Raw genomic sequence first — 61,121 nt, forward strand, 5'->3', positions numbered from 1 at the left:
TTTGAATCACTTATAGACTTTCTCATGCTCTTCATCCATCCAAGTTCACATTGCTATGAGGTAAGATGTGACAAATGCTTCAGCATTATTGTTCGTTAAGTCTGTATTTAGTAAGTTGGGCATAACTGCAACAACTTATAACATTGAAATCTTAAAACCAGCATGAAAATATTTTAAAGCTTCAACCAAGGTGGGTGATTTCTCTGTCCACCAAAACTTCCTTATGGTGTAAGAACAGTCAGGATTACGAACATGAGCTTTTTATTTTTATGTTTACAAATAAGACGTTTCTTCCTTGGTGCTCAAAATCTTTAACCCTCTACACTTTATTCCTCTTGCCATTGTACAAAGCTATCTCCATTACTTAACTTAGCAGAAACAGAGAGGCTTTGTGACACAGGGATGTTTTTCAGGCAGGGTAGGAAAATTTACAGGCAAAGTACTGCTCTGTTGGGTTGAAAGAGAAAGCTATTTTACTCTGTTGCTGTATCACATGGTGGAGGAGGAAGAGCCACGCATTTAAAGGGGTACTAAAGCCTTTCTTGTTACCCTCACTAAGTAAATCCATGCTGCTAGCTTCTACTGTCAAGATGGATTACCTTGCTTTAGTGTACTTATTTAAGTATTGACCCAAAGGTCAATTAAAAGCAGTGGGTTCTCCATGTAGCCTTCAAGAGAAAGAAAACTTACTAAAAAAAAAATCTAAAATTTCTTAAAATTAATAAACCCTTTGAGAATTATCTCTTCTTTCCATACAAACCTGGGCAAATATTACAAAATGTGTTTTGTGAATTTTCAGTCAAAATCTTAACTGGATGCTTAATGCAAAAGCAATCAAGATAGTTCTCTGCCTTGTTCGACCCAACATATGGACAAAATTTCCTATAAAGCAAGACCTTGTTAGCCCTTTCTCTATAATCATCTAGGAGCTCCAAAAATTTAATTACACACACATGCACACCCCTGCCCCTAGTTGCAATGGTTTTCCTTATGATCTGAGAGTTAGGATATATGGCTGTGCATCTGGAAACTTTTTCTACTTATCTCCAAGATCTTAGTACAAATGATACTAACAGGCGACCAACCAAGGAAATTATGATGCTTGGACTGCGCCTTTGAAAAGGATGTTTTGAGTGATGCATGGTTATAATTTTATGGATTGCATTCAGATGTCAGAACTGGCAGTTGCTTCCCCAAACAGCAGGTGTTCAAGCTGACAGACAAGATGGTAATAATAACCAACAGAAAATTTTATGAGGAATTCTATATAGCACAATATCTATGTTTGACTACATGCAGAGTCATTAGGCAGTGAAAGTTTCATTAAATTCGCAGACTGATAATAACAGAGACTGAATTCTGTCACTGAATTTGGGGAAAGACAGTAAGCAATGTGTATGAATGCTCCTTTATTCCTTATTAAAATGACAAAGACTTTCCCAGTGCAGTCTCCATATATTTACCCCTGAGCTCTTCCATGTAAGCACCCTTGTAAACACCCCTGAGACAATTATCTGTCCTGGCTCCTGGGAGTGTCTTGCTGCAAACTAAAGTGAAGAAAAAGATAGAAATAATATATGAATTTTTTCCTTGAAAAGTTCTGAGGCATAGACATGGGTACTGGAGGCAAATTTACAATTTGATGTATTTATGTATTTTTAACCAGAGTAATGCTACATCAAGGTGTTCAAAACCTTTTGTATTACAGCTTACATAGAAATGTCACGGGATAGTTTAGAAAGAATCAACACAGTATTTCAATACAAACTTGTATTGAACAACCACAAAAGAAGTATAGGAAAAAAAAAAGTCTCTTTTTAGGATGTCTCTGTTTTCAGACTGTAGAAAAGATACAGGACTTGTTCTAAACTGCTGGATGATTCTTCTGACAGACCTGTGCTCCTATTCTGACACGTACATATTCATTTAAAATATACATTGTTGAAATTTCTTCCAGGGCAATATTAAGCTAAAAAGGTGGGTGATCCAAAGAAAATGTGCTTGCTGTCCAAAATGCCTGTTGTTCCCTCACTTCAAATATTGACATTTGTCTGGGTGCTTCTCGTTGTTTAGGTTGTCCACAGACCAATTTAACTGATGCCAACTTGCCAAGAAATAGGACTTGTCTCAGTAGGAAATTTCATAATGATTACCACTCTTTAGTGCACTTTCTGTCTCATTTCATTTTTTTATTGTAATCAATCAATGTAACTTACAAATTGATGAAGCTTGCTACCTGAATGTCACCATGCCACGCTGTTCTGCCTTCACAGTAATGTTTTTAAACTACTTTTTCTAGCTTTGTTTTCACTTAATGTTTAGGTGTGTGTTACTAGGTCTGTTCACTGTTTCAAGGGGCAGCTTAATGACACAGGAGAATAGAGATAGCACGGGAAAAATCTGGTTTGATTCCAGAAAAAGGAGTTCACAGTGAAGGAGATCAAACACTGGAACAAGATGCCCAAAGAAATATTAAAATCTTCATCCTTGGAAATATTCTAGATTTGGCTGGATGTGATCCTGAGCAACCTTCTCTGACTTCAAAGACGGATCTGCTTTAGCAGGGACTTGGACTAGATGACCTCCAGAGGTTCCTTCCAACCTAAATCATTCTCAGATTCTGAGAATATTCTGCTCTTTTGTCAATAGTTTGTGAAGCAAGTGCTAGCATACAAAGGCTTATAAAATCTGATTTTTTTAAGGACAGCAATAAAATTATAATACTAAAATTTTCTCTCTGAATATTGCTTACAGTGACACAAAATATTTCACCAAGTTACCATAGACTGAATTCACCGTCATTTGTACCAGGAAGGTCATTACTGTCTCTCCATGGCTAATGGGCCTAATTCCTTTTTCTTTTTGATGAAAGTAAAGCATCGGCCTCCATCTTCCACCAATTTTGCTGGCACTTTGCCAATTGAATTATCATAGATGAACGTCCTAATGAATGGTTCATTTCACCTCCAAGCAGTGGAAGAATCTTCCCTATTGCATGCTGATAGTGCTTTTCCTTGTCTCATTTTAAATATCCTAAATGACAGGGATTCCACTACTGCTTTTGCTGATCTAATTATTAAATACCAGAGACAGCTCAATCTCATGAAATTTTCCCTAATCCCAACCTAAGTGTCTCCTCTTATCTTTTCCTCTTAATAATTCTATCTCACATGTTATCTTAATATACCCGTCTCCCTCTTTGTGTTTAAATATTTCTCATTCATTTAGCAGCTTATATGTTATCACCTTCATTTTCCTCTGGGTATTGCTCTTCCCAGCCGTTTTTTGCTTCTCTGAAGCCTTGCCGTCTTTTTGATCACTGGGCATGTGGAACTAAGCAGCGCCTTCAAAGCCCATGTGTACTGGAGCCAAGAAGAATTTAGGTTATTTTTCCCTTGCTCTGTGATGAGGTACTTTTGCAAAAACAGGACAGAAGTGCATTTAACTTTCCTTTCCTGAATTTATATTACAGTGCAGCTGTAGAAATTTATCATTCATTGTCCCCATCAGGGCTCCTTCAACATTGCTTCTTCCCCATGGAATAGTCCCGCTCTGTAGGTGTGCTCTAGGATGTCAGAGATGATCCTTTAAGACAGGTTGTGAAAATTACTGGGTTCATATTTCTCATTGGAAAAACAGAAACAGAGGATAAATGTAGTGAAATGCTCTATATGCACCGAAACCAGCCAAGACATGGGATCTGGCTCCAGTATAGCCTTCCTTTCAACATGTTTAAAATATTAATAGACGCTACCTACATGCCATGCAACTCTATGAAAGCACAGACTACACAGAAATTTTCATACAGCTCTTAACTCATATCATGTGTTATAAAAAGGTCATCTGATGGACATGGGACCAAATGAGAAATGCTTCAAGCATGTGAAGCAAACAAGCGGAGAAAGAGAGAAGAGAAGCAACTCAGTGCGGGAAGGGGGAGGAGGGAGCAGGCCAAGGAAATGGTAATTCCCTAATGTAAATACCCTATACGGCTCTCCCACTCAAAGTTCACATGATAAACTAACAGCTATCCAAATTCTTATTCCCTTTCCTCCTGCCAGCTTCCACTCCATCTGACTCCAGCCCTGAGGAGGCCTGCTGAGTGCGTCTCCGTGTGTGTGCACAAAAGGACCACTCGTACCTGTTTGTCTTTTGGGTATGTTCTTCATTCAACGCTACCAGCAATATGTTTCTGTTTAGCTAGAAAAAGAACATGTTCTATTTCACATTGAACCTCCCTTGAGGGAAAAGCAAACAAATGTGTTTAAATTGCAAGAAGAAAAAGTTCACCGATTCAAAATAGTCTGATGGATCTCTAAACTCAAAACAGAAGCATGGGAGGTTTGCCCACCGGTACGAAGATGTGAGTCTGAATCACCAGAGAGGGAGGCCAGCATGCCAGCAAAGCTCCCTCTTCACTATGTCAAGAAAAATCAGGGGCCCTGTGTTAACTGACAATTCATCAGTCTCTGACAGTAATCGATCCACAGGCAAAAGCGCTGTGCATCTACATTTCTGCGTCGGCTGTGGTAAGGCATGCAAGCAGTCTTGCAAACAGATAAATATTCATCCCACTCCCCAGGGGATGTTACCACACAAAGTCTGCCCTGAGAGACACAGACACTGAACTCAGTGTCTATCATTTAGAGATCTGTCTATATCTGTTCCTGTTTATCATAAAACTTGACTGTAGAATCTATTAGATAAAACAGCCTTTATTAAGGCTCTAAATAATAGCTGTGCTGCAGTAATAAGCCAGTCACGTCTGTCAAAAGCTTGGGAAAAGCTGTACTCAGTTCAAAACAGTACTTTTATTTCCAACTTTTTAACAGAGACCAGCTTCTAAATATGATATCTTTTTGCTAGTGTTTCTGGAAGTCAACCTTTCTGACTGTTTTTCTTTGGCATCTACTATTCCGGCAAAGAATGATCTTAATAATTTTATACAGAGTTGGTTACTTTTTCATCTCACAGTTATTAGAAAAGCAATGCTTATGAATTGGTCAGTGTTTCCAATATATTCCTGTTTGCATCTCTAAAGTTAAAGCAATAATGATTTTTATTTTTTGCATTTGGGCACATCTTAGGGACAACACAAATTTTCACTTTAGCCTGCCTGTGGGCTCTGTCCCGCTGTGTGTTTTCCAGCAAGATTTGCACTGGCTTCTCTGCTTGTCCTTTGTGCTGGGTGATAGCAAAATGGCTTCCTCTCAGTGGGCAAAAGGGTTATGACCTTTTTGCTCTGTCCGGCATCTGCTGCCAATTAAAAGCCCTTGAAATTGAGGGACAGATTTAATAGAAATGTACCAGAGCTCTAAACCAAGCTTCTGGACTCTGTAACAGAAAGTATACTAAGCAAGGCTTTTTAGAAAAACTGCTGATGCTGCATCTCTCAGTTTGGGAGGAGGGGAGGGCACCATTAGATACTCTAAATGAACCTGGTTTTCAGGAGATACAGATTCTGAAAAGGGTCCCCTTTAAAATTATATCAAATTAGGAAATTCCCTTCAAACGTTTCTTTTTGAACAGCCATTACTTTTCTGTCTCTCTTTTGTCTGTACCTGATCAATATTACCAGCCTGTTCTAACAAGCCTTTTCTCAGCTGTGTCATTTCCACACATAATATCAAAACATCAAGTGAAAAGATGCCTCATCCTTTACATCTAATATCCCTATGATGCAGGATTAGGCATCCTAGTTATTGTCATGGATATGAACGGCTATATATTTTATTTGTGAAACTATAATCTGAAAATACTAATTAGATTTTATTAAGGAGCTATTTTTATTTCCTTCAGAAAATTTTCGGCAAAAAGATAATTATCTGGAGATAAAAATCTCATTAAAGCAGGATTTTCCCATAGGATGTATGCTCCATTTTATTTTTTAATAATCTTTGTCCTTTTGCCAAAGGAAGGTGAAATACCTGCAGTTCATTGTCAGGGAGCAACAAGGATCGGCTGCTCCCTAAGGGTTGGGATGCTGGGAGTAGGGGGGGCTCCTCAGGCATTGGTCCATCCCACCACCCCTAGCCAGGGAGCAGGCCAGGCTGGGGGGCAACTGAGGGTAGCCCCAGCCCTGGGCATCGGGCAGCTCTGTGGTGATATGGCAGGTCCAAGGCCAAGCTAGAAATGTAAGCCAGTGAGTCAGGGTCAGGATCGGGTCTGGGGAGGGTAATCAGGGCCAGACACACACAGCCCAGTGGTCACCAGACACATCCATCCCGATGGGCAGGCACGAGGTCAGTCTATGGGTCTGGATCAGTGGGGTCTATGGGCTGGCACAGGCTGTCGCACCAGGGGCCATAGCTCAGGCTGGGGCCAAGCAGAGCCTCAGCTTGGAGCAGCTCCCACAGGAAGGGGAGTCAACCCTGGTTGAGTCCTCCTCGTGGTCACCAAAGGAAGGGGCCAGCCCTCAGCTGCACTACCTCTAAGTCAGCCCTGGACCCTGGCGGCCAAACCTACAGGACAAAGGATGCTGTCACGGTGCTTACATTCACTTTTTATAAATATTTGAAAATAGTAGTTTTAGAAGCCACAAAGATGTCTGTTTCTGGTGGAGACTGTTTATTACTATTATTCATAGAAGATCTAAGGCTGGCTAACTACCTTGATGTTTTTTTCAAGGGGTGACAAAATTAAAAAAAAAGACTTCCAATTGTCTACATTGTTTCTCTGTGTGTACCAAGAGGCATAATGTGCAGGGACTGTGCTGTCCTAAGGATAGCTAATACTGCATATTCCATAGCTCTTTTCAAAGAAAAGGTATCTGAGGGGTCAGAGGGAGAGGATGAGATGGGCTGAGTGATGCAGTGAGATTGTTCAAAACTGACCATAAGGAAGATACTAAGATCCTACTTTACTGCAGTTTAACGACCTCAGCATAACTCATTGGCTGCAGCAGGCCCTTTCCCTCTCTCAGTCTCTGCACTGAATTCCCAATTAGAGCTTTTCTTGGATAAAACCAGTAAAATAAGTATTAGGATCTTCGATTTCCTACCATCTTTTGTAAGGGACAGAAACTGACATTCAGTTGGGCTCTTTGGAGCTGAGAAGCCCCACCTCGTTTGTCATAATTTCTTTAGTGCAACAGAAAGAATCAATCCATATAACCACGAAACAGGAATTTCACACACAGATACTGAACTTGAAAGGATATTGATCATTTCTGACGTTAGCAGCTCAGTGCTTGTTGCAGCATCTGGCTGTTTGCTGCATCGAACACCTACCATTACAATTGCCTCAAATACTTAAACAGAGATCAGACCCTAAAGTAAAACAGAAACCCAACTGTGCTGCCCCAGTCAGCCTCTGTTCCGTCCTTAGAAATAAGCTGGTTCGTTCCTTCTCAAATTATGTTTTCTCACTTCTCCTTGTTGAAAATTTTTCCGTTGTGAACTCAAACAATTAGTTTAAAATTGTCTCTTCTGCCCAGCAATGACCGGTTATGTAGAGTCTGGCTGTAGCGTGGGAAGAAAGATCACTCTTCCTGGAACAGCAAATGTAATTTTCTTTTCTCACCCAATCGCATATACTTTTTAGCAAATGGGGGGCTGTGGGGTGGAGAGAATAGAAAGAAAACTATTTATTCAGGCTTTTGCATTGTGTTATCAATATAGCAGAGGCCCTGGAAAGCTTAACTCCTGAGAGGTTTGCCAAAAGTATCCTTAAAAAAAACAGTGGAAGAACTAATTATGTTGTATCCTTCTGGAAATTAAGAGGCTCTGTGTTGCAGTAATGTGGCACCCCTATAGACTTGGAGATAATATTATTTATAGTAATAAAATTTAGTTCTTATTTGGCATTTTTTCTGACTTGGTGTTTAAGTGTTTCACAAAGCAAGTCTCTCATTTTATCTCCATTTTGCAGATGGAATAAGTGAGATACCGGCCGTAAACTGCCTGCAAAGGATTACCCCAAACACTAGCAGAAGAGCCAGGATCAGAATTTGGGACTTGTGGGCGATACCCTTTGCACTGAGCAGAAAGCCACGCTGCCCCTGCAAGGGCACTGACACCACCATGTGAGAGCACCAAATGACGGGGTGGTTTCTTTGGGGTGGATTTTGGAGAAGCGCTCTGCTCTCCCTTCAGTCAGCCACAGTTTTACTATGGGGGTGAGAGGGAGCTGAGTTTTAGATCACAAGTTTTTTTAAGAAACCCCTATCTTTAATACATCTTATGCGTAGCAGCACCTATTATTAGGGTACCTATTTGCCTTATTCAGCATGAGTGAGTCCCACATGATTACATCTCTGCAACCGAAAGCTCCTTCTAAACTCTGCTTTGGGATGAAGTAGCTGCTCTGCAGGCTGTTAGAGTCTCCTCCACACTTAGAGATAATACACCAAACCTATTACACAAGCAACTTATGGCTTGCTTACAGAGCCATAATTTTCTCGTGTAAATAATCAGTCAAGATTTGGTTTGTACAGTTGTCCTGCTTCCAAAAGGGCAGATGGCTAGCTTCAGAGTGCCTTGGAGTTTTCTCCTGGCTGCAAAGTAGCCTGAATCTTCACTAATATGGGAAGCCCAGAGCCCCAGTGGAGTATCAATTAGCAGGTTTCAAAATGCTAGAGAGAGGAAGACCTTTGAAGCTCTTCAATATCTTATTTCCTACTGACAATGTTCAATACATCACTTCTTCTCTGCCAAAAAGAAGTCCCCACTGCATCCTTTAAAACTAGGGATAACAAAAGCATTCAATGCAAAATAATTGCTACTAATAAGAAACGGCCTCCCTTTTATTCACTGTTATTTGAACAGCTGCAGCCTTCTTTTCAGTCTTGAAGAAGGTAATTTTAAAATTACCTCTATCCTGACGTTTTGCATTTTGGGATTAATATATATGGAAAGATGAATGGCTGTATCAGATTGAACTGAGTTGAGTTGAACTCTAGCAAGTCCAGGATCCTGCAACCAAAAAGTGACTAACACCACATACCTAGAGAAGACCATCAGAAAGGGGCAACTTCACACTAATTGTCAGCATAGTCATGTTTTCTAGCAATCTGCAATTCAGAAACTATCTGAAGCAGAGATGATACTGTGTTTAAGTTCTCTCAGGAAAAAGGGAGCATCAGTTGAGGCGACATCGGGCCTAGCTCTAGTGCATTCACATGACTATTATGTTCTCTTTTTAGATGCCATATTGCTTTCTTCTTAATTCACATATTTTTTTCTGCAGTTCCCATAACTTTGTGAATTATTTTTCAAAAAGCCCATTCTTGCTACTTGGCCACAGGAGAGAATTTTTATTACAGCATGAAGAATTTTTCTGATCTGATGTCACCTAACCCAGAAGTATTTTCCCTTTTGCTACATGTCTACCTACTAGCCCTGTTTTCAAAAGATGCCAAAGTCAGATTCTGTATGTTCCATGTTTAAATCATTATCAAACATCTCTTGAAAAGGACAAATCCTAATGTGAAACAAACATGTTCCTTTATTTTAAGTTCTTATCAGTATGTTCAGGTTTTTTTCAGGACACTTGAATGTTTTGCCAATTACGTACTATAATCTGGAATACTACAGGAGCTCCTCTGTTTTTTCCTTCATAAAAAAGCCTGAAATTGCTTCTCCAAATTGCTGAACAACTAATCCACTAAAATTGGGACAGTATGTTGAAATTAATGATGTGCTATATAATTCACTTCCTGACTTACCTGACCAAAACCAGAGTCTAATGGTAGCGTGTGCCCTATCTAAACAGTCTCATTAGACTAGTGGCATTCCTTGGAGGAAAATCTCCATTCAGCTTACATCTGCAGTACAAGCTCAATGTTAAGAAGGATGTGGAACTATATTTACAATATAGAAGTTACAATTCTGATTTCCAGTAAGTTAATTTATCATGATTTGGGGTAATAAATTGTGCTCATACACCATTATGGTGAAGTTTTCAGTTACATGCTCCAACAGGCTAGTATATCAGCATGCATCGTTATTTATATAGTACCAACAACTAAAATTCCACTAATGCTAAAGTGAACAACATCTGTAGGTCTTGAATGATGAAGGTTTAAAGCAGACAAACATGTAACAAGACACTGGACCAAAGACTTGGCATCAGGAATACGCGGGGAGTTACTCTAGAACATGAACAAAGAGAGAATAGCTTTGAAGAAGTAGATTTTCAAGGTCATGAAAGCGTGTATTTTGCAAAGCCTCAGAAAGCAATTATTGCTGGGAATTATACAAGAGATTTGGATTGCTTTAAGAGACCTTGTGTGGCAGCTTACCTAAACGAGAAAATGTTGTTTTCATTAATGCTAAAGAAACACAGTCTATTCTATTGTATATACAGAAAGGCTTCATCCCATTTGTGCTATCGCTGTCCTAAGTTAACTGGGGTCACCAAGGGACTAAGGCATACAGTGAGTTGGTTCTGCCTAATTCAGTGGCAACCTCACTGTTCCCCTGCCGCTAGAGACCTTGTCTCAGGCTTCAGTCCGTGTGTAAAATGCACGTATATCTTTCTTAGCATTTTGTTACATGAAAATCTCCCCTATGTCCACTCAGTGAAGGTCATTTACAGTGCAATATGAGTTCTCACATATTTATTTGTTGCACCTCCTGAGACACGTGGCACAGGAGGTGAGAAGTGAAAATGCCTGTGTTAATATGGCTTAGCACCTCAAGACAGCTATGGGAGCTGAAACATGGTATTAATAAGAGGCTTTGTTTTTCTGCCTTACGGTGCTCTGTACTACCATGCTTAGCAGCACAGTGAAACTAAATATAGTGGGACCACCATGTACAGACATAACAGATCTCATGCTGCTGGTATGAGACTGAGACACTTGTCCCTGTTCCCCACTCACCAGCCTCAGCTTCTGCAGCTCCATCCTTTGCCCCACAGCATGTCTCCTGGCCTGGGCTGCACATGGGATGCTGCGCTCTGAACCCAGAGAGAAATGCTGAGGTGCTGAGCTGTGCATCCCAGCCAGGCCCCTTGCCTCATCTTCCCTAAGCCCCGCTCCTATTACGTGGCTCACACACGCAGTGGCACTGCAGCATATGGGCATGTGGCTCTGGCATATAGAGTAACTTGAGAGCAACAGTGAGAGGCTGAGGCAAGGCCCACTCTAGTCCCTTCATTTTCACAGTGACTTCACATTTCTCCACTTTTCCTCTTGGATTCGCCACCATCTAAAGAAAGAAGAGTAAAGGCCCTTCCCAGGACAGTCAGGGTCTTCTCTAAGGTTCATTCATTTTTCTACTTTAGAGGATGTTATTTTCCCTGCCACAGCGATCTTCTCAGGTTGCCTGGCCATTGGACTCCATATGAAGGACTTAGAGACTTCCTGCTGCTATAGCTCAGGAAGACTAATGCCCTCCTGACAACTGAAAACATTAAAAACACAAATACAATTTTTCTTTCAGTCCTCATTTTGGTGCTTTGATTTCAAAAATATTATTTTCATAGCTGCCTTTTTAATATTACTCGTTACCTTCCTGGCTGCTTTGTGCATTGTTTTCCTTTTCACTTAAGATGCATTGCTAACACTGGGAGAAGTTGTGTGGCCAACGGTTTGAGAACAAGGCCAGATGGCAGGAGTTCCCACATACAACATCCAGTTTGCCACTGATATTATGTGTGGCCTTGGGCAAATTGTCTAGTAGCACTGCATATCAGGTCCCCTATGCATTTGTAAAAGGAGTAGAAATGACAAGATCTACCCTATGGTAATATTCTGACTGTGTCTCAAAGATTGCACTGAGCGTACAGTGCCCAGTGCTTTGCAGGAGCTGAGTGCTTTTGACAGTGGCAATAATAGAAAGTGGGACCCTGACCTCCCACAACATCACTGCCTTGCTGGGGTAGTTGTGTTTGCACGCTCCAGCAGACGCATCCGCCTCTGTGTTGTCGGTGGATTTAATCTGAAAATGTAGCGTGGAAATGAAGGTGTAAGAAGAAAGTGGAGAAAGTAGGGAGCAAGGAGAATGCTGGCCCACTTCTCACCAGCATCATTCTCCCTAGAGGAAATCAAAGAAACATGAGTTTTGCAGACACTAGCCTATTAGTTTAAATGCCTTCTGTGGTAAGCTTGATTACAGCTGTTGTTGGATACCTGTGCTTAGGCTTCACATAATTTTTTCCAGTGGAATAGTTCTGTAAGCATAAAATTAGAAATGTTTGTTATTTTTCTTGGAAGATTTTTTTCATAATACAACTAAAAAGTTTTCTAACTGCAACATAACCAGAAGCCAGATTGCTCTATACAGTCCTGCTGAATTTTTTTTGCTGAAGTTGCCTTCTCTGTGAAGAGTATGGTGGGGAGCTGGTCAGCGTTTGGCAAATTCTGCCAAGCAAATGTCTTCTGCTTGAACACAGGTTTTTAACCTGAAGCACAGTGTTTTCCATTGTGTATTATCCCAAAGCTCAAGTGACTCACAGAAATGAGCAGGTCATTTTACACATAGAGAACTAGCATGCAAAGGTTATTGAGTGAGACCCTTTCTTTTTTATCTTCAATTTAAAAAGTGTATTCTTCCTTTTGGTTGTAAATTGTTGCACAGTGCTCAGATCTGTATAGCTGCTAACTAAAAGTCACTGACTAAATTTAAGTTCCTCAGCACAAGGTTGGCTCAAGGATTAGGTTAACAGCTGAATTATTTTCCAAAAGAACCAGTCAGCCATTCCCCAGAAGCATATATTGCAGTCCATGAAGGTTTGTTAAAACATGTAGCCTGTTTAAAGTGGTAACCTGCTGTTACTACTTCAAACTAAAGAAGAAGGTATGAATATCTACAGGTTAATTTTTTTTTTTTTAAGGAGAGTTTCCTTCAAACATGATTATCAGAAAAATAGTTTAAGGAAACATTTTCTGTCGTTACATGTTATTCATGCAAAGCAATGTGTTATGATTGGTTTTATTTGACATTGATCAGAAGGATGAGCCAGGGAGCCAGAGAATTCTCTGTGATAGCTTTGCTATGGGCTGTTTGCTCAGGTGTAGGAAAGGCAGTGGTGATAGATCAAAACCACAATTCCCTAACTGCTTTAGAAAGAATCAAAAAACAGTAGTTACATCAGGCATTATTCTCCTGTAGAAGCACCTGTATTTAAAATCCATTCTGTGTGTTATCCCTGTGGTGAAGCGGGGAGAATTATTATTGGCAACATTTTCAAACCTTAGATGCCTAGATTTAAGCATCTAAATATGTGGCTTGATTTTAGAAGTACTGAACACACACACACATGCACACAGACATACACACACATTTTATTGAAGTCAGCTGGAGAAGCTAGGTCATAAACATTTTTGAAAATCAGGCCACTTATTTAACTGTCTAAATATGGATTTATGAGCCTGACTTCAGACACACCCAAGTCTAGTTGTAGGCTCTCACAGACACGAGTATATTGTCCCAGCACTGTGTGTCCTACACGCTTCAGACTGACTAATTTTCAAGTTCCATTCCAGAGCCGCATTTCTTAAAGTTAGGCTGGATAAAAAGAAAGTTGTTTGGGAGAATTATTTCCATAAATTAAGACCAACAATTATTATTATTTTAATTCTAGGAGGGAAAGAATATTATCCTGCCTCTACAGTAACTAGAACTTAAATACTGTAGCCCTACGGTTAGGTTGTGAGAATTAGAAAATCAGACTAATTTATTTCCCAGTTTTCTCTTTTGCTTATTTTGAACATTACAGTGCTTACTGAAATCAGTGGGACAGCTTGTGATTATTGCTTATAAAGAGCAAGGGGATCCCCAGGTAGCCCTTGCTGTGCCACTGCATCATTGTAATTACACACTGCTTTCTACTCCAGCCTTGGGACAAAAATGGGACCTTACCCCAGGGGCATTAAAATTGAGCACTAAAACCCATTTTACTAAAATTTTCCTGTGAAAGCTGATGTTGATGAGGTGCAATTCTGTTGATTAACACCCGAGCAGGTGTTTGTCTACAGTGCAAGTTCATGCAAACCTTGGGAGGGCAGAGTTTTCACAGTGTCACAGAGGTTTGCTTTCAGACCTTCTTTTGTGTCATAAAATTTGTGCCAAGAAAATGTAGAAAACTATTTCAATTGCTGCACATCTCTCATACAGTTCAAGTATATTCAATTGTCCTGGTTTGAGGTAGAACAGAACCAACTTTCTGCTCAGTAATTTTACTTTTTAGCTAAGCCTCTTATAACTCTCTGAAATTAACAGTATATTGTGCAGAAAACTGTTCGTTCTCAGAGTGATAAGACCAATGTGTATAGTTGATGCCAAGGAATGGTACGCAGAGAGGCTCTTGCTTATACTTATTGCTATAACCACCAAGGTCAGCTAACTTCATTATTTGCCCCACTGGAAGGTCAGAAATGGAAAAGCGTAGAGGGGTCCCACCTGCAGGGAGGAGCAGACAGGACAGGTGACCCAAAACTGACCAACAGGGTGTTCTATCCCATCTGCCCTATGCTCAGTATAAAAGCTGAGGGATCGAAGGGTCAGCGCTTTCTTCAGTGGCCGACATCCAAGGAGGACTCTGTCTGTTCATCTGCCTTTGATCCCAATCTGTGTGTTCCTGACTCCAGCTCTGGAATCCAGTTCCCACCCGTTGCTGAGTCCAGTCTGGGGTTTACCCAGTGCCTGCTGGTGACGTCATCCTGGGAGCTTGATATGGTTCTGTACATATTGTATCTATTTCATTATTTCCTTTTTATTTTATTATTAATATTTCATTAGTTTAGTTCCTTCTAAACGCATAATTCTCTTTATCCCTCCTCCTCCTCTCCTTGGAGCGACAGGTCAGGGAGAGGATCTGTCGTCCGTGATTGGCTGATTCGGCCTAAACCACGACATCAATGAACTGTTTGTATCCCAGCTGACAGCAAAAAATTGACAGAATTGACCTGAAAGAGAATTCTTGGAGTCCTGGTTTGGTTTGGGTTTTTTGTTTTTTTTTTTTTTAGCTTCGAGGCTTTTTCCTTCATCTAGCATGACCCAGCTGCTAGTTCTGTCCACCAAGCATCGGTGTGAAGCATTTCCTTTACTGACAACTCGACTTTGTCTCCCAAACCTGCCTAGTGCAGAACAAATGCAATTTCTTCTTCTCCTTCAGTGGAAGGATCTGTATGTTCTCAAAAGCTAGGATAGTTCATAGTCGAAGGTGGTCCAGAAAACATACATGCACAAACAGATTTGTCTGGTTTGATTTAGCAAGATATTTTATTGTTTAGTTTACTCTCTCTTGCACTTTAACTTCTTGTAATAGAGTATCACCAGCAAGGCTGGAGTAAAACAAAACAACTCAATGGGAGGTAAGAGCACTCAACCATGTAAAGCCTAACATTATTTTGATTCCTAACATTATCTCTTAGAAAGCAATTTCTAAAACAATTGCCTCTGAGCTGGAAAAGGCATAAAGACTATTTTAATCAAATCTGATAGCAAGGTCAATGGAAAGATACAAAGTCATCCTGGACAAGCATAGCTACCTCTTTTCTCCTTTCACATTGCAAAGGTTAGAAATGAACCTTTATAGATTACAAATCTGTTAGTTGGGATGGTATTAGATTTGTCCTAGTTAATGCAACAGAATCATGCACTTTACATTTCACTGAACAAAGCGCAAATTCAGCTGTCATGACTAATTCAGCTGAAGTTTGTTTGTTCTCTCATTTTTTTTTTCTCTCTCCCCTTACCACAGAGAAGCTGTTCGATGCAGAGGGCACTGCAGGGCTGAAGCCAGCTGGACTAGAACTTTTGATCAGATCTGAAATGGTTCTTCCACCCCTCAAGCAACTTTGTTTCCTCTGACTTTTCAGCACATAATTTATAAAGCATGGTCTAAAATTACCTGAGTGCTGAAAAAATAAAAGCTAGAATGCAAACCAAAGAAAGATTTCCAATGTTTTTCCACAAAGAAAAACATATAAGTGAATGTCAACTGTGTTTCATGGGCAAGCTCATCAAAATGTCCTAATTTGCTTTATAAAAGAGTTCAGGTATCGTCAGTTCTATTTTTGTTTCTAAAAATTCCCAGAAACATTTAATATAGAACTTCCATTGACATTCATTTTGCTCCACTGCAGGATGGGTTTCCCTGTGACTATTTCTAGTGTCTAGTTATATCTTTCTCATCCTCTTCTGCAGTACCTCGCTTCCTAGATGCTCCTTACCAACTCCATAAGCAATGAGTGACAGACTAGGTGGAGACAGATTAGTAGCCGCTCTAGTCTCAGAAAAGAAATAGCAGGAAAAACTAAATTTAGCTCTGAGAATAATAGAAATAGACAAATAAGAGAGAAACGATTCCAAGTGAAGAGTGAAATGTGCATGCCAAGACCACAAAGAAAAACTGGAAAATTGTTTTCTCCAGACACATAGTAACAAAAGCCTCAGTCAACAGCAGTGGGAGATTCCCAGTTCGCTTAAACAGTGACAGTGTCAGGGCCCAATTTTCTGGACAAAATATGACAAGAATGTAAAAAGTTGCTTTTCACAAGTAGATTAATTGTTCCTCTCTTACAGATCTTAATAGTATTGAAAACAAAGGGTGAGAGAGCACGCTCTAATATAGAATTAAGGGACTAGGGCAGAGACAGGTACAAAATTTTTGTCTGGCTGGCTAATAGTGACTTTTTTCTTCTAGATGTACACATGCCCTATCTTTTAGCCTCCTACCATGATTCAGTTCCCTCTTTTTTGCCTGCATCAGTTCACTTTCCATTCAGTGTCATCACCCTGCTACTTCCTTACAGTTGTCCTGTCTTGTCCACAAGAATATTGAGATATTAATTATACCATCTGCTTAGCTCCTTGCTTAGAAAGCCAGAGGTCTTCAAGAAAGTAAGATGGCTTGTACAGGGAGTATACTCCACAGTGAAGAGGTGAAGGGGAAGAAGTAAACTTGACAGAGTGATACTGATGGCACTCTGCAAAGAGTACAGGAAACCAAGGGTGATTCAATCAGACAGAAGCCTGGGTATGTGCAGAGTATGAAATTCTAATTACTTTGATTTTTTTCACTCATGCAAACAATTAACATATCGGTGTAAGGTTACCTCTGTACTTTCCATCACATAAACAGGCTGTCTCACAGTCTGGGAATGATCTGGGAATCATCTGAAAAGTAGATCATTTGAAATAATTGTGCCAACCCTGGACAGTGAAGCAATAAGAAAATTTATATTTGTGAGGAAGGAAGGGTTTTGAGCTAGTCACGCTATAAAAAGATACTAAACAATGACCAAAAAATGCATAAAAAATGGAGATTGTGTCAGAAGATGAGATGTAACAAAGGCCATTTGAGGTGAGAAACAAATCAACATGTTTCTAAGATCTGGAAGGGTACAATGAGCAAAGTATGTTGCTGTCTTAACGGCAACAGGATTTTCAGTCCCTGCCTACCTTCACCAATAAGAATCCCACTAAAATGAAAGAAAATTTCGCATCAGATAATTTTGGCATCAGGACAGAAGTTATTCAGTCATAAGGACCTGTGGTTCACGTGCAGTACAAAGCCATTTATGACATCATCAGGAAAGGGATTTTGTTGTGGTGGTTTTCTTACTGATTGCTCTCAAAAAAAATTTACAAAATTGAGTGTAACTTTTATTTGGAAAGTAACACATAGAGGCACACATTCACACTGTGTGAAGAGGTCTTGGACTGATGCGGTGTAACTCAGGATTTGGGGGGCAAGGTTGGTTACATGTTTCCATGTTCGCTACTAGGAGAAGTAGAATTGGTAATAGGTGCCCCACTTATGGGCACACTAGGTTTGGTACAAACACAGGGCAAAAAAACCATTCCTTCTCCAAAAAACATTAAAGCTTTGATTTTTGTCCAGTTATAATATAGAGGTTTTTTGAACATATTTGAACAAGGTAAAGCCTGTTTCTCACAGACTTAGCAGCTTGAGTGTTCTAAAGGGGCCTTGGACAGAGTGTTAATGTAAATTTACCCTACTTCACTCCCCTCTTATACAGTAATGTGGTAGAAAGATGTGTCTCACCATCATTAAAAACTAGGAACATAAACCTATTTGCCTGCCCATGTATACAGAACAATATGCTCTGATTTCTCTCCTCATGTAATCTCCCCTGAATCCCCAGCAGCACGCTTCAGCATTGTCATTTTTTTCTTCATTATTTTCTAACAAATACAGTTACTAAAATCTGGTCTTCAGCAGTATAATATTGATTTGAATCCTGAATGCAAATATGGGTGAATTGAAATAATTTTTCTCATACATGTGAAGAAAATTAGAAATCTTTAAACTATATATAACAATAGACAAATAAACCTGTATTGTTTTACTGAACTACCTGATGTAGATCATGCTAAAACTTCTGGATTCATTCTCATATGAATTTCGTTTTCCAAAGAACAGCTATTTACCTGAACTGCTCTTATTCAGAGGCTTTAACTCATACAGTGCTTGGTCCTTTTCAGAAATCATTAAGAAGCATATGAATATGAAATTTCCTTAGTTTCCATACTAGTAGCAACCGAAAATCTCACAAATTGCAAAGGGCACCACCTTCTCTCTGTGTTTAACAAATTCAGAGAGGGGCTGCCACTGTTCCCATATTTTTTTCAGCATCTCTGGGCTGATGTCATCATGTGAGATAGTAGCAAGGAAAGGATTTTCTGTATCCCATGATGCAGTCTAGCACGGTAGGGTTGAGGTGAGATGTATTTAGGTCCCTTTTAACACTGGAGCTTCATCTGCCCTTGGGAATAATTTTGTAAAGGGATTTGCTTGGTTTGTTTCCATGAAATGGAGTGCTTCAAGGATCAAATTGTTTTGGGGGGAACAGTGATACCAATCTTCAGCATAGACATTGCAGCAAGTCAAATGCGTGGCAAAGGGAAGTTGTGCACACCAGCTGAAAATACGTCCATCTTGTCAGATGAAAAGAGGACTCATTCCTTCCGTGCATGCTTTACCAGTAGAGGAATAGTTGATATTGTTGATGCTATGTGAAAACGTGAAGTTATTACCTGTAAAATGTCAAAGTTAATATCTGCTTGAGAGGCCACCAGAAAATCCATATGCTTCAGTCTCAGGCTGCATGTAAGTTTGTTGCCAAATTTATAAAACACACTGATGATGGTGTTTTGTCAGCTGTGAATCCTGGATTATATCCTGGCCCCACTAAAGTTGTAATTTGGGAGTTTTGGTCATTTACTAAAAGACTGAGCTGTGGCACCAGCAAATCACGACTTGCATGGGGTTTTGAGGTAGTACAAAAGTAGTGGTCACAACAGAAATACAGTTCTGTCCCACTCCTGATCCTTATTCAGTGCCTCCTACAGTGCAACCTTATATGATCCCTACTTGTACATCTTCCTGCACGTCCTCTTGCGGGAATTTTTGTGCTCTGAGGGTGTCAGGCAAAGGGCTCTGAAACCTATTCTCCTTTCACTTAGCATTGTTCTAGAAGAGCATAACTATGTAAACATGAACAGAATTTGTCCTTATTTACAGCTGATCAGGCCTAGTAGATAAACTACACTCGAGTTGCACTGCACTCCGGTAAAAGCCAGTGGAGTTGCATCAGTGTAGCTGAGAAATTAACGTTCATTTATCATTCCAGCACGGGCTGTCTCCAGTCATTGTTTTCATCTGCTGCTGCCTCTGAGCCACCAGCTCTTTCTGCCTGAGAATGTTTGAAGCCTTTGTTTTCCTCACCATCTAAACTGTATCCAATGGGCAACATATTTTCCCTCAGATATTTAATATTGATTAGGTAACTGAATTTAAATTTTAGAACTATGGAAGTTTGGAAACATCTGCAGACATTGAATAAAGTCTGTTTTCTCCTCCACAGTCTGCGAACAGCTGGAATCCTCAGCCTGAAAAGCCTTCTTTGTTTCCCGGGTTTCCATTACACATTCTTGTACCACACATGCAAGCTATCCAGGCCTGTGAAGGAGGGACAATTCTTATTTTTGTGAAAGATGTTTGCCATTTTCCATTCTGTGCTCTTCAGACCTCTCCTTGTCCAATAAATGTTAAGTTGTTAGGAACATTCCTATTTTTCCCGCTGCAGCTATATTTTTAGTACAGATACTGGGCCAAAGTTTGGTTTTGCACCAAATTTAATCCTGTCACACACAATTAACTTCAGCAGGGTTTCTCTAGATTTGTATTGAGGCATGACACAAACTTACTTGTTGTTTATCTCTCCCACGGAATCTGTAGAACAAATAGGGCATGTAGTAACCACGGTACCTGCTAATAATTTTATCAGTAGCATTGGTGAAGAGCTGTATGTTCCCTTTATTCGGTCATATGTGCAAAAATAAAGTAGGTTAGGTGAAGATTTATAGACCTTACTCTGCAATTGAGCATAATTCTTGTCTTGATATGCAAGTTCACCGATGTTCCTCTAATTTTCTACGATTAGGCCTGTCAAAAACTGGTCTTTAATAGCATGCTGGGCATGTTGTTAGTGTATGAAATTCTTCTGTAATTAAAATGTTACACAGATAACATTTGCTTTTGAGAATTCATCAGTAGTCTGTAGTAGACCCCAAATCCTTGGAATAATAGCAGTGTGTGGTCAATGTCTGTCTTATTTTGTCCAAGGTAACTGAATTCTTTTCAACATGTAGTACTTGGTTAAGGAATCATTGAGTATAGATAGCAATGTCTATGAAACTGAGCGATCCACACTTCCTATAGTTATATGACAATATTTTCAAACCTGGTAATAAAATCAAAAGATTGAGTTTCAATATGTAGATATACTTTGTCCTTGCAATTCTACACTCATGGAAAAAGAAAGGGACTGTAGAAGGTTGTTTAATCTACTCTTTCTACTCTTTTGCATGGGCAGGATGAACTAGACTCTGGTGTACTCCACTCCACTCCACTATTCTATTCTATTCTATTCTATTCTATTCTATTCTATTCTATTCTATTCTATTCTATTCTATTCTATTCTATTCTTTTAGCTGTTCCTGACACAAAAAAATCCAGCTTGATACTAAAAATGTTCCATGAAAACTCTGTTGCTTTCCCATGCTCTGTGTTCCAGGATGAAATAAGTTGAAGCTTTGGAAAATTTTCCTGCATCTTCTCTGAATCTCCATCTTTTTTCCTGCCATAGTGCACTATGGAGAACAGTATATACATCTCATCTTTGCAGAACTTCTCGGTTTTTGGAAACTGTGCCTTCCAAACATTTTTGAATAGACAAGACAAAAAGATTTTGATAATCAAGGCATTTTGATAAAAATGCAGAGCAACCTGGATTCAAAGAATTGCCTTTTGGTGACTGTGTCCTATGATACTTGAAAAAACCTGGAACAAACATAAGCAGAGCATTTACCTGTGCCATCTGTTAGCTTTCTGCTAAGGAGGAGGTTTTTTTTAAGGATAGACAAATCAGGATCATGTGGACAGCAATGTGCAAAACTGGTATTGAAAACTGCCTTAAAAATATGCATCTGATTAACAGAGAAGGAGATCAAAAGTAGTCCTACAATTAGGGATATTGATTATCTAAGGTATGTCAATTTTTTGGAATGACACTACCACAAGGAAAATTAGCATAGCACACACTAATGGCCAAACTACTTAAAAGACAAGTTTTCTAGATCTTAAATCTATTTCCACTGAGGGCCCAGGTTAATGACAAGATCCTGAGGTTTTTTATCAGTGTAGAACTAATTTTTGCAGAAACACATTTCCACTAAACTCTTGCCTTTCAATCTGTGTACACAATCCCTTAATGGAATTGATTGCTTATAGAATAAGTTCAAGCACAGATTTTAAAAGCAATGCTGCTTCTTTAAGTGGATATGTCTTATTAACATCACATTTGTCCTGCCCTTTCAGAAGTATGAGATACCTTACTTCAAAGTGACCTTTTCAAAGACTGCTGTGTTAGCTATATGGATCAATTTAATTTCCTAAAACTTCCTCCTCTTATTTCTGGGTATTCTGTCCCCTCTACCTCTTTACCTTGAAAGTATTTTTCTTGGTCATAAACAGAAATGTGACATCTCTGTAATTTATTTTATTCCAGTCAAGGCAAGAAGAGCACAGGAGCTCAAATTATAACTCTGAATAATACTAGTTATAAAAGAATGCCAAAGCTTCTTGGCGACCACATTTGTGAGCCAGAGCCAGAGAACCAGAAACTAATGTCTAGTAAGAGATGTCAGATTCAATTCTTGCTGCCAATGTCTGGCGAGAAAAATCTGCTCAGTAGATGGTTTACCTCATATGACCCAGTTGGCACTCAGAGCAAGGATGCCTAATCGTAAGAAAGATAGTGCAGGTAAATTATAAGGAAAGCATGTAGTACTTCCCATACATCCCGTTTCTTGCATACTATTGTTCTTTGGATTTTAACACTTGGCATTTATCCATAACAGTACTATCAGGGGCTTATAGGAACCTCAGTCTGCTTAAAATAGCGAAATATTTGGGATTTGACTCATTGCTGGCAGTGGATGCTAGCCCAGTGGATTCAAGAGAGCTTCTGCTCTTCTTCACTGACACTGTATCTCTCTGGCTTTTTTTTTTTCACAAGGGAGTGAAACTGTAAAGTCCCCGTATTTCTATGAAAAGAGTAAACTTTCCTTCCCTTTGGCTTCTGCACTTCCAAATGAGACACGTTTTTCCTGCTTTGCTATCTCCTGAAAGTGATTTAAATTTCACAGATTCTTGAGGGGAGTTCTTTGTGTCTCCTCAAAGCCGCAGGTACCTGGGCAAGAAAGTGTTTAATTTGCTGCTCTGGTTGAGCATGTATGTGTAACAATATTCCTCTGAGGGAAAAAGGCCAAGGAAGGATCCTAGCCCACCTTTTGTAAATACAAACAAGGCTGATCATTCTGGTGATAGCCAGCCAATGCACAAGTGACACTGTTGCATTTTAATGGATGTCTGCAAAGATGATGCACTCTGCCTGGTAATTGTGCCCTCTCCTTGCAGAGGTGATGTGGAATATTGCCACACAAGGACCAAAGAGTGGGACCTGCCTGGGGCTGGCTGCTTCTGGTCATGGCAAAAGTCAAGAGAATAGGGAGCTGGAATACAGTTTCCTGCTCTGCCACTGTTGCCATAGAAAAGGGTTGGACAGAGATGGCAGTTTAGACATGCATAAGCCTCAAAGCACAGCATAAGCTGCAAGTGCGTGTCTTTCATTGACCAACATGGGCACACCAAGCAGTAGGTCCATGCCTGCTTTGTTACCTCCCAACACTTCACTGACCTAGGCAACTGCCTATGTGGCCTGTACCACAGCCAGCTCTGAAGATGAGCAATCAAAGGCATATATTGAATTGTACAGTGTTATTTTAAAGGTCAGAAGACATGATGCTGTCTCCAAATACATGCTCCGTCTCCAAATACGTGAAGCAGAGATAGCCACATTTCAGCTCTTGTCCCAGAAAGTTGGGAGATTGTGTGCTAGATTTTGGTGGCCTATTGGAGCTATTATTGCTCAGCCAAGAAGCAGCCTTGAGTAAATCCTCACCTGTACTGATTGTGACGGAATGGCATGAGAGCGAAAATGGCCAGCAAGTTTATCTGATTAGTGGCTAATTGGCAGTAACAGGAGCTCATATCCCAGAACTGTGACACCAGCACCAAAGTGACATCTCTGAGAGCCTGCCTTAGATGGCCTGATAAATTAGAGATGGTATTTTACAGATGTCATTTCTCTCAGACTATATAGAAGCTATTTGCTGCACCATAAGCTCAGTGTGCTCAAACTGACACAGCTTGGCCAACACACACTCTGAAAAAAAGTCTGAAAACAAACTAAATCCCATCTTCACTACTTACTCCTGAATGGATCTCCATCAGGCACTCCATAAGCTTGACAGCTTGATCCTAGTGAGGCCAATCAGGTGCAGCTGTCTATTTTTAAAAAGCAGATACCAGCACATCTGTCTTGCCCTACTTGACAAAAGAAGGAAAATAAAGTGCGTGAAAAATTCCTGGACCCGTGGTAAAGGAACAAGACAAGCAGGTCGAAATTTATGCCTACTTACCATAGAAAGCCCAAATAATGTGAATACCACCTGAATTTCTTGAATAGCATTTCATTAACATTCCAAGACACATCTACAAAGCCAAGAGACCACAGCAAAGCAAGAAGAGCATGCCCAAAGTGAAGCAGAATTCAAGTTTGATCAGTTAACATTGACTGGCAAAATGTTAATCAAGGCCAAGTTGCTCAGTGCTTGCATTGGTCAGCAGGGTACCATTCAGGAGATCATTTCTCTATGATGCCCAAAATGTGTTCTGCTTTGGTATCAGCAGCTTCTGTGGTCATCAGGGAGGCCAGTCCACATTAGGGCTGCCCAGCACGTTTAGTCCAGCTGGCTGGAGATGTGCCATTTAAAAAAAAATAAAAATGTTTCCAGTGCTGCTCGCGGTGCTCACGCCTGACGAGATTTCTGACTGACTATGCAACTCCCAGATAGCTAAGACACAATTTTCAGTTTATAAAATCTGATGAATAAGCTGTCCCCTGGGGTTTGTCAGGGCTTACTAACTGCCTGAGGTCTGCTGTAACTTTCTCCACTTGGCCTAAACTCTCTGATATGGGATGCCTGAAAGTTACACAACTAAAAGCCATCTTTAACCACTCAAAACAGCAGACTTGCTTTAGAGACTCTGAAAGCTACAATTCCAGCAAGAGCATATGGGAACAGTTGCCATGAAAATCAGGCCATTGTCGTAATTGAGTGCTTTAGGCGCACAAGTCTGGAAAAAAAAGGCCAATAAACTGAACGGTGTTATTGGTGAATGACCCACCAGTGTCACTCAGTCGAAAGCTTGGAGATAGCCGTTTGGATTTCATTCATTACGATTTGCATGCAACTATTTTCCCCATCTGCTGTTAAGGAACATTATGGAACAACAGTGAGAACATTTTTTTTATTTAGTTTGGGTTCTGGGCTTTGAGTGCATTTTTTATGAAGCATGTGTTTGGCTAATAGTTGCAATTTCATCTCAGCGGCCTCTTTGATAACATGCATTTTTGAAACAGATGCTTGTGCTGATAGAGTGACATATTCCAGGGTTAAGTGGGCCCTCCAAGATGTAGCTCTGACTGCCTGCTGCTGGGGTCACTAAAGTATTTCAGTGGTTTTATTTTAGCTCCCTGAATGACACCCCTTCTGATGGCTTTAGCCTTCGGCCACATTTTTTTGCTTTCTAAGAGACTTTTTCTGACTTTACCATGCATGCAGAGGACAGTGTTCTAACAATGCAGTCCTGACTAGTTTTCTTTTTTTCAGAGGCATTATAATTAACCATATCCATGGGTTACATGTTGGTCTGCCTGACAAAAACCAATACACACACAAATTGTTAGTCAAATTTTTACAAGCCAGAGTGATGTCCTAGATTGCAGCCATCTCTCATGAAGAGATACACAGGTCTCCATTCAGCACTTAAGAAAGCTTGCAAGAGAAGAACAGTCCAGCTGCCTACTCAAAGTCTCCAGGGACTGCTGTTCAACTCCCAGTTTATCAAGGCCATATTCTGATGTTTCTTGCTTTGTCATTTGATCTCTCAGTGCTTCAGATCCCTCTTTGTATAATGAGAATGCTACAGCCTCCCTCATCTTACAGTCTGGTATTTTAAGGCATAACTTTTCAAAGACTCAGAGGCACTCTAATAATATGGTAGGAAGTACCATAATTTTACTCCTGTCTACAAACTGGTCTGTCTATGCTTATGTATCTCCTACTTTTAAGCAAACTTGCGCCTAAGGAGTCAAAAGTGTTATTCAGAATCAGCAGTTGTCTCTCTTCAAGGCTTCAGGGAAACCTCACTAATTGCCCTCCAGGTATTCGTCTATTCCTCTTCACCTTTCAGGTTGTGTTGTATGAGAATAAGAGGTCCCAGAACAACAGGCCTGAGGTCCTTGTCATTGTCCCTTTTGTCATAGTGTACAAGTACTTCGTAGTCCTTAGGATAGCTACCATTACTTCACTGCTGTAAAGTAGGTAACAGCTAGTACCCCTTGCACAGGTAACGCTCCCTACCTCTTATGAGGTGCTATTTGGCAGTAGCTCTAGAGGAACACTAAAAACCGTTTTCCCTGTTTTTCAAAAGAAACAAAAGAGTACAGATCAAGTGCAAAATGCCCCTTTTTAGCTCTGAAGTGAGAATAGAGTTCAGGTGCCAAATCCAGGTGTGGAATCTGACTTCGTTAAGCACTCACATCCTCTAGCTTTGCCAAGAAGGGGTCTCCCAAGTGCTAAACCTGTGTTTCTGCATGTGCTTAGGACAGCTTCTGATTTGGCAAGGCTCATTCACCCCTAGGTCTGCTATTCAAGAGCTTAATCTGATGTCTCTGCTGATTCCTATCCGTTCCTTCTGCTGCGATCTAATTCAGGTATCATTTATAAACTGGTTTTGGTAGGATTTATGTATGGCAGGTCAAGCCAATTTGTAGTGTTAATAATGCTACTGTAGGAGCATTCACAGATCTCCAGGGTTTACTCCTGAGCAGTTCATCTAATTTGCCTGAAATTCTTGAAAAAACACTTATTTTTTGTACTTAGAGTTGTTGTTCACACATCATTTTGGCTAAAGCAAAACATCTGGATGTCCTGAAGATGTTTCCAATATCTTCTCATCAGACAGGCATTACTTCCTGTAGGGCAAAAATACTACTGATTAATTTGTCCTTATGAAAGGCAACAAGTGTTTACTGGGAACCAGAAGCCACCTCATTTGCACCAGAGAAGACACAGGTAGAATACATTTGGAAGAGAATGAGCATACAGTTGTAGAAATGGCAGGGTTTGAGATCTAGGAGGCACGGGGCTTTGCATCAGTGCTTCAGGAGATGGAAATGAAGGGTCAGAAAAGAAGTGGAGGTGTTATATTCCAGTTCCCTGTAAGAAGGAATAAATAAATAATAACTGATATTCAGGTTACCCTATATTTGTTAAGTATGACAATCAATAAACTACGGCTATAGATTAAAGACTCTGGCAGTTTGAAATTCACTCCATTTATTTGAAGAACGAGTGGAAAATATTCTTAGTCCCAGCACCTGCTGTTGAATTCCCCTGCTTTTCTGTGGTTTTACTATTACATTTTCCAATTTTAAAAGAAGTGAAGCAGACTAGACACAGGTATTGTCAAATGCCCAAGGTAAATAAAGCGGAAAAATATTGAGAAAATTATATGTAATTTTCTGTGATAGCAAAGGGAATATTAAGTGAACAATATTAAATTAAGAAATGATTCTGACAAGAAAGGTAAAAAGTTGAACAGCGTCCTTTTAAAACAAATGTCCAAAATGTCCACTGAATCCTAACGGGTGGAATCTTTCTGTGTTCCTTCAACACAGAATATGGAATATGAATCAATCTTAATTTATGCAGTAGATTAATTACCCATTTTTAATGTGAATCAGATTTCTCAGGTTCTGTACTTACAAAAATCACCTTTATTGGCCTCATATGAGAGCTTGGAGCCAAGACCACCCAGTGACATGGCTTTACTTTGAAGGATGGAGGAAACTGTGTAGTCTTAAATTCTCATGCAAATGCTGATTCTCAAATTCCTAACTTACAGAATAGGAAGATGGAAACTAATAGCACATTACAACAAAAACACCCTCTGCACCTAGAAGAGAAAAAGTCACTTGTGAGGTTCCCTTCTGGGTTTCCCTATGCTTCTCTGGGATGTACCCAAAAGGAAAAAAAAAGACCACTTATCTTAAAGGCAATTATCACACATCCACTACTTCCAGCCCAGGGCATTATGTAGGTGCTTGAGAAGCTGAATCATTGAATCCATTCTGCTGTTCTGGAAGGCAAAGACCTAAAATGGGAAAGACGGCCAGTACCATGTTAAACTACTTAAGAGGTCAAACAAAATCTGGCTGCAGCCAGCAGTGTTTGGATTTTTCCTTTGGCTCGGAGAGCAAGCTGTAAATCATCCAGAAAATGTGTACTCTACAAGGGGTCAGAGGAAAAAACATCTGCCCATACTGGGCAGCCACTTCAGTTCCCTCTTGTTGCCAAGTTCCTAAAAAATGCCCAGAAGCACCTAGTCTGATGTACCAGGTCTCCTGCTTCTTCCTGGGCTTGTGGGTTCATTTCCACCCCAGACCCTTGTGCATTAAATGTGACGTGGAATATGCAGAAAGAAGGGGAAGTGCACTCATGCAGCATTTGCTTGTCTTTCTCCTGACAAGGCTGCACCTCATGTTAAATTTTTAATCCCGGCTTGAAGGGGATTGTGGAAACCTTGAGAGGGAGGGCGAGCTCCTCACTCCTTTGCAGGTTTGCGTCCAGGACACAGGCTTAAAAATCAAGTATGTCCCAGCCTTACCCTGATGACAATTTGTCTACTTACAAGAAAGGAGATAAGATTCTCGGTTCAGTGGAGAGCATAAAAACAGCCCACTTCCACTGCATTCAATCTCAGCAGAAAAGCCAGCAAAGCAGGAGGTGGGGAAACCTCCCTGGAGAGCATGGCAACATAGGAAAAGTGCATGGCATAGGGAGGGGTGGTTGCACTAGCATTTCCTGAGCCATATTTTTCCTTTGAATATACATTAAAATATATACATAGATTTGTGTGTCCGTGTATTTATCAGTCTCCAAAGCTACCAAAAGTACAGCATTTGTCAGTAACAACAGGGACGGACTTTAACAAAATCAGCTGTTCTGAGCCACACTGAAGAGTTGTTTCATAGATGTGAGGAAAACTGTTTTCACTTTCATATATACCTGTAGCTCTATGCGTCTGGGACTGATTTCTGCCAGGGTAAAGCAAAGAAATATGAGGAGGACTCCATGGTGTGCTAAGCATGCTGAACTTCACAGCTACCTGCACTCATGACATTTTTAGTATTTCAATATGGTCTGGGACGGCAGTAAAAGGGATGGAAATGATTTCTTATTTTTCTCTGAATGTGCTATCTACCAACCTGACTTTACTGAAAAGAATTTAGATTGGAGCCGGCCCGGGTATTTTGCTGATACACTGGCTTCCTGCCTTCACCTTGAACTTTTTTTTTTCCCCTAGGCATAGAAAAACTCAGCAGCCTGCTTAAAAATGAAGAAGTCGTGACACCTAGCGGTGAGTTAAACAGTCATAACTTGTATTTCCTACAGAATTCACACTTGTTTTGCATAGGCACATTGTTCTTGGTCAGATTGTAATGTGAGAGGTGTGGGCATTACCCTCATGACTCTAGCCATCCAGGCAGCCCCTCATTTCTGTGACAGTCTCACGTGGTGTGTGTGTATGTGTCTTGTTGCATCAGACTGCAGCACCGCTCCACAGAAGGCACCATTCATTAAGGCCCATTGTGCAGCCCCTGGTTATGTTCCTTATTGAACATGACATTTCGAATAGCCATTTATACTGAGATCAGGTTAAGTGCATTGATGTTGGAGAGAAAAGGCAGCATGGCAGAATCCTGGCGTAAGACCAAGTTTTGGACTTCTTTTCTGGTCGAGCACTTATTCACCAAGGCTGTTTTTAGAAGGTGACTCAAAAATGTATTGTATGGCACGCTGCAAATTCCTGGCAGGCAGTTTAAACTGACTCAGTTGCTGGCAAATTCTTCTGCTTTTGAAGACTACTCAGAGTCTGCCTTGGTCAGCAGCAGTCAAAAAGTACATACTGGCTGTGATACCATGACAAGAAGTTGCACTGAAAAGCAGTAAACCAGTCTAGACATGTACAAAAAAGTTACAGGTTCTTTCCAAACAGTGGCAAGCCTTAGAGATGTTTTTGGGTTTTGTTTTTTTAGGGAAGCAGAACAGTGTTGAGTTGCGCTAGCGGTAACTAGGATGCAATCACCAAGTGGCAAGCTTTCTTGGCTTGTTGAGCTAGCTGGTTGGGGACCTGCCATTTTTTATCACAAGAATGAGCTTCGGTACAAGAAATTTCAAGTCAAAACACCACTGTATGTTGTTCGGGAATCTGGGTGCATGCTTCTTTGCATCTGTAAGAGCTGTTAACAGTGCAGCCTCCCAGTTTCATGTCCATATTTGTGCATGCTATATCAAGCATAATTTCCGTTGCCTTCAATGAGACAAACTCCTTCCTCCTCCTCTGTCTTTCAGAAGAGATGTATGATAAAATTACATGTTGTAACCAAGAAATGGAAACGAGATTACTTGAATATACATGATTTTCTTCATCTAAAGATTTATTTTACCACATGTCCACATGTATTAGTACCTGTAACTTCCCCAGTTTGCTGTCTTGGGTATAATTAACACTTCTACCACCAGAGTGTCTGGATATAAGGCAAGTGAATGTAAAAACATCGGTTCTGTCCAAAATGTTCCAGTTTCCATCCTTTGAATCATCAGCGTGTGACCTATTCTGTGCCAATATTAATAACCATTGCTCATGGCTTTCAAACAACTCAAACTATTTAAAAATGAATTCTGTTTACAGTACCTTCTAGAGGAAGTATTTTGTAAAAGTGAATAACTCAAACTGACTAGTGGCTACCCACAAAATATGACTATCCAGTAACAAAATGAATCATTTAGAACTAGTTGGCAAGGAATGGACATATTGTTGGAGAAAACATCAAGTGGAGATCAGATCCAGCAACTGGGAGTCCTGGGTTCTCTTTCCACTGTACTATACATTTCCCATGCTGCTCTGACATAGGCAGGCCTAACCGCAATGGTGTAGGCAGTTACTAGCCCCAGTCATCCCAGATCACACCATTTACTTTTTTACACTGGGTTGTAAGCTGTGGGGATGATGTTAAGTGCCCTGTTCAGCTGCCGCTCCTAGAAACACTTGCAGTCATGAGTTGGAGCCCATAGGTGTGCTAGTTTATCCTTTGCCTTTGTTTTTCCCCTCTGTAAAATGGAGATGGCCACCAACTGATGCATGAGAAGCTTGTCTAAAGTCCATGGTATTGGCCAAGGGCTAGTATTACTTCAGTCTTCACTGTCAGTGATACCACTGCCATTGCTGAAGAGAAACAGTACAAAATGGAAAAGCAATACTAATGCTGGCAGCCCTATAACCTGAAATATGTAATGCAGTCCTGGACAGAACAAGTGCAATATCTGGCAGAGCAGAAAGTTAGGTTCTGCTAAATCCTTGGGTGCCACTTGTTCTATTTTGTATTTGCCATTGTTGCTACAGACTCTAAGGAGCCCCAAAACAGTCACAAACAGAAGTAAATCTTTCTTCTCCTGGACTCTCTCTAGGAGAAATATCATGACAGGTTTATACGGGAAGGGAAGTTGCACAGTACTTAGCATGGCTGTGCTAGCCAAATTTTTTGGAGTGCCAAATAGAAGACATGACTTTGGGCTGTAGGTCCAGCAATAACAATGTTTTTGATTATTCTCATGCCAGGCAGGACTGTCTGCTGCAGTCTGTGTTACATGGGTACACCAGAACCTCTGCTATCTCTTTCTCTTGCATTTTCATGTTTCCCCTACTGACAGATGGGACACAACAAGAGTTGTGAGCTATAAAGTAGCTGTCAAAGACAGCACTGAGAAGTAAATATCTAGGTGATATTCACTCGCCTAGGACTTGGAATACTCAGTTAGGATGTGCTTTTTAAGCTATTCTCTGTATTGAGTGCAGAGGTGATATGAACAGTGAATTCCTAGTGTATCAGACTCACTTGCATGGCTAAGCCTGCAATCACAGAATCACACAATGGTTAGGGTGAGAAGGGACATCTGGAGATCAACTAGTCCAAACTCCCTGTTCAAAGCAGGCTCAAGTAGAACAAATTGCTCAGGACCATACTCAGCTGGATTTGAGTATCTCCAAGGATGGAGACTCACAACCTCTCTGGGCAGCCTGCTCCAGGCAACCTGCTCCAGTCCTGAATCACCCTGCAGGGAAAAAAAAAAAAAAAGTTTTCTGGTGTTTAAATAGAATTTCTTGCATTTCAATTTGTGCCCATTGCCTCTTGTCCTTCCACATGATACCACTGAGAAAAGTCTGTCTTTCTTTTCTTTACACCCACCGTATCAGGTATTCATACCTATTATTAAGAATTTCCTCTGATCCTTCTCTTCCCAAGGGTAAACAATCCCACTCCTCAGCCTCTCTTACTATGTCGGAGGCTCCAATCCGTTTGTCATTTTTGTGACCCTTCACCGGACTGGCTTCAGTATGTTCATGTCTCTCTTGTACTGAAGAGCTCAGCACTGGATCCAGAACTCCAGATGTGGCCTCACCAGGGCTGAGTGGAGGGGAAGAATCACCTCCTTTGACCTACTGGCCACACTCTTCCTTATGCAGCCACAGACACTGTTGGCCATCTTTGCTGCAAAAGTACATTGTTGGCTCATGTACACCAGGACACCCAGGTCTGCAATCTGATGTCCAGTTCTATGTTAATGGCTAGTCACAGCAGTAGCTTTCTTCAGCTTCCTGGATTTAATGGCTTGAGTTTCTCTCTAATACAGAGATGAACGTGCCTGGTCTGTTGAAAAACATGGACTGTTTATGCATCAATGCTATTTAATTATCCAGTAGTATTGAGACGTCTAAAAAGGCCTCCAGGTTGTTTGACTAGTTTAGCAGACTGGATGCGTACTTAACTGCCTAGAGCAAACAGAAGCAGCAGCAAGTTACTGTGTTTTCTGTTGAACCAGGATAATACGAAACCTCTTGCTATGCCATAAGCTTTAATGGCATCCTAACAACTCCAGAATAGCTTGAATTGAGGGAGGAGCTGCTTTTCCTAGTAATCTGGTTGTTGTCCTTCTTATGGACCAAACAATGACATGTTCTCTGCATACAAATTTGGGCCACCTCTCAGGCCTACATTTTTTAGCCCTACAGCAGAAAGGAAAATTCACCCTTTCCCTAGTAATGGAGTGAAATCCTTCTACAAAAACACAACTGCAGAAGTGGACACAGTGAGTTAACACTCCGAAAACAGGAAATACCCCTAACCAACACTCTATGTCATCACATAACCTAGATTTCAGTTGAGAATTTGGGTGTTGTTTTAGATAACAAAATACAACATGTGTTCGTCATTAATCTTCTTGAACATTTGTTTGGCCAGAAACTAACTGTGATCAACCCACTTATGTAAACAGGTCTATGCTTCAGACAGAATTGGTAAGATGTTATTCCAAGTACTTGCATTATAGGGAATCTTTCCTCAACTCTAACGAGATACATTTAATGACAGCCTTGGTATTGGTGGCTGTACTCCAAAGACTTTTATGTTCAGTTTAATTTTCAAAATTAAATAAAAATTTATCTTGCATCAAAGGGGAAAAATCTACCTCTCAAAAATCTACCATTTTCCCCTACTCTATTTGAGGTTTCAATATCAAACACTTTTGCATCTGGCTCGCAAAGAACGGAAAAGCTTTTTCTTCTTTCATTACCAAATGGCAGATGCTGCATTCATTGCAGCTGAACAGCCTGGAGAGGTTTCCATTCATCATTTAATTTTTTACAGGTATAGAATCATATACAAAAATGAATGAAAAAAATGAGAAAAATAAGCTTTGTTTATTTAAGGAAAATAAACCCTACATTGTATTTGTCTCAGCTAGTTCTGGGCACAATTGGTGTATTTCATTTATTTTTGAAATGTAGTCACATAAACTATCAAAAATTATACTTGCAGAATATTGGTGGAGTAAATTAAAACATGCAATTTCCTATAAGCTCTTGCTCCCATAGTTCGGAGCTCTTCAGGCCTTTCTGTTTCAGAACAAAACAGGAGCAAAAAGGCTCTTCATGCCTTTTTGTTTCAGAACAAAAAAAAAAGAAAAAGCAAACAGCTGCTTTGTCTCCATTTTCTCATTTGTAAAATGTAAAATATACCTAAGAACTAGCTAAGAGCCGTATACTTACTCACTGCTGGGGAAGTTAGTTTTTCACAATCAAAAAGACTTAATGCTTTGATTGCTTGAAGGTTAATACAAGGCTTTAAACTGTCTGATAGGAATCGTGTCCAGATACAAGGAGCCCCAAGTTTGCAATAAACACAGCCATTAGAAATACTTACCATTGATTTAGAGCATTGAAGAGGATTAGTCTCAGCTGTGCCATTTCCAGAATACAATATCTTAATTGCATTACAGATTTTGGACATTGTTCTGAAATGCTTCTGAAGATTGTAGAGATACAGAACTCTTTAGATATGGTTTTGGGTTGTTTGGGGGTGTTTTTTTTAATCTGGAATTCATTTTACCCATGACAATTGCTTTAAGAATTTCTCACAGAGTCCTGCATCCAGTAACTGGGAAAATGGTATAGGAAAGACTGCGTTGATATATAGAGTAATACAGACAGAACAGAAGCTAGAAGGAACAGACTTTGGGGAAAACAAGACAATTGCACTGGCTCTTAATATTTCAAATATTTCAAAGGGATGAGAAGAAAATAGAGTTACTTTTGTAGGTGGAAAGAAACCTGTAGCTTTAGAAAGGCGACAGCTGCTATAAATGACATGGCAGGTGCTGCTGCTACGTCTCCCTCCTCTTGGCAGAAATGTTCCCCTCAGCAAACGTGCTGCCATTCAGTTGCATTTTAATAGGTTTAATGCACTTTAAAGCCAGATCTGCAGGTCTGCCGAGCTTGCAGCCAGAGAATCAGAAATGCTGACAAACAAAATCAGGCATCCCTTTCCAATTCCAAAAGTATTAATGCCAGTCCTTTTCCATTTGGACTTCTGTCCTGGTATACTGAACTGAACAGTTACAACTCTTCAATATACTGTTTTTTTCTGCCAAGTATTTCTCTGCAGCCCCTTCATTTATGCAGTTTGGCCTGCCACTCTGCTGTCATGGCGAAGTTTCATTTAGAGATAGTATCCCATGAGTATCTACAAGTGATTGAGATGCATAGAAGTCTGGATTGGTTGTCCAGAGTTGTCGGAAATTACAAAAATCCATCTTAGCCTGTTACATAAACTTGTTTTGAAAGCAAAAAGAAATTAGAAGCAGATAGGTTGGCTGGTATAAAGCAGAAAGGTTAAAACAATTGTGATAGTGATTATTTACAGCTATTGAAGTCATGCAATGATTACGACAATGAGAAAAATGGGAGGAAATTTTTGTAGCTGAAGTCACTGAAATGTATCTCAAGTAACGTTAATGGAATGTGGTTGTCAGCTTTCATGTTGTTTATCTGAGGGTCACTGAACGGAGGCAGAGGAAAACTGACTGGGAAGAGCTAATGTCATCGTGGTTGTCATCCTAGTGTATCTCAGAGGGATCCATCATTACTCTAACATGCTTCCAATAGAAGCCTGCTCTGGTGCTAAACCTGGATTTTGGCTGGATTTACTCAGTGAGAAAAACTCACCTGGGAGCCCTCATTTCCTGAGTCACAGCTCTGGAGCACATTCGCCATCTGAATAGCTTTGGGGACAAGAATGTTATAGGTACCAGCCAGTAACGTCTTGAACAGTTTTTTTCTAAAATAGAGCTCAAAATCTGGACAGCTTCAAGGTTCCCTCTTACGATTTGAAAACTCGGTCTTCCAGGATTCACTATTCATAGACTTCAAATATATGTAGAAGGCAAATGGAGCCAAACACCTCCAAGTCTGCAGTCAAGATAATTTTGTTTTGATACTGCCAAAATGTAACATTTAGATTGTTGGGGTTTTTATACTTTCTCTTCCAAAACCAACTTCAGATTTCCTATTTTTCCTTCTGAGGTGGTATTATTTCCTTTCCCCTCTTCATTCCATCACTCTCCAATTTCCATCCTAAGGAAAATCATGACTGTGAAAAGCTCCATAGTTCAGCAGCATGGGAAGAGTGTAATTGTCATGAAAGGTCTAGTAAACTGATGTTTTAGAAATGGGCTGGAAGAATCTGGATTACTTGGAAACAGGATCTTAGCCATGAAAAAACTTCTCTATATTGGAAGAAGAAGTAAGCTGGGCAATGACCAGTTACTTTAAATATTCTTGGTTTTCTCTTAAGTATGATACATTTTCTTCATGTTCTGCTCTGTAATGGATGAAATTTAAACTCCTATGATCTTCATACCAAGCCTACATCTGGAGGATTGTGTGAGTCTGCCAGTTGCTCTGGATGTTACTGTTTCAATAAGCAGAGATCTACAACGTGTTTACTAAATTTCTGTTAGTTTCTGTCTAATTTATGAGGGAACCAAAAGAATTATATAATTTTATAAGAGGATTGGATGGTGTATTTACCTAAAGTAGCACTGACTGTCCTGCAAAAAACCTGAAGTGATGTCAAATACAGACCGAGCAGACAGGGCCTGAAACTGTTTGCAAACCATTGCAACTCAGGTGGAGGTTTGAAGTGGTCAGTGCTCGAAGTGGTCTTGGTATGAGACACACAGTGTGGGAAAGGAATTAGTTTTCTTTTTGATAGTGGGAGTTATCCGAATTCATTTCACATTTATTCTGTACACACTACTGGCAGCAAAAATATAAAAACAGTTGATGCTGTATTTCTAAGGACCTAAACCACTTTTGATTTCTGCATATCTTTTGAGCGTTCAAGTTGCCTGAAATCTGACTACGCATCCAGCTTTTGCAAATGGGCCTGTCTCTCCAATGGGCCTCTCAGTGATCCAGAACAAAATCCCAACTCCAGCTGTCCCTGTTTTGAGGACGCTTTCGTGTTAATATCTGAATTTTGCTGCATGATCTTGCCCACAGAGGCAGACAGCTGTGTCTGTCTACTGCTCATAGTAGGCACTTTTTCAGTTTCCAGGAGCTGTGCCTGGGCTCAGAGGGAGCAGCCAGACTGTTCTCAAACTATGTTCAGGGTCACGCTGAGGAAACACCCTCTTGGAAGCTGTCTGGAACTTTGTTCCTTCCATCGGCCTAAAATAAATGTCATTGAAAGTGTCTCATTCCTCTTTGTGTACGCAAAGACCATGGGAACACTTATAAGTAAGTCAATCTCTTTCAGATACCGCATACAAAATCAGAGGAAATAACAGTGTTTGGGTCTTTCAAGAAAATCCAAAGTGTCCAGATTTCTTTGGCAGACATTACCACTTTGTTTTTCCAGGCTGAGAAGCATGGAAGTACCTTTTCCACCTCTTTCCACTTCCCTGTCACTCACAAGTTCAAGGCCGATGATGCCTGGACTCAGTGATAAAATATACAAGTGAATGGAAAAACACATCCAGCTGACCCAAAGGGGAGCTGCATCCTCTATCTGCTAATGTCTTCCTCCACATGTTTTACCTTCTTTCTTCAGGTTAAGTGACTCACTATGTTCTTCTGCCATTTACTTATCTTCTGTTTTTACTGTGTGCACAGCAAATCTCTGATGCTCATGGGACCGTTCCAAGTTCAATAAAATTTCATTTTCTGAGGGTTATAAGATTCCTCAAACTCCGGTCAAGATCTGGAGCCAGAGGGGGGTCCAGTTTGCATAAAATCAAAGCTGTGCCATAGGCAAGGGACACATATAGCTCATTAATAAAGTTCTCAATCTGAAAGTGTTATTTTCTATGTGGGAAGTCAGCTTATCTGACTATAAACTGTTGCTGAAATTTTAGCTGGAATTATGCACACAGTCCTGGCTGGCGTAAGCAGAAAATATTTGCACAGACATCCATTGTCTTGACCCACAGACAGAGTTCAAACAAACACTGATGGGAAAATTAAATTAGGAGTACAGGATATTGTCCTTCATTCTCTGCATTCAGGCTACTCGCATGGCAGAATCTGAAATTTATATGGCATTTTAATTGGTCGTAAACAAACTCAAAATGATTCCAAGGTTGGATCTGAACAGATTTCATACATGAATATTTAATATTCATAACATTTGCCAGAAGGACACTCTGAATGTTGAAACTTTGCATTCATCTGCAAAACAAGGAAAGCAACAGAGGTGAACAGTGGAGGCTTAGGCAGGGTACCCTATTAACACACTTCATGTGCTCCTCTGTGTCGTGCTATGGTGATACAGAAAACAGGTAAAGTGTTTACTGTTTCACTAATACTATGGATTATTCTATTCTTCTCTTTAATTTTTGTATCTGTATCAGCCTTCATGCATGAAGTTAAATCTGGTATGGCAAAGGAATTTAGCACTGTGAAAAAAGTTTTTATCCTTCTTGGCCAAATGGAAAAGTTGGGGAGAAAAAATTATTTTGTAAAACCTGACACAGGAAATGAAATAAAAAATGAGGGTTGGGGTAAGCAATATTTTTTATCCAAGCTATAAGGATTTCATTTAGTGTTTGGTTTAACAAGTTTTTTTGAAATATTAAAATATATATGCATTTCTAATTAAAAACAAGAAAGAATATAAATATTTCTTTTTAAATATGCAAATGAAACATGCATGAATAGGATGAAACAATGGCAATGCTACTTGCCAGCCTCACAAACAGCTCAAAACTGTGATTTCTTGCTTGTTTTCTTTACAGCAAATAATTCAGTCTCAAAAATAATCCCTAAAGGGATCACAAAAGTATTATCCTTCATCAGACCCCTGTTAACACCTGCCTCTCTCCAAAAATAACTAGAAGACATAAATCCAATATCCTTCCCCAAGTCCAATCCCTATCCTACACCAACAGAACTGGCAGCATCACATTTCTCCAGATCCTCCTTTCCAGCCATACTGAAATGAATAGTAATTCACCTTTCTTGATGTCAGTCTTCATCTCGGTTATATAGAAACCCATGTTGAACACGGAGCAATTACCAAAGACCTAAAGCAAATCCCAATTTAAAATTGTCTGGAGTCTAATTTGTGCCCCAGTTTCTGTCACATACTACATACCTGCTCTTCACGACTGAAAAGAGCAACAGTGAAATGGGAATTATTGGTCTCTCTCACAGAACCCAGCAACAGAACAAGCTTTTAAGACTTTGTTTACCTAAAACAGCACCATCCATTGCTCTCCCCTCAGTAAAAACCTTATTTGCCCACGCAGAAAGCATGCCCCCTGCTTAACAGTAGCTTTCATGCTGCCCTACAGAACAGAAAAGCTCCAATAATAACCTGACCTCTGCAGTCCCCACTTTCCTGAACTGCAATTGTAACACTAAGTCTAAATTTCTTAATAAATTCCCAAAAGATCTTCTCCTGTGTTAGAACCACTCCTTGTTCTAGGCCTCAATGCCCTGTAAGAAACCACACTAATATTTGAATTTTGCTGCACAGATCCCTATCTCCAAATTCAGTCCTATTGATCACCATATCCAAAACCCATTCAACTTTTCCTGCCATGGCATTGATCATCCGTTACTCGCAGGTAGGACCAGCCACAACCTGTTAGGATCCTGCAAGTATCTGAGTATCTAAATTCAGCTTTCTTTACCTTAAACTTAAACACAGCTTTAGCCAACAAACAAAATAAAAACCCACTAACTTAGACACCCTGAAAATTAAGTTTGGAGAGAAATACACAGCTCGCTACAAATAATAGCCCACATGCTATTTCTACAGGACTTAGTAGGTCCACCTATTAACTTGCTTTTCCAGCCTCCCCTTTCCTGGACCATAACATAGGCATTAATGATAAGGATGTTTTCTAAATACTGATCTGTACTACAGAGTTATACCACAATGACTGACTTCTCTGGTAGCAAAGTTTGCCCTTCTTCCTTAGTTTCTTAAGGAACTAATGTAAAATCAAGACCTTAAGCATCTTTTACCACACCTGTGATCCTACACCATACTAAGAGGTAACGGTCTAACATCCTTATCCCAGTTACTGTTTTCTCTCACAGGGTGAATTATACATTTTTCATTGCTAAGAGAACTAGTCCTGAAACTGGAGCCTGAGGTTGGCAGGATCCAGCAACAGGCACCTCTGCTTTCCAAATGGAAAACAGATAACTAAATACGGCCTTCACTTGAAGGTAACCTTACTCACCCTGTCCTAAGCCAATACTATCCAGATGTTGTTGATCTCTGCAAGCACCAATCCTCTCCGCAGTCATCTCTTCTCAGGGATCCAAGACTCAGCTTAGCTCTCCATGCTTTCTTTCGCAGAAAAAAGGAGTGCTACCCTTAGGATAGGCTTCTGGACAGACTAACAACGGCCACAAACTTCTGAATTAATGCTAAGCTAAATAGCTTTCTGGCATCAGTCCCAACTGTGTCTCTAAATTCTGTAGGACCTACCAGTAAATTCAGGTCTTTGTCCTCTTCTACCCCAAACTCTATCTGCATAACTGACAAATGCTTTATCTGTAGTCCTGTCACACCTTAACCGTTGACTTTGTTGCTGCAAAATCACCTCTAAATGAAGAGTTAAAGACTGGTAGGATTCAGCAATAAATTTTTGTTTATGATCTCTGCTTTCTTGAAACCTGGTCCTTCACCTAACCCTAATCTTAATAATATCTTATCATAATAATAATCCTACCCATCCTCTTTTCAGTGCTATAGCATACAGACTGCACTGTTCCTTGCCAACTTCAGCCCTCCCCCTGATGGATGGGATTCATTAATACTCCCAGTTCTCTGTCCTCTTCTTTCTTACCCCCTAACTCCAACCATATGCTTCATTACAGACTTATCAACTCCTGGATCAGAACCAATCATCATTTCAGACATCATTACACTTCTCCAGGACCCCACATCTCCCAGCAGACCCAGCAGATCTCCCACCTTGGCCCTCCAGAATCCTAATCCTAATCACAACCAAGACAATCACCTTCATTATAGTTAGTCCTGTTGCCTCTAGGATGCATCATCAGATCTTCACTCCTAAAAAAACATCTGAAATAAGGACTGATGTGACACAGTGATAAACACAGTTCCACAGACTGCTTTCTTAAATCCAGACCATACATCCAACCTTTATACTGCCTTTAATAAAAACACTCTTGCCACCAGTTCCCATCACAACTAGCCAAAAGGCATAAGTCCTTGCTATCACCAGCCCTCATCCTAGACCCACCACATTGACAAGATCCTGCAGTAAATGTATTTGTCCGGCTCTTCCTTTCCTGAAGCCTAACATTAACTGTAGCCACGCAGCTCGCCCCCCGCCACTCCAGAGCATCAACCCTACTCCCAGCCGTAATTGTAACCTTAACTGTAACCAGTCGCTTCCCTCTACCACAGAACTAATCACGGGGAGACTAATCATCTCTCCACTGCTAGATTGACAATATCTGAAATTAGGTTTACAGGAAGCAAAATGCCGATACAGGAAAATTATCTTCCAGTGATTTTTTTCTGTTGTTACTTGAAAACATGTTTTTAAAGGCATCTATTGCCCGTTTTAACTGTGCTTTTGTTTGGAGCCCCAAGTTTTAGTTTTAGTGTAGCTTATCAGTGCTTTAAGAAAACCTAGGCTAACAGACAACCATTGTTTTGTGGATTAGTAGAGAAAGGAAAAAATATGAAAGCTTCTTCAATATAAGGAATGCTGTGCAAGGGCAAATACACAATCTCCAGTAAATGCAAAAATGCTTTTCCAGATCTAAGCTGTATAGAGCTTTGTTGGATGGGATTTTTATCTTTATCTTTCCTTACATTTGTATGTGTTGGAAGATACTTTAATTTATTCCAAAAGCATTGAATAAATTAATAAAATCATATTCTCTCTTTTAATCTGTAAAATTCTGCTAAGAGCACTCACTCTTTTAATCCAGTGCTGACTAAAAACTTGTGATTCCCATTAATTTTTATAGGCACTGGAAGAAATTGCAAACCCATAGCCTATAAAACTAACAGTATGACAAAATAATGTTTCAGAATTAACATAAACACTTCTCTCTATAGATACATTTCTTCAAGAGCAATTCACTGGAGAAAATGTACTCCACAGGTTTTCCTAATCATATTTCTTTTTTGGTAATGTAAGAAGTCATTCCCCAAGGGCAATGTCAAAGATAAAAATTCTCTTGAGTTTCATGGGAACAAGAGTATTCTAAAAATAAAATTGTTCCTCTGATAACCTCTGTGGATTTTTATTTTTTTTTTTCAGAAAGCCAACACAACAAAGCTGACATTTTCATCAGTTCCGTTTCTGTCCTCAAGGTGTAATGCTGTTCAATGCAAGCACAGCTTAGGGCTATATGAAGGCACTTTATGTTGTCTCATGTACCCTCTAGGTTGCCCTGAGGCTAAATTGTTTCTTTCTGGTGGTAGTTTACAGCTGTTTCTGGGCAGCAGTATAGCTCAAAAGCCTCCATCTAAGTAGGGAAAAAAAAGTTTGATGGTCTTATACATATCACAGTAGAGGCAACTCTTTCTTGGACTCTTGCAATTTCTCATCAGTCCTAGTATGCTGCCACGATTACACAGAAGAGGCTGTTCATGATCACTGTGAATCCTTCCTGAGGGTGGCAAGAAACAGGGCTGCCATAGAGAAAGGTAGAACAAAGTACTAAACTCATATCTCAGCCACACATCAATAAGTCAAAAAAGAATTAAAATCATTACATAGATTCAGCAATAGGACCACCAAGGCCACTGTGCTTGAGATTCTCTAGCTGTAAATTCTTCAGCTCTGTGCAGAGTCCCACAACAGACTTTGTGACCCAAGCCTTCCAGGAGAGAGGGGGACATTTAAACTTTCCAGATCTCACTTTAGGTAAAACAATGAGCAATCTGTTTATGATGAATGTTCCCTGTGTACCGTGCCCTTCTGTCTCATCTGCAGTTTACTCTTGCAGTTAAACAAGGCACTGCAGGACATTTCCTAATGTCTTTTGGAGACTCATTTGTTGTTCTGCGTGAATATATAGTACTACTGTTACCTTACTGCATGGAGGCACTTAGCTGGGTGACCATGCTGGGCTCAGCAAACACCATTTGAATTGGTGCTCCTCTGTTCTCTTAGTTCATGAGTAGAGTGAGGGAGAGGACCACACAAACACAACCTACTTCTGTCAAAAAGCACTGTCAGCCTTTCCTAGACGACCTTTGCAAGCACCTCTGCTTAAACAAATGCTGCTCATCAGGTTGCCTGATGAGACAGAAGCTGAAAGAGAAAGGGGTATTTGCTTGTATAGGCACTATACTGCTTCATTTTTTCTGTTTTACTTTGGCAGATTGTATTACATAGATGGATTTTTAAATGGAAGTAGTAAATACATGGGCATCCAGATTACAGCATCTCACAGATTACTGTGAGAAAAGGCTGCAGAGAAGGATGCTGAAGACACTTGGGAGAACTACCATAAGAATATATCCTGTGGGTGCTGTGAGGCAAGTGAGGTGTTGCATTAAGCTTCTGAGCACGCCTGAGGTGAACCAGACCATAAATCTTTGAGCAATTCCAACCAAAACTGTATCCTCGTGCAGTAAAAGAGAGTGCTGTGCTATCTTGGCAATCAGACTCCTTTCTGAATTCTCATTATTGTCTGTATAGAGAAGTACGTGGGGAGACTCCAGAAAAAGAGGGGACCAGAGGAGTGTGCAAGATGGGGAAATGCGGCGCTCTGAGAAGAAGGAACTTGACATGGGCCATGGGAAGTGAGCAGGAGCCCAGGGCAGGGGTCTGACCAGTGTGAACTGGATGGTGAGCGAGATGTGTGTTTGAAGCAATATGTTGGCTGCAGACAAAGTAGGTGAGGGATACAAAGCTGTCACCTGGGAGGCGGAGGCCAGAGCCTGGGGTGCTGCGACACTGAAAGCAGAGTAGCTTCACAGGTGGCAAACAGGGGCTGTGACAGACTACAGGAAGAAGTGAAAGTCTGAAGTACTTTTATCCAAGAGAAGAGGGACAGGCGCCACCTCCCCAGCTTTTTGCAGAAGCCTTGCCTCTATCAGCTGGGCAAGTTCTGGGAAGAACAAATCCCTCCAGACCTCATAGCCACCAGCACCCCACTTCCTGCTCAGCAATTTGAGCTCCCAGGGCCTGGAGCCATCCCTGCGTAGTATCCCACATCCTCCTGTCCTCTCAGAAGCCCTTCTTGTTGGAGACGGAGCTTGGTGAGAGAGCCCCTGTGCTGACCCCACACTCTTGTACACTTCTTATGTCTTGTGGGCACAGTGGAAGGGCAGAAGAGAACCAACATGATGGGGACTCAGATCCTCACGGAAGACATTTTTGGCAAGAATTTCTCCCTGTGCGTAGAGCCTGTCACTGCAAGAGAGACATGACCAGTGTGAACAAGCACATGAAGGGCCTCGTGCCTGGATGCAGCACTGATGGAACCACGTGTGCCTACATGGGGGGAACACCACAGCCTGGTAGGACAGATTTTCTCCTCCAGGGGCTCCAGGCAAATAACACAAGGTTTCTCCATCCAGGTATGCCTGCACTGTTTCTGCTGGGCTGTGGTCCTGACAGAAACACCTGGGGTGAAGATGGAAGAGGTGGGCAAGGCCAGGAAGTGCTGAGTCCTTTCACAATTCTGGACGAAACTACCACAAAGGTTGCAGAGGCTGAAGGGTCTGCCCATGTCCCTCTTCCCAGCCCCTTCTTCCTCGTGTACCTCCCACCCAAGGGAACACAGGGCAGGGGGTAGGCTGAAACCAACACGTGCATTTCCAGAAATTTTACATGTTTCAAAATTTACAGGAAAAGATAGTAAGAAATTACTGGCCACTTTGCTACAAAAATCCAAAGTGCTAATGCTCTTATCTTTGCCTGTCACCTAGTTCAGCCATGGCTCTGTGAGACACAAACTCAGTTATTATTTTACCCAAGATTAAATTCTGAGCATTATATTTATCTTCTTATCCTCACCTTAAGTAAGACTGAATCTCTAGGGTCTGAAACTGTAAAGAGGGAAGATTCAGAATAATATAAGGAAGAGTGTTTTATGCTGAGGGTGGTGAAACACTGGCAGAGGTTGCCCAGAGAGGTGGTAGATGCCCCACCCCTGGAAACATTCAAGGTCAGGTTGGACGCAGCTCTGAACAACCTGATCTAGTTGAAGATGTCCCTGCTTATTGCAGGAGGGTTGGACTAGAAGACCTTTAAATGTCCCTTCCAACCCAACACATTCTATGATTCTATGACTATCCATCTTTAAGTAGTTGCAAATACCTGTGTCATATGATAAACAGAGCAGCACTTTTTTCTTGTTTGTTTTAAAGAGCAAATGGGTGTGATTTTATTTGTTCCTAAAGTAAACCTCTGGGATCCCATTTTCAAACATTCTTAAATATAGCCTCTAAATTTTCAGCTATAATTCAGACCATTCAAATTCCCATTTAAGTGTAAATTCATGAAATTTTCTATAAAAAAAAGAAAGAAAGGAGGAAAGAGAATTATTACCAATGGGAAACATTTTTTGCATGTACAGTAATGGCAGAATGTTTACATTTAGCTGCTGGATTTACTTGAAGCAACTGAAGTCAGAAGATGAAACCAAGTTTTTAGACACACACAAAAGTTAAATGGTAAGTATTTAGTTTTATTAGTGACAATATATTAATTTGCAGCTTTTGTTTAATTTAAAGTTTATTAAAATAGCTCGCATACCCTTCAACCACCGCTTACACAAATACCCAGGCACTGCTAGAGCAATGTGTGTTCTGCGCCAGTAGAGAGCAGCACTAGCCTAACTATTGCCTCAATGCAAAAGTTGCTCTACTTTTTTCCTCCTTTCTTCATGCAACAGCTAAAGTCAATGGAAGTTTCCTCCTTACCTTTTTCAAGTGGAATACCTGGCCTCGTTACTGAATGTTTGGCAGTGAAGTAAGACTTAAGCATTTGCTTTATCACTGGCAGAAATCTCTAAAGATCACCCTACTCACAGAACTGCTGTTGTGCCTGTTTTCTTCTTTCCAGGGTACACTTTACCTGGGAGACCCTCTAACATTTCTCACAGACACAGACAAGACAGAAGCTAAACGTGAGCCTGACAGGCAGACAAACATGCTGTGTTGCCTGAAGTTTGCTTTTCATTTAATATTGCTTTTCCATGGACTGACCAAGATGGGAATCACAGAGCTGCACCAGCCTTAACAAATACACAGGAAAACAGGGTCTTTGTCCTGAAACATATTTTATCTTACCTTAAACACATATGACCCATGCAGGCAAGTAGAGAGAATCCTGGCAAGGAGATAAGCTGCAGATTCTGCACTGCTGTTAACAGAGGATAATCACAGGCGGTGCCTGGTGCTTCCTTTCTACCTCGGGCTTGACCGGCAGAACTCATGAGATGTAGTGAACTGCTGTAAACCCCTCATTATTTCAGCTTTTGCATTAATTCTGGCTTGCGTTCCTCAAACCTACCGATCCAGGCTCTGGGCTGTCCTTGGCTGCCACGCCCAGGCTGGCCCTGCTCAGCTCACTCCGGTGGCACATGGCTGATAAGGCTCCTGCCCTACTGTCCTTGTTATCACACCTGGCTCACAGCTCCCCAGCCTTTAGGGAACAGCTGGCCTTCACTGTGTCCTGACACTCACCCACCTCACACCAGCTCAGAATCTGCAGAGAAATGATACACAGAAACATTTAAGTTTTCCTTTGTATACAGCCTGGGCAGTACTCTAGCTCCCTGCTTGCATGAGTCCTGTTTATTTAAGTTTGGGTTTGGTTTTTTTTTGAAGTGTGTGACAAGAATTTTTCCAAGCCAAGCTGCTTTAATGAAAAGATTTCTTTTTAAAAAATCATTCTGTCAAATGGACTGTTCTGTGACCTGAAAATAGTCTACTCCCACACTTTTTTTACCCAGAAATTCAAAACTGTAGTCAATACATTCTAGGCAAGAAGTAGTTACAGATAAAGTGGCTTTCCTAGCTTAGAAGATGTGGTACTACTGCTTTAGCAGCTAGCAGAGCCTTCCTAAGCCTTACAGGGAGTCCAGGTCTGGCCAACAAAACAAGAGATTATAAATAAAGATTATAAACAATTTCTTCCACCAGATAGAGCTGTAACTCTTGAGGTAACAACATTCCTCCTACTTTGTTGTACTTCTCTTCTGAACCACAAGTTAGTTTACCTACAACCTTTTTAAAGGGAGTTTTGTGCTCAAAGAGCCTTCAGTTTCCTGAGACACACGCACAGATTTCCTGTCCCAAGACTTCAAGGCCTTTCAAGGTTCAGCCTTTTTGCATTCTTACCTGGTAGGGGAATGCATCTGGCTAGTTTGTGAAAGATTCACCTTTGGGGCTGTCGACTGTGTTCCTTGCTAATGCTGGGACATGTCATTCTGTCACTTTGGATTTGGCATACTATGTTCAATTAGTGAGGTACATGAAGACCTCTCAAACTTGTTGCATGCAACATCTTCACGGGCACTGAGCATTAGGTCTGTCATCTCATAGTGACACTGATCTTTCATCGGCGGCTCTTTGTGGATTCTGGGTTGTTGTTTTTTGGGGGTGGGGGCGTATCAGCTATTCCTTAACAAAATGAGGAAGAAGTGTAACAAATGAAAAATTCCTACCAGTAATTTGTTTGTTTTGAAATACGTCACCTTAACTTTTATGCTCCAGTCAACATCATTGTGTTTCCAGACATTTTTGGCTAGCTTTCCTCCACCTCAGCCTATGTGCCTCTTTTCTTCCACAAGCAGGAAAGAGCAAAAATAATTCATGGCAGGTGGGGTTTTCAGACATGACTAGCATGAAGTTAGACCAAAGCTAAACATTTTTGGAAACCATACCAAATTGATTGTGTACATACATGCCAGCTATTTTTCTTTTAAAAAGTACCAGATGGCAAATTAAGAACTATACAGAATCAAAAATCATAATTATTTATTGCAGAACAGTTTAGGGAATTAGTTACATTAAGTACAAATAAGGTTTCGATTCTAGTTGGGTCAGAACACTCTTGGAAAATGAAATGTGGAAACAAGACCAACTTCTTGTTATAAGAGTGTCATATGGTTAGTTATTGGTATTCAAACCAACCCAACACATACAACAGCATAAGTCAAACCACTATATACCACAGCAGTTGAAGGCAAATATTTAGCACACACAAGGATGTTCTAGCAGGACATTGTAGCAGTTTGTGGCACGACCAGTAAGTCTCATTTCAAAACAGAGTACGGTACTATTTGTGCATATAGGAATGTGTTTGATAAGAATATTTTTTCTATGGAGAACTGTAATAGACATCATTTTATAGTGGATGCACATTACTGAGGTCCTCTGAGGACTTCTGGGGAATAAGCACAGAGGGTTTAGCCCAACCTTTCTGAGACTGGCAAATCTTAATTTCTCTGGTTGTTCTTTGATGATATGGGCAGCAGTAACGTACCTTGAAGACTTCTTTTCAAGCGCCCCATCTCCCCTCCTCACACTTTGAGCTGTGTGTCAAGTATAGGCCCACTTTGCACTTTCTGTAGCCTCTTAAAAGTAATCCTAGCAAATCATGATAGATGGTATGCTCTAAGTTATGCATTTTCTCAGGCCCACTTAGTCCAGTGATCTCTCTTCAGAAAAATCATAAAGAGCTGGGAAGAGCTATAAATGGCTTCAGGGAAGTTATTGAAACTGTCAGCAGCTAATACACATTCTAAGGTCTGTTTGTGTTTTGTGAAGATAAAGCAATACCTACTCAGCAATTTCCAATGCACTGATAAGTCTGCAATGCTAGCAATTCCTCTTGCTCTGTTAAAATAACAGTATCCTTTATTTTGAAAATCTGTTGTCTGTGTACACAAAGAATCCCACTCAATATGAATATTTACTGACAATATTTATTGCATTCAGACTCTCTAGGTTGGGTGGGATATTTCTGAAGAGATTCCTTTCTTAGCTTTCTGTAAATACTGCTTACTCAGAGAGATGGGAGATAGGTTCTTAAAACCATGAGGGATGATATTACATTTTTATTACAACACATCTCCCTGCCTGGTGATGGAATCTAGCTGAGAGGAGTGACTGGAAATTGCATAGCCTCCCCATGGCTTTGGTTGTCTCAAGCAAGCTCTGGGGTATATTGTAATCCTTATCTGATGTTCCTTAGGATATCTGAATTCTTTTGTTTGTGAGTAACAGTATTTCATCTCCGCTTTCATGACAGATATGCAAAATATAATGGTCCTTTTTTTCTAGAAAGGAAAAAAGAATGCCACTAATTAAATGCTAGGCAAGTAATCAGCCATCTGTAATGAGCAAGGACAGCTACTCAGCAAGCATTTTGCTCTTTATTCTTTTCATAGGAATGCCTCTGCTCTTCCTTGAGGCCACCAGGCACAGTAGAATTTAGAAGTCTGTGATATTTCTTAGAATAGCATTCTTGCACGGAAAGGCAAATTTCTTGTATTAGAGACGCTCATCTAAATGCTCTGATGGCTTGATCAAATGCCCAATAAAGCTAATATTTCCATGAAGTATTTGATCAGAGCCGATAATAACTTTTTTAGCTGAAAGAAATAAATGCTAATAATAGCAATTTTTTTTTTTATTCAAAGCCCTACACTTTCTTATGTAATAAATAAGAATAAAAATCAACTCTTATTATCAGTGCAGTCCCATGTGTTTACCCCAACTGCCAAGCTACAATCTGTGTTACTTAGGTGGTCATCTTTTCTTTTTTTCCTTTAATATTAATAGAGTGTTTATTCCTTTACCCTCTTCAAACTCTGCTCAGTCACATAGTCCTTCCACTAAAGGAAATTACAGGCTGCGGGGAAATCTGGAGAAATATCTGTGTTTTAATACTAGCTGTATGTCATCCAGGATCCCACCGGAGATTACATTATTGCTTTTCAATGGCAAGAGCTGGTCACATGGGAGGTGATGTTTTTATTATAATCAGCTGCAGAGAACTGGTGAGGGTGAGCTCATCTGCAGCTGAGTACGTTTGAACTTTTGTACCTTTCAGTACCTTTCTGTGAGCAGTGGAAAGTCTCTCCGAGTGGGATGTGTTAGAGAGTTAGGTTTCCTGTAAACATTGAGATCTTAGAAAATGGCCACAGGAAATGAACTTTTCAAAAGAAAAGAAAATTGAACCGGAGAATTATGATGTTGATCACTGAAGCAAAGTATTCTCATCCAGATTCAGTAGGAAAGGATTATTATGGTTTAAATATCTGACTTGATCTTAGTCTTCCATTCACAGAATTACTCAAAAGACTTTTTGAATCTATGTTGTATTACAAAAAGCAGATTCCACTTACAATGTGGCCTACCATTATGCTGGGAGTCTCCTGGGAGATGCTGAGCACCCTTAACTCCTATCTGAAGCTTCAAGGATTGGTCTTTAGTCAAAGCCTCGATAAACACATTACATCTGCTTCCCTGGGACGATTTCCAGACGACATGCATTTCATCGACTTTCTGTGAGGAATAAATGGAAATCTAGTGGCACATCTGGTGCTGCCTTCAAATCAATTTACAGTAGTTAAATAGATTTGAATTGGCACTGACTCACGTGAAGAACCTGGCGTGCAGCTCTTTGTTCCCTTCACCCCACCAACTTGGATATTAAACAATTGCATTTACCTTAATGCAGATTCTGTTGGGAAAAAAAGATGACATTTTGCACATGGCTGAGCTTTAAGGCAGTTAATGAAATTAAAGCAAAGAACTCCCAGCACAGTAGGAAACCCGGATAACAGGAGCAATCATTTAGGCAGCACATTTCTGTTCCCACGAGAGCCAAGGCTAATTATCAGGGCCAGGTTGCATCCAGCGGGGTGAGGAGATGACAGCACAACAGTATTGCTCTGCACAGCTGCTCTAGCCAAATTTATTTACACGTTCTAGAGAAACAATGCTTTTAAAACAGATTTCTTCCCAGTGCAGGCTGGGACGTGTAGATAATGGAGCCATGTAGTTCTATCAAGTTTTCACAACAATTTGCAGTGTTTGAAAAGCAGCTTATGCAGTTTATCCAGTACCATCCATACGGGTCAGCCCTGAGTACTTTTGGAAAAGACGTATCAAAGAGAAAAGGAGTTTACAGAAGGAAAGGAGGAAAGCAGATCCAAGTCTGGAAATTGTCTCCGCAAAACAGGCACTTTTTTCTTTCCTGATTTAAGTAAAAGCAAAATAACATTCCACAGTCATCAAAGCACGTTCTCTTATCACAGAGTAGGCTTTGGGTTAACAGCATACTTCTTGATCTTTCTCTATTCTCTTAACCAAACCAGATCATAAAAGGTGAGAAAGAGCAGTTTTGTCTTGAGCACTTTTATGAGTTAAAAGCATTATTTTGTGCTGAAGGCACTGGGCCAGATCTTCGAACATCTGGTTCAGTTCCTGCCTTTTCCATAAACTTCCTGTGTGACAAAATGTATTTGCACTTCAATTCCCTATCTACTAGGCAGGAATCACGCTGTTTTATTGTTTTACAGAGGTGGTCAGTTCATGGAGACTATGTGAGTACCTGCATGGCCCAGTTCAATGAAAATGTGACTTTAAGCTGTGGACGAGGTTTCATTACCAGATACTCAGAGTATCCAGTCCCAGCTCTATCACTGTTTTCTATGGCTTGAAAGTATCTCTCCCAATATTGCTATCTGTAATTTGAGAATCATGCTGCTTTCTTACTTCCAACGGCAGTTGTGTGAGTAAGTTGTTTGCAATGCTTCCTGGTCCTTAGACAAAGAAATGTGCTGTAAAGATGGAAAGGACTTCACATGAACCCCATCCACTAAGGTATCTTTTGCATAAGAGTCCTTTAGCTGTCAGTTTTGCTGCTGCTGCTCACAGAGCTTCTTCCCTGTTGTGTCCAATATGAAAAAGTTCATTCAGATTTCACACTTCATTATCTCCAAAATTTCAGATGTACAAATCCAGCTGCAACAGCGTGAGAGAGGAGGAATGAGTAAATGATGGCTGCAGTCTGATCTTGGCCAGAATGCAGTTAAGATTTTATCTTAACAGTGCCTTTGGTGTCCAGGGAAAGGCATCGACCTGCAGGCTGTCTTCCAGCTTGTGCCTAATTGGAATGCTGGCCCTCGGCCAACAGCCCATCAGAAAGTCAAGTTGTGAAACAGGAGAAATATTTGAATCAACTCCTCAAATAGGTGGAGCCGTCGCAGGAAACTAAGTCTTCTTACCATCCAGTCTGGGCTACATCTTTCCTTCCAAAGATTTTATCATTTCTATGGCTTCCTGGTAATTTTTCAGCAAGATTACAATCTCAGCCTACAGAGCACCGGGGAGATCGGTCCTGGCTGGAAATGATCTGATGTGGACTGACAACTTACTAAGAAGTCTACTTTTCTATAAGGGAGCTGATTGTTTGGAACAAATGATGCAGACATCTCCTTAAGGCTGATAATTCCTATTGTGGGTTAGTTGAGGAAAATGTTTTAAATTGCTACACAGGATGGTTACTTTTCCAAATGTAAATATGCTAATTATCTGGTCCTGTTCTTATAGTCCTATGAATCTTTCTTTTTACTCTTTCACTGAAGAACAAGAAACTGTATTCTCCAAATTACAGATTCAAATGTCGCAACAAACATGTTTATAATACAGTATTTCTTTAAACTGTGTGCTGGTCCTGTTACTGCCTCCTTCTAACTGAAGGGTCATATTTTTCTGTAATGAAGGATTTTTTTTTCACAGTAATGCAGGGCTCAGCAATTCTGTGGAGCACTGAGCAAATGGCGTCAATATCCTCCTTGAGCTGAAAAACAAAAGGAAAGCAAGCAAGCAGGCTTTTGAGGAAGGATTCAGCTTTTCATTCCAGTGTTCTTACTCACAGCAATAGACATTCCACAAGACAGGCTATTCCTGATAAACACAGAGCACACTCTGCTTTCTCAGAAACAAACATTTTCTAGTAATTTAAAGGTGAATATTTGGATTGATGAAATGCTAAGCTAGATGTCCTGAAAGAATGCATAAGACATCAAGAAATCACATGCAGATCTGGCCATACTCTCTCTAGAAGCACACCATGTGTCGTGGGGTTCCTCAGGATCTCACTCATGGAAACCCCGAAGTACTTTCTGACACAGGAAACCGAAGGCTTTTTTCACGATTCCCCTTAGCCCTGGGGAAATAACCACTAATATTTTTATTGAAGTGAGTTTTGAGATGAGGATGATCAGATAATACAACAGAGCACCTGCTTCTGGAAAGCAGAATATGAAGAAAAGTTAATAAAGAGGGAGCAACCAGGGATGGGAATGTTTGAACAAGCGCATGCATATTCAGGTGGAAGGCAAGAATCCCTTCACACCAGTCTAGAAATGCTTAGTAAACAAATAAAGGGACAGTGTTGGCTGGTTCTAGGGTGAACCATCGCTTAGAAGCTACTTTTAAGTACTAGGCATAGTTTTTAGAAAGTTGTGATTTTCATTAGATTATCCTTTTTAGAAAAGGTTTGTAATGTGAAAACAAGTCTGAGTTTGGCTAGCTACATCAGCTGGTCTAGAAAGAGATTACCTCCTTGCCTCACTTACAGCCTTAGGCTAGTGTAGCTACAGCAATGCTGCCACATTTTAATGCTGTTACGGACTCCTTAGACAAAGAGGGTAGAAAGGACGAGCTTGTGAAAATCTATGAACCTCCAACAGCTTCAGTAGACTTTTTCTGCTTTACATGAAGTGAGAATCAGGCCTGTGTTATAAATCAAGTCCTTCTTTGAAACCACTGTCAATTCTGGTGTAAAAAGAGAGAATTTAATGAATTTTTTTCAGAACAATGATCCAGATAGCTAAATAGATTTGAACGAGTAAGAGTGAAGATTCCATCTATGTGAAAATGTGTAAACTGAAAAGCTAAAGTAGCATCTTGAAAGACAATAAAAGGTAGATCAAATAAGAAAGTCTGGTGACACATATCGTAAACAAGCAGGACTTTTACATCTGAAACACAGTGCAGAGAACTTTATTCTCAAATATAGGTCAAATTTCCAGATGCTTCCTGATAATGTGGGAGGCACTCTGCGCCTGCATGCAATTCCTCACTTAGATAATGCATAGGAAACAAAATGATCTAAACTCCCAAGGCACTTGACCCTGTGTGCAGTTGTCTAGGAAAAAAATTATGTACAAAATACGTAGACGTTATCAGGGCCTTGTGTATATCGTGATTCCATAGCAATGGAATTTGCTGAAGAATTGTGCTCTTGACTCTTGCTTATTATTAGATACTATATGAAAGGGAATGAGAAAGATTTTGGAAGTCCTCAGGGAAGTCTCTGTGGTGGGCATTTTGCAGACATCTAGTAAAGGACAGTCCCGTCTCTAAATGAACACAGACTACAGAACGGAAAGATGCACCAGAAGGTGTAAATCACAATAGTAGTTGCAATAGCTGTGATGAAAAGGTAAAAAAAACGGGGGGTGAGGGGGGTAAAGGGGGGGGAAGTGTATAAAGTGAATAGGTTTCTAGTCTATATGAGTGTTCAAATACCTTTGACAATGCTAGCCAAGAATCATCAGTGTACTAAACTATGCTTTTAATGTTAGCTGTGAGAAGGATGAGCTCCTCATCACCTGGCAGGGATGGAATGTGAATTTGGAAAGGAAAAATGTTCGCTTAGAAATGGCACAATTAACCATATCACTGTGGAGTAATTTTCTAACTGTCTTCTAGCAGTATTCATCCCCCAAGCCCAGGCTGCCTTCCCTACCATTACAGGTGTGAAAAGTCCCCTCTGCTCTTTGTCTAATTGCCAGAATTTCCAGCTCTTGCCATGCAAATGTTGGAACTGCCAATAGCTGAATATGAAAACATATGGAGAAGGCATAAAATTAATTTATAATGAGTATGAAACTGAGGAGCTTCTTTGAACTGTTTGAGTTAATGCTCAAAATATTTTTTAGGAACTCTTATTTTTTAAAATATAAATCAAACAGCTGTGAGATTTCTACTTTGCTATTCCAGAACCTTTCATACCTGAGTTCTTAGGTACACATCAAATGTGAATACGATGTTTTTTAATTAATCATGGATACCAAAATCAGTAATATAATTGAAATTTGGTGACACAGGTCACATTCCAGAATCCTGGAAACAGGCCAGCCTGTGTACTGTGATTACATCTTACCTGGGAAAAAAAGAGGCACTTTGTACAATTTTTTCCAAAAGTAATACACAAAATACAAATTACGCATGTATTGTTTTATAGTCCTAGACACGTCTCCATAGCCTGAAGCGTTCTCTTAGATGGCTGTGAAAGTATTTGAGTTGCACTACACACTTCCTATCAGGAAGTATTTTGAGACCACAGCTAAGACTCAAAGTTAAGTAAGCCTTCATTATTTCTGAGTTGGTATATTTATAATTAAAGGTACTGGTTCTCTTCTTGTGCACATAATTGCCTAACCAGTCAAACAAACAGTTGCATTTGATTTAAGAACTGGTTCAGATCTTATGTTCAATTTAAATCCAACTTCTTTAAATAGCTTTATCTTAAAGTTCAATCCACAACTGCCAGTTAGCAGGTCTAGGACTCATTCATACTTACTCTGGATGATATGTTGCGGGGCTAACCGAGGCCCAGACCATTCCTTTCTCATTTTATTTCAATTTTGACATCTGTTTGTTGGTTACGTTTTGCATTGTGCAGCCTCAGTTTGGAAACAGACTGCAGACACTGCAGCCGCACCATCCCACCAGGACACAAGTAGCCCTGTGCAGAACCTGCCCGCAGCCCAAGAAGGGGAAGACGAAGCCAGCAGCAACCTGGATGTGAGTCAAGCGTAGGACAATCTTGCCAAACAGGACGGAAGTAACCCATGTTAATGGAGCAGTGTACTCCACTGGCACTCCGGTTCGGTGAGTTTGGCACTGCGGTTTACAAGGGCATTTCTCAGGGTCACTTTCCCAATCTCTGCGGGAGTTTTTCTAAGAGTTGGTCTGTGATGTGTGGAAAGTAAACCTGTGGATATGTCTCTGCCTTATGCATATTCTTCTAAATGTGATTTTATGAATCCCAAATTTGACTGAGAAGGTTCCAGACTGGCACAGCTCCACTAGATGAGCAGTTGTCTGTCCTGCTGTGATTGGGCTAGCGTGTGTTTGGGGGCCATCTGGCAGTTATCAAAAGCTAATAGAGTCATGTTAAGAAAACTAAGACAGGGAAGCAGATTATCTTGGGATGGCAAAAGCCAAGGGTGTATCTGATTTTGTAGGCAGGCCATGATCAGACATAGGCAGAGCATGATCAGGTATGTTATTATAGGATTTCCAAAGTCTTTCAAGATTGTACCTATACACAGCCTAGTCCAAGAACTATTTGAGCCTCACCAGAAAAAGTTGAATCTAGAGGAGCACTATAACAAGGAGGAGGAATCCTACAGAACGAAGCACAGAGGCATTCAGGAGTCAAAGAACAAGTAGTGAATCCATTAGAGCCTGAGGGGAATCTACACATTACTTAAAGCTTTCTGAGGCCTTTGCGAGTTTTTCAAACTATCTGTATTAAAGTAGATTCCTCAGTCCTAACAGCAGTGGCAACTTTAAATGTCTTTTTTCCTTTTTGGCTTTTTTTTCTTTCCTATGGGAGAAAGTGGGGAAAAAAGGACTTCAGGTTCTGTATAAAAATCTTGAGGTCCACAAAGTGCAATCTCCTGTTATGACAAACAGTCATTTAATAAAAATCTACTCACAAACTGTTGGCAATCCTCTTAAAATATAATTGGTCTTCTTGCACCTATTATCTCAAAAGGCTGGTTTAGTAACTCCCTGCTCTGCTCTTTAGAAACCTTCTTTTAGCTGTCATTTTGCCAGTATCATCTTTTGCAATGAAGATCAAATTCCTCTTATCTGTGAGCTTATCTAGTTGCTCCTTTGAACAATATCACTTTTAGGCACCTTAGCAAGATAGGCTCTTCGTGACTGTAGTATGCAGCCTCCTGATCAGCCTAGCGTCCAGTCTCTGAATGTGTTCTGTGTACCCAATCCAGATCAAATTAATTTTTTAAACAATTGTGACGAGTACATGATATTCCAAGGGATGTTTTATCATTTCATATAAAATTAACTTAATATTTCCTTACATGTGTTAAAATATCTTGCCTGTCAGATGAGGATCACATTTGTCTTTTTCATGTCTTCATGTCAGTCACATCTCATAGTTGGACCATGGGTCATTGTGTCTGGACACCTCCAATTGCTAAACTGCCAACTTAAATGAGAAACTCATATTAGTCTTTGCATTTCATTGTAGTTCATCACATTTCTACTACCCCTGACTGAAAAAATCAATCCTTCTTGTATGATAATCTGTTCCCTCTCTTTATACAATATTTTGCCACTGTACTGAAAATGCCTCCAAATGTGCCATCAACAGATTTCATTAATAGTCTTTGCTCCAAGGCCATTCATGAGAATATTTTATAATACCAAGTTCCATAAACAGTCCTGAAGGATGTCTCTAACCCTCCTTGAACCATCAGGGATAAACCCTTGTTCTCTCTCTCTCCCTCTCTCCCCCTTACTCTCCCTGCCAAACCCTCTTGTTATTATCATACTCATTTGTATTCACATATGCAGGCAATTCCTGTACTATTTCATATCTTCTCCACTTTAATTGATGAACTGTATGAGAATGCTTTACAGAAGTCACGATAGATTTACTGCATTTTCTTTTCCTGAAAAAAAGCTGATTTTTGTCAAAAACAATGCCAGAGCAATCTGTTATCTTTCATAAACCTAGACTGCATTTTTTCCTCTTTTTCATTACCTTTATGCTTTCTACAATATTTTCCTTTACAACAGGTTGTGAAGCCTTGTATACTATTGAATTTTACAAGTGCATCATCATGTTCTTTCTATATTGTTAAATACAGAAGTAGTGTTTGCTGTACAAGATGGAAAAAATAGCCCCCATTTTCTTTTGGTATCTTCAGCAGATAATCATTAATTTCTGATTTGTTAGGATCGCACAGTGATCCATTTTTTTTTAATGATTAAAGACTCCTTTTTTTTCTCTCTCTCTTTTTTTTGTTTTGGTCCTTTTGGCAATTTGTACTGTATTGCTATTTTTTCTGATCTCCAAGGCAGAGAAATTTTAGTTGATTGATTTTCTTTTCCATTTTTTCTAAGCTTTTCTTTACCTCTAATATATTTTTTCAGGTAGCTGCTCATCCAGTTACCGTCAGACCCTTCCTCTAAAAGTGTTTTTCTTTTCTTGGGACTCAAGTTACAGAGGGTTTTTGCATCTCCTATTTACAAATGCTCCCAAATTGTCTCAACATTCAGGACTTCGAGCTATTCAGTCCAGCCTACTTCACCAAATGGTTCTCTTTGTTTTATAAAATTTCTTCATTTTCCCAACATTGCTTTTTGTTTGTTTAAAATCATTTCATTTATATTGATCTGATCTAACTCATGAGCATCAGACCCAAAATTATTTTATGCTACTGCTATTCCTTAGCCAGTTGGAGCAAAGACCACAGTCCTTACTCAATAGCACTTTACAGTAAATTCTCAAGCTTTTTCAGGTAAAAAAAAAAAAGGTATCAGGAAAAAATATACTGAGACCAAAATACACTACAGTCCAGAGACATCTTCCAAAGGGAATCTTGGAAGCAGAAAAGCCTTGTACTTTTAAAAGCAGATTTGACAAAGCAATAGAATAGGTCCTGCATTTTTAAGCTGGCTAGCAGAGACTTTTTCCATCTCTAGCTTCCATGTGTCTGTGTTCCCTACCTCCTCTTTCCCTGACAGATGTTCTACTCCTCATTAAATAGGGAAGTAACAGCACCCTTTACTGACTGTTCCTCTGTTTTCATCTATAATTTAACCCCAGATTTCAAGTACTGCTGCATTGCCTTGCACCTATTCCACTGAAATTAATTCCAGATAATTTCTGTCTTTTAGGTACTGTTCCTGTCTGTGGCTCGGCAAAGCAGGGGAAGGAGGAAGAAATGCTACCTACTGTTTAGCAGTTCTCTGAATGAAAAAACTTACTTTTAAGGCACAGCTTGCAACCTGCTGGTAGGACTTAAAACAAAATGTGTTTTTATTAATTGTGTTTAATATCACATACTGAAATTCGAGGCACCAATGGTAGTTGATTGATTTTTGTAGAACTAGTTCCCATATCTCTAATTTCTTTAACAATCTTTCTCTGTACATTTACATGCAGTCCCCCGCAAACATTAGGCTGGAGTCATTCTTCATCTTCCAGGGTTAACTAATCCATCATTAGATGGATCCATGCAGATCCATATGAAATGTTTGCTTTTAAAGCCAAGCTTTCTTACATCAGCTTTTGACATTCTATTCACTTGGACAAGCTGATTAATGGTGTCAGCATTGTACATTTTCTTTGCAATGAATACTAAGCAGATGTTATACTGGCTTGTTGCCCCACACTGAGCATGAAGAGGTAAATCCTGTGAGACCTTGCTTTTGTTAGTAGATCAGTAACCAAAAGGTCAAATACTGTCCCTTAGTCTGTTTTATACATAAATATGATATTGATTAATCTTAGATATTTTGATTCAGGTCTTCTGGGAGGGGCTTTATATTAGAAGCGCAGGGCCAAAACCTGATGTGTCAGACTAGGCAAAATGTCTGCTGACTCCAAGGGCAATTTTCCCTGTGAGGGCTTCCAGGTTGAACTGGTTGTGAGTTGCGCTCATTATACCGTGCATTTTCTCTCTCAGCAGGCACGCAGGCAACGTCTGTAAGGAGAAGTAACGCCTTTTCATCAAGCCAATGGGACGTAACAAAAGTAAGTTTCAGGCATGCAAGTCCCTCTTTAGGTCTGAAATGGAAACCACAAACTTCAAGCTCAATACAGAGTGAGAAGGGAACAGTTCTTCCAAAAAATATGGGTAAGCACCCCTAGGATAAAGGAAATGTTAGCAAGAGAAGAGATGATAAGCTGCACATAAGCTTTTTCCTGCAACATGGGCTAAACTTCAGAAATGAACCCGCTGAAGTAGAACTGCAGCTGTTTGACACTGGCAGAGAAGAACCAAGTGCATTGATACAGATTTCAGAAATGGGCCTGTGCCACAAAGTCTGAGTCAGATCTGAAGTTTCCCAAAGTTCAGGAAGTCTTCAGAATCAGGGCTCTTGGACCCTTCTCACATAATTTACAAAATGAAGGCTGTAAGCCTACCTTTATCTGTTGTCCTGGGAGAAAAATTTTGAATATACTACTCTCCCAGATAGAAATAGAACGATTATCTCCCTACCTTCTGAAAATCCAATGGAATTATTAATTTTCTTTAATTTACTAATATATTAACTTTTATATATATATGTGTGCAATTATTAATATATTAACTTGCTAATTCCCATGTGGGGTGGTTTTTTTTCCAAAAAATTCTTTCTCCATTCTAGGTAAAAAGAAGAAAGAAAATAGAAAATCTACAATTAATCCCATACAGGTAAAACTTTATTTCAGTGGATGCAAGATACAAATATTCACAATGCTCTCAGATCTTACAGCCATCTCTAAGGCTCAGGGAGTACCTCCCAACTGAATGTCTATTAATGCCCAGTATTAACTCTTCAAATGAGGTTTTATAAAATAACATTGAGTATTTCACCCAGAATGGCACAATTATATTGACACAATTCTGCTGGGCAGAAAAACCTCTTCCTTTATAGCTGTTCTTGTCCGATAAATTCCTGGGAGCTTTGTTATTTAGCTTAAGCTGAAGAGAATGTATTCAGCTCTGGAGGTCCATGGTTCACTCTCTGCTTTTGAAGGGTATGATTAATACTTCATTCAATATGTCATTCACCTCTCTAAAAAGACAAACATAAAATGACAAAGCCATGTAACTATAACTAGACCATCTTCTCTATTAAGTGTATTTTCCTGATAATTACATGTAGGTTGTTTGTATTTCTTTCCCTAAGCATTGGAATCCTAGTTACTTACATTTCATTAAAATAAGTCCTTCGTTGTCTTAACAACCATCACATTTGAAGCCTGTTCATTTAAACTATTGAGAGTTCATATGCACTAAAAGCCTAAAGGTAATGAGGCTTTTACCTATTGAACACCATTTATATCCTCAGTGTGTCTTTCCCTGTGTAAGCTGAGTCTTAATTGTGACATAAAGTGGTTGCTAACCGAATTCATCGCCTTCCAGTTGACTGTACCCTTCCCTTTGAATAAGAATTTGCAATCAAGAAAGCTATTGAAAGGTCAAGGGATAGAGAGAAGCAGGACCCTGAACAGAATGGCACTTGTTCCTTCTGCCACTTCAAGTTACTCACTTCCTTGCTGTCTCCATGCATTAATTTCCATAATAGAGATGATCATCTGGCCTTTATTGTGGCAGAGTGAATGCAAATCAGTTACTGAAACATAAAATACATCCTAGGCAAATCTTCACACTGGCATACAAATGAAGGTCCTAGTGCTGCCTAGGGATACTGGAGGTGACAAAAGAAAAAATATTAATGTTGCTGATTGACTCTTATTGTTACAACTTGTATGAGAGGCTGCAGGAGGAGTTCACAGTCTTGGTGAAAG

At 40.1% G+C, this 61,121-nt stretch overlaps 1 long non-coding RNA gene across 1 annotated transcript; it reads left to right on the forward strand.

Moving 5' to 3' along the window:
- The first annotated feature begins 45,064 nt into the window (after nucleotides 1–45,064).
- LOC141746619 (uncharacterized) lies at nucleotides 45,065–58,611 on the forward strand. The gene is made up of 3 exons (XR_012588422.1): nucleotides 45,065–45,199; nucleotides 55,242–55,450; nucleotides 58,499–58,611. It is a non-coding gene; the product is annotated as an uncharacterized LOC141746619 (long non-coding RNA).
- Nucleotides 58,612–61,121: the final 2,510 nt, after the last annotated feature.

This window comes from Larus michahellis, chromosome 1 (assembly GCF_964199755.1).
Source record: "Larus michahellis chromosome 1, bLarMic1.1, whole genome shotgun sequence".
NCBI classification, from domain to species: domain Eukaryota; kingdom Metazoa; phylum Chordata; class Aves; order Charadriiformes; family Laridae; genus Larus; species Larus michahellis.